We start from the raw sequence: 72,089 nt of genomic DNA, 5'->3' as shown, positions 1-72,089 counted from the left end.
GAAGTTAGCCCGAAAAAAAATTTTTGTTTATAAAAAAGAATTGATGGGTGGACTAACGAAATAAAATGGTGGACAAACGTGGACAATCAATGGACAAACGAATGGCACCAATCGCATTTTTTTCCCGACTTTTTCGGGCTAAGTTCACGGACCTGACTATAAGGAGTGGTAGCGAAAAAGTCTGTCGCAGATTTTAAAAATTGCAAAGTTTCTAAAAATAATCGTAATTATCTGCATAAAACGTTAAAAAGGTACCGTACAAAAATCTTATGATAAACTTAAGACCAGTGCAGTGAAACTTAATGCAGTGAAATGAAAATATTATATAAATTAGCCTAATATAAAAAAAAAGAAAAACAAGGGTAATCAGAACAATTTTAATCAGATTAGATGTATCCGATACAAAAGTAATAAGATACTAGTCAACGACGTTTATAAAAATGCAATAGTACTCCAGAGAAATAAGGCAAAAATATACCATGTTCGGGACACTTGAACAGCCAGGTTGCAAATGGGTTTTTTGGGTACTACATACCTAATACACTATACATACAAAAATGCCCGTCACAGTTCGGACGAGAAATTTAGTTATTAACAAATAAGTGTGTCAAAAATGGCAGTTTTTTCGTTTAAATCGCTACGTAATTAAATATCTTATTTATATTGTTATTCTTCTAGTAGAGGAGCCAAGGTTTAAAATAGCAGTTTTTGATGTTCGATTCGATCATTTGTTGCTTCAGAAATTGCAAAATAAAACTAAAATTTCGAAAATAAAAAAATTGTTATAACTTTTGTGAAAGCTCCCAATGAAGTAACATCTTATCGACCCATCAGCCTACTCCCAATCGTTAGCAAAGTTTTTGAAAGATTGCTGCTACAAAGAATATACGCAGATCATGAATTCCTAACATTACTACCAGAACATCAGTTTGGTTTTCGGGAAAATCACTCTACTACACAACAAGTCCATCGAATAATAAATGAAATATCAAAAACCCTCGAAGAAAAGAAATACTGCAACGCTGTATTCCTAAATATCTCACAAGCGTTTGACAAAGTTTGGCACAGAGGATTGCTTTACAAAGTAAAATTAGCACTATCTAGTAACTATTTCCTCCTAATCAAATCCTACTTATCAAATAGATATTTCTCAGTAAAATTCAAAGACCAACAATCCAGCCTCTGTCCTATTACCTCCGGAGTTCCGCAAGGTAGTGTTCTCGGACCTCTGCTTTTCTCACTCTACACAGCCGATATACCAGAGTCTCCTAATACTACGATCGCTTCCTTTGCTGATGACGTAGCAATACTAGCAGTTAATGAAGATCACATACAAGCCTCACAAGACCTGCAACACCATCTGGACATACTCAGTGAATGGTACACAAAATGGCGAACTAAAGTAAATAAAACAAAATCATCTCAAATAACGTTTACAAACCGCCACAACAAATGCCCACCTGTAAGAATGGAAAATGTACGAATACCAACAGTAATAGAAGCTAAATACCTTGGCCTCCATCTTGACCAACGTCTTACTTGGAAAAAACATATACAGACTAAAGAAGACAACTAGACTTGAAATTTCGGCAAATGTATTGGCTCCTTGGACGCAGATCAAAACTCAACATCCAAAACAAAATTCTTCTGTATAAAGCAATAATCAAACCTATTTGGTACTACGGACTACACCTCTGGGGCTGTGCAAAGTCAACATCACTGAATATCATTCAAAGATTTCAGTCGAAAGTTCTAAGATCAATAGTGGATGCACCCTGGTATGTAACTAATCAAACACTTCACGAAGACTTAAATATACCTTTCATTAGAGAAGAAATCCATCGAGCCTCGGAATCACAAACGAGCGTACCATTCACCATGACAACGAATTAGTAAGGGAATTATTTCATAATGGCCCTGTCACAAGGAGACTAGATAGAACATGGCCTCAGGACCTATTTTAAAACTTTAAACATAAATAGAATAAGATGAGACATCATTTGAAGTCTCTTCTTCATGACCAAAAATATGGAAAAAATTTACTTAATACTCTTTTAATGATGTAGATTGTAAATAAACATAATTATATATAAAAAAAAATTTGTGAAAATGACCTTAAGACTTTCAATTGCACGAAAAGTTGAGACAAACAGTCTATATAATGCACAAAAAATTTTAAGACGATTCGTCAATTAGTTTAAATTTTATTTAATTTGTTTATCCCAATGAGCATTTCTTCGCAATATTATTGTTCAGAAAATAGTAATGTAATAGCAATTCTGTGAAAACCACACGAACGAAGAAAAGTCATGATTTCAAAGTATTTTAAGAAAATCATTAAAAATAGACAAGGCGGAAACGGCGGGTTCGTTGGGAAAAATATTCCCATGAGATATTTTTGCATAATCACATTCGTGAGACATCCCAGAATAAGGTTCAAGAAGTCGCCCATGTGAAAAGTGGGCCAATTTTTTAAAAAAAATTTTTTTAATCAAATTGCAAAAATCAATATTTTTGGCCCGGACTAATTTTTTTTAAGGTTTTTTGGACCATTCTGGACAAAAAAGGTCTCTTATAATTTTTCTCTAAAGTTGATCTTTTTCGAGTTATAAGCAAGTTAAAATTTGAAAAACGCGAAAATGGCCATTTTTAAGACTTAATAACTCGGTCAAAAATTATTATCTTGAAAGTCAGAAAGTGACTAAATCAAAGTTTAAAGTCGCCGCTACATGATCCTGAAGAAATCTGTGTCATTAATTTACTACTAAGCTGTTATTTTTAATTAATAAAAATGAGTGGTTAGATCGTATTGACGCTGCTGTAAATTATGTGAGTGCGAGTAAGATGCTCAATTGGACTGCTGGAATGGCTTCTCTCTCGTACTCAGCATTTACAGCCCCGCACACGTGCATGGCGCTTATTATTATAACTTAAAAATAACAGCTTAGTAATAAAATAATGACAAAAATTTCTTCAGAATCTTGTAGGGGGGGCTTTAAACTTTGATTTAGTCATATATTGACTTTCATAATAATAACTTCTAACCGAGTTATTAAGCCTTGAAAATCGCCATTTTTCATTTTTTTCAATATTAAATTGCTTATAAGTCGAAAACGATCAACTTTAGAGAAAAATTATAAGAGACCTTTTTTGTCCAGAATGGTCCAAAAAATTAAATAAAAAATTGTTCAGGCCTAAAATATTGATTTTTGCAATTTGATTAAAAAAAATTGTTAAAAAAATTGGCCCACTTTTCACATGGGCGACTTCTTGAACCTTATTCTGGGATGTCTCACGAATGTGATTATGCAAAAAAATCTCATGGGAATATTTTCCCCTTCGAACCCGCCGTTTTCGCCTTGTCTAAAAGTCATTTTTATTATTCCGAAAACATTTTACTAAAGTAGGGTCATTTTTAGTTCATAAACAATTTGAATAACTTTGTTAATATTGACTGTAGATTAAAACTACTTTGGGATTTAAAAAGATAGTATTTTTATACGAATTTTAAAAAAACACTTTTTACCTAGTTTAATTACAGTCAAAGTTAGCCACTTTTTTTATTTAATTGACAGCTACTTTGTTTGTAACAATTAAGCAACCCAACTAGCGCCATTTCGAAGCTGAAGGTATATAGTTTATGTGTAAAACTTTGAGTAAACTTTAAACTTCAACAGAGTTGTTAATAAAGCTTTAAAAATAACGTTCTAACGAAATCGATTTGTGGTCGGTGGAAATGAATTATTAAAATCCGTACACTCAAAAAATGAAACTGATTCTTCAAACATATGCTGCGATTAATATCTCCAGAGCTTGTTGATGGATTCTGATCATAATTTTTTTAAATTGTATGTACTCGTAGTTTTGTAGAGTACGTTATGTACGTAAATCCCCACCTAACATTTCAAAATGTTAGGGGGAGTTCCCCTTATCACTCAGGGATATGAAAAATAAATTACGACCGATTCTAAGACCTACCTAATATACATATATAATCTCATAAAAATCGGTAAAGCGGTCTCGGAGGAGTATGACAACTAACACTGTGACAGGAGAATTTTATAATGTTGTTCTGAAGCTATTTTCTTGTGGCATTTTTATAATCAAGTACATTCAAATGGGAAATAAGCCACAATTTTACCTAAAAATGATTTTATTAACGTTTCGACGCCCAAGTCGGGTGTCGTTGTCAAAATTATTGTATTATTATGTTGTCAGTATTATTTTGTATTTTGACAACGACACCCGACTTGGGCGTCGAAACGTTAATAAAATCATTTTTAGGTAAAATTGTGGCTTATTTCCCATTTGAATGTACTTGAGAATTTTATAGATGTAAATATATAGATGGGTATTAACAAATATGGGTTGGTGATGGAAAAGTGTAAATTAAGGGTTGTATGTATTTTTTAATCCTCAATCATATAAAATTAAGATAGACAATTTTGTCCAAAAAAATAAAAAAAATGTCAGGGGGGAACGCGCCTTATGAAAAATAGATTAAAACCTATTCTTAGTCCCATAGGATACACTTGTAAAATTTCATAAAAATCGGCCAAGCCGTTTCGGAGTAGTATGGTAACTAACACTGTTACAGGAGAATTTTATGTATATTGAAGTAACTATGAATTAAATAATAAAAGTGGCTAACTTTGACCGTAATTAACGTAGGCGAAAAGTTTTTTTTTAAATTTGCGTAAAAATACCAGCTTTTGAAATTCCAAGGTAAATTTACTCTACAGTCAATATTAACAAATCTATTCAAATTGTTTTCAAGTCAAAAATGACTCTACTTTAGTAAAATGTTTCCGTAGTGACAAAAATTACTTTTTAATGATTTTCTTCAATAATTTGAAAAAAGATCACTGTTCTTTAATGTGGTTTTCACAGAATTTCTATATAATTATTATTTTCTGAACAATAACGTTACAAAAAAAAGTTTTTTGGGATAAACAAATTGAATAAAGTTTAAACCAATGAACTGTCAATACGGATGGAATGGCCATGTCCCATTCAAATAGTGAAGCAAGATTGACACCAACATACAAGAGAGAGGTCCTACAGAGAGACAGACAAGGTGGTGGAGAATTTGACAGGCCGTGTAATTTGAGTTGCCTATATAAATGGACCCGATTTAATCAGTATTTACAGTTCGTTGAATATTTTAACTTGGCTAAGGCCTAATGCTGATTGGCAGTACATATTTCAAAATTTAACCACTTTTTTGTATTTAGGGGATAAATAGAGTACACAGTACCATACTTGGTGTTTAGATACTTTTCAGAATTGTTATTTGTATTTATCAAAACAAATACCTACTTTCCTAAAGTATTTGGGAGTTAAATAATTTTAAAACTATTTAAATACTAAATTAGTGACTGTTTTATACAAAGTGAAGAAGTCCTTGATTATGTTTTTATGTTACTTTTATATTTAGACTTTTATATTTCCCCGATTTAAGTTGATATAGGCAACTCAAATTACACGGCCTGTCAAAGTTTCCACCACCTTGTCTGTCTCTCTCTAGGACCTCTCTCTTGTATCGTGGCTACATTAGTTGTCTTTGTGCCTATTCCATCCGTATTGACAGTTCATTGGTTTAAACTAATTGACGAATCGTCTTATAATTTTTTGTACAGTATACGGACTCTTTGACTAAACTTTTTGTGAAATATAAAAGTCGTAAGGTCACTTTCGCGAAAGTTATAGCAAATTTTTTATTTTCGAAATTTTAGATTTATTTTGCAATTTTCGAGGCAACAAATAATCGGACCAAAATTAAAAAACTGCAGTTTTAAACATTGGCTCATCTGCTAAAAGAAGAATACTATAAATAAGGTATTTAATTATCCTATTTTTACCTGTAGCGATTTAAACCAAAAAACTGCCATTTTTGACCCTTATTTGTTAATAACTAAAATTCTCGTCCGAACTGTGACGGGCATTTTTGTATGTATAATGTATTAGGTACATAATACACAAAAAACCCATTTGCAACCTGGCTGCTCAAGTGTCCCAACAAAAACCTTATCTCCCTGGAGTAAAGAGGCAATACTTCGATAGATTAGTAACACAAGATTTTTAAATAAAACCTTTAACTTCTTACAGTTTACGTCTCTATCTATTTCTTGACCTTTATCTTCTATTTTTTGCTCCAATCATCAATATTAATTACTATCTAGAGGTTTTACGAAGACTCGCAGAACAAAGCTACAAAAAGAAGCCTCAAATATGAAAATATCTCCTGGGTCATTCAAGAGGAGAATGTACACTGTAAAGGACTATTTGTCCAAAAACGAGGCGACAGTCATAGATTCCATCCCATTCGCCAAATTTAGCACCATGCGACTTCTAGATGTTCCTAAAAATCAAATCCGGCCTGCATATTGGTCTACTCCTTCGACATTTTTTCCGTTTATAAAGAGATTCTAGTTATTTCTTTAAGTTTTCGATATTCTCATAAATTTTGTCTTCTTGGCGTTCAGTGTTAGACCGTATTCTTGTCCAAACTTCGCTTTTCTGGTCACCAGCCTCTAAAGATCCCCAATAGGTTTGGTTAAGATTACAGTGTCATCCGCATATCTAATGTTATTAATGGAAACTACATTTAACTTTATTCAAGCTGTTTAACCCTCTCAAGGCCTTTTTTCAAGATCTCTTCCGAGGTGGCATTAAAAAGAATTGACAACAACACGCATCCCTGTTTCACCCCACGTCTGATTATAATTTCCTGTGACAGCTGTTCGTTAACTCTACTTTTGCTCGTTGTATATAGTATAAATTCTGTAATATAGGTTCTACTTACCCTCTTTAATGTTGACCCTGTGCTGTAAGTTGCTTTCAAATTGTGGAGGGGGGTAGAACCAATTCTCTGAAGTAGAAATTTTTGTATTAAAAATAACATTGGGAGTAGATATATATGTTAACCAATTTTAAGCAACTTTTGTCCTACAATTTTTTTCCGGAAGCCAATAATGCTTTTCGACTAATTCGCAAGTCAAAATGTCAATTTCTTACCAAAAAGAGAACACTTTAAGTTTTTTCAAATGATTTTTTCGCGAATTTACCAAAAATTATGTACTTTAAAAAAAATTATTTTTGTTAAATATGTAGTTTATGGAAAAAACAAAAAATATAGTGAGTTTATGGTATCTGTAGGCCCAATACAAATAAAGAAGTAGCTTATTGAAAGTTGGTTGTCAAACTCAAAAAGTTAGTTAAAAAATTTCAAAGTAAAACATAAAGAAACCAATGCATTTTTCATGGAAATCTCATAAAACCTTTTTTGAAGTGCTTTAAACAATTTCAAATGTTATATTTTTATATAAGTCTCTAGCACCAATCCTATTCGAATTATGAAAAAATAAGGTTGGTCCGTAATTGTTTTAGCAACAAAAGCCGTGAAAATATCCTCCTAATTACCACCCTACTTAAAAATAATTGTTACCCCTTTACAATTTTACTTTATTAATACTTATATTTGTATTTGAGTACTTGTAGTATGCTCTGGAAGTTTGGCTTTTGTCAAATGCTTATAGAACGGAACTTTCAATTTAAAGCACAAGAAGACATTTTGTATTTTTACAAAAAATTCTGGGTTTTTTTCAAATAAATGGAAAACTGTTAGAGATACGCAATTATTTTAACACAAAACCACATTAACCCCGCAGTGTTTTGTTAACACTATCGAGATTTTTTGGCAAGAACAAATGGTCTGTGTAAAAAATTATCGTAGATTACAGAAGTAAAGGTTTTGATTCTCTAAAAATTTTGTTTTTTTATATTTTTTGTAAGATAAAGATTAAATGATATGGCCGATTAAAATTTGCATAATAATGTTTTAGTAAACAGAAATTTGTTTTACCGTTTTTCTTGAACTCTTTCAAAGATAAGGGCAACAAAACTATTTAAATAATTTGATCTCATATCAAGGCACCTTAGCACCTCTAGCACCGTATTGGTGCTAGAGGCTTTTATTAAAAATAAAAATGGACTTTATTAAGCTGCACAAAAAAGGTTGCATGAGTTTTTTACGAAAAATGCATTGGTTCTTCATATTTCTCATTGAAGCTTTCATTTCTTTTTTAATTTTTCTGGCATTTGACGAAGGAGAACCAATTACTATTTATCTGCTTGTATTGGTGCTACAGACACCATAAACCAATAATTATTTTTTTGTTTGGTAAAAAAATGAAATTTTAACTTGCAAATAAGTCGAAAACTATTGACGTTCAGAAAAAACTATATTAAACAAAAGTTGCTTATAATTAGTATATTCATTCCCGGAGTCATTTTTAATAGAAAAAGATTACCCCCGAGAAAATGGTAAAAATGTCTCCATCTCCAGGATAAGAATTTCTTACGGCACAAGATCAACTTTGTAGTCGTAAGTAGATCGTAAGTGGAACCTATAGCCAAATTTTTGTGCAAACCTGCATAGGCTCAGAAAACTATGCTCAGAAAATAGATACAAACAGATTCAGACAAACAGATCAATAGAGGGTAAGTTTACAATAAAATAAATAAAAAAATCGATAGAACTTAAAAGACTGCTTATATAGAATAATAATAATTGTCAGCCATCCTGCCAAAAAATTAATCATCAATTAATACTAACATATCAAAAGATCTTAACAAGAAGAAGAACATAAATAGTACCGAAGCTTGTTCTTATGAGATCAGTTAACAATTTTATTGAAATTTCAATATGTACCTGTTTTGTAAATTAGTTGTGTAATAAATTTTTTTTGTAATATGTGGTTCATTTTGTACTAAAATGAATATATATATCAGATATAAAGTGTGCCTGCGTAAGTTGAAACCGTAGGTTTCCACCCATATATCCAAAAAAGTATTCCTTCATAAAAAGCTCTACATGCTCTGATTTAACGTAAAATTTAAGATGCAACCATCAGTGAAATCTAAGCACCTTTATATCTCACAATATCGAAAATTGTCATTAAGAAAAGTTGTTTGTAATTTTTATTTATTTTTTATTTAGCTAATGCCTCGACAACTAATGGCCATTGGCATGATAGGTACAGTGAATTTTTGCAGTTAGGTACCTAGTGTCATATCGTGTAGTGTATGTGTTGAGTAAGTGTCTTGTTACTTTGCAAAGTCGACGTCATTGTCTTTGCAAAGAGACGCTAATTGTATCCGAACGTCTGCGGTCCCTCCGAGTTTGTAATTTAAAACTGTTTTAATATGCAAATTAACAAAATAACAAAATTGGCAAAATTTTCTCAAATTACCCATGATACCTAACTTTTATTAGTTAAAGGTTATTAACTCTTCAATGTTCATTAGATTTTTAATTAGAGTTGTCATATTTGCAATAATTAAAAATGATGTTGGTATTGGTAATTCAAGGAAAATTTTAAATTTTTTATTTAAGAAGATGTTATGGAATATTTAAGAATAGTTTTTATTTCCAAACAACTTCTCATAATAACAATTTTCGATGTTGTGAAATATAAAGGTACTTTACTCTTGAGCGACGTTCATATTTATTCTTTAACGTCCCTCGTATAAAATTGATAAAATTTGATATGTGATAGTTGCACTTTAGCTATTAGACTATGCCGAATTTTCTATAAACAATAACTTTTTTCGTAAAAAAATAATAATAAAAAGTTTCCCGCATGTTTCCAACTTACGCAGACACACTGTAGGTATATATAGATCAGGTCATTGAAAAAAACGTTTTTTTTTTTCTTTACAATACTTTAAATAAACAACATTTAGTATTTTTATTGAAGAAGATAAAGCTGTTTTTGCTTGAATATTGTTAAAAAACATCCGGGCGAACAGCGTCAGACAAACAGACCCTCTATTGGTTTTGCATTTCGAAGCAATAAAAACAGGAATATGTAAATTTCCCGTCCAATAATATGTCACGTATCGTGAAATATTATTATCTAAAAAATGATAACTGAAAATGGTCTATTAAATGGAATAATATGTTATTTGATAAATTCGTTTGATGACTGAAAAACTGTTGCAAAAACGATCGTAGGTTAAATAAAACCATATTCGTTAAAAAAAAGTAATTTGTGGAATACTAAAATAATTTGTATACAGGGTGATTGATTAGTAGGGTAAAGCTCAATAGCTCCGCTATAGTAATAGATAGCAATAAAAGTTAATAAGAAAAATGTTAGCCACCTTTAAGATTCACATTACTAAATTAGTTAGAATGTTACAGGGTGTTCGATAACACAGTGGCAGACCAAACATATGTTTTTTTAAATGGAACACCCTATATTTTATTTTAAATTCGAAATCCCGTTAACTTCTCCACCACAAAAATATAAAGGTTTGTTATGTTGTATAGGGTATTTAAAAAGTTATAACCAATTTTATATGAAAATCGTAACAAGTTCAACTCCCTGTATAAATAAAAATAAGCAAAACAACAATGGTTTATTAATGCCATATTTTTTAGCGTATTGTCAAAATTTTCAGGAATGGCCGATATTGCTAATTTTCTTTATATCAAATACAGGGTGAGTCAAAACGCATGTACATTATTTTCTCAGTAATTTTAAATGGAACGCCCTGTATTTTATATCACTATTGAAAAGTACCATTACCGTACTTTAATTTTTAGATAACATTCCCTATGCCTAAATTTATTAGTTTTCGAGATATTTTCATTTTTCAATGGACCAGTAGCGTGACCACCCAAATCACCAGAATTTAATAAACTGGACTGATTTTTTTGGGGTTACGTTAATAATGAAGTTTATAAAATACCTCCAACAACAAGGGGTTAGATGAAAAATGGAATGAAAAGTGTATTTCGATGTGTTAATTTACAAATGCTCCGTAGAGTAAGTAGCTCATTCAATGATCGTTTTTAGGCGTACATAAATGTGTTAGGAGATAATTTTGAACACCTTATGTAATTAAATATTAAAAATATTTTATTAAAAGTATGTAGCTTCTAATTTTTTCAAACATGTTTTTTTGCAAAATGTATAACTGATAAATTATATTTTGTTCTTTATTTGTTACATTGTTACATTTACATAAAAAAGTAGTGTTTAATTGTCTTCACAAACTAGTGTATTTTGTGTTTGTGTGTTTTTTTGTAAAATTAATTACTAATTTTCTTTGTTTATTTGTTGCATTTACATAAAAAGATTTTAATTGTTTCAAAAATGGTGCATGTAGTGGTTGGGTTTTTGTTTGTAAAATGTATTACTAATAAATTATTTTTATTTCTTTATTTGCTACAGTGTTACATTGATTACCGGATTGATAATCGGTAATCTTCAATTGTCAATTCAGTCATGGCTTACTTAAAATTTAGATAAATTTAAACACCTAAAATAATTTGCTCTGAAAAATGAAAATATCTCGAAAACTAATAAATTTGGGCATATGGAATGTAATATAAAAATTAAATTACGTTAATGTTACTTTTCAATAATGATGTAAAATACAGGGTGTTCCATTTAACATTACTGAGAAAATAATGTACTTGCGTTTTGACTCCCCCTGTATTTGAAATAAAGAAAATTAGCAATATCAATAATTCTTAAAAATTTTGACAATAAAAAAATATGGCATTAATAAACCATTGCTGTTGTGCTTATTTTTATTTATACAGGGAGGTGAACTTGTTACGATTTTCATACAAAATTGGTTATAACTTTGTAAATATCCTGTATAACATTAAAAACCTGTATATTTTTGTGATGGCAAAGTTAACAGGATTTCGAATATAAAATAAAATATAGGATGGTCTATTTAAAATAACATAAGTTTGGTCTGCCACTGTGTTATCGAGTAACATTCTAACTAATTTTGTAATATGAAGCTCAAAGTTGGCTAAAATTTTTGTTATTAACTTTTATTGCTATCTATTATTATAGCGGAGCTATTGAGCTTTACCCTACTAATCAATCACCCTGTATAGAGTCATAATCCAAATAATATGAAAAACTTATAAAATTCTTTTAGTTCTTTTTGATTTATTATTCGTACGGCGCGTTTATTTTTGCAACAACTTTCGAGAACTCCATTTAGGAGTGGATGGAAAAGGTAAGAAGAATAAATAAATAATAATTTTGTTGTAAAACGAAAACTGGAAACGTCTTATATTTCAATTCATTCAGAGAGTGCCATAAACATACTTACCGGTTTCAAGCTCGTTAGCTTTCATCAGAGAGTGTATATACCGGGTGGACCAAAAGTCAGTTACCTCTATCAAAAAAAGTCACGCGGAAGTTTGCGGCGTCTCCAAGAAAATATATCATGCTCTGTGAAGGGCCTTGCAAATAATCCACAGTTACAAGGTATTCGATATTTTTAACAAGACGGTGCACCGCCTCATTACGGATTGCAAGTTCGTGAGTTTCTAAATGACTAGTTTAGTGATTAGATAGGGAGAAGAATTGAATGGCCCGCGCGTTCGCCAGATTTACGCCCTGTAATTTTGCCTTTTGGGAGTATATAAAGATAAAATTTTTGCCAATTTGAAGTTCTCCGTGCCAACTTGGAAGTCTGTAGAAAGACTTGTTTCACTGTGTCTGTGTATAAGCGTTGCCAAAAATGTATTTATGAAGGTGGTGTACACTTTGAACATAATATGTAAAGCATGCACTTCTCTGTACCTAATTATTTACAATAAACAATAAACAATTAGTCCATGTGGTGAGACCGCTCCCGTCTGAAAAATTTCTGATTCGGTTTCTTTGTGGATTCCTATTAAAAAATGTCCCTTTTAAACAAATCTAAAGGGTGCCGGGCGGAATTTTTGATCAGAAATTGTTTAAACAATTTTATCTACTCTATGTCATATTATGTATAAGTTTTTAGTTTGTGAAAACTGTCATTATAGATAGCAGTGCGTGAAGGATTTAAAGTGTGCGTGAAGTAACAATGCATTTTAAATGGGATTTACTTTTTCGCACTGTTTTTAACTTTCGAGTTGTCATGGTGACAATCCTTAACTTTCGCGTTGTCATGGTGATGACAATATGAGCAATGAAATACAACAAAAGTTTTGACAGTTTTATGGTTTGAAAATAGTGAGAATTTTTAAATGTCAAAATTCTAAAAATTGTAGAATAGTAATGAATTCCAGTAACGAAGAGTTACAGCTTTTTTTATTTGTTTATCGTAGATAAAATATTCTATGATACTGTGCGTGAAGTACTTTTTGCGAACTTACGCGATTTATAGCACTCTCTCCGTTGTCGCTCGTGCTCTAAATATCGCGTGCGTTCGCAAAAAGCATACTTTACGGACTGTTTTATAAATAACTATTTTTAAACAAATACAAAAGATCACCTTTTTTGCTCTGAAATATATATTTTTAGGTTTTTTGGGTCATTCTAAAGAAGAAAAGTGTCTTGTAATTTTTCTCAAAAATTGATAGTTTTAGTGTTATAAGCGATTTAAAATGTGAAAAATGCGAAAATACGCATTTTCGAGGCTTAAAAACTCATATTTAAATTAGTATTTTTGAGGTTGCCAGATACTTGATTTAAAAGTTAAATATTCAGCTTAAAGATTCTGAAGAGTGATCGTGTCTAACTTTAATTTATACCGTTGTTCTTTAATTGTTATATATGCATGTTTATCCGATGTTCTTAACGGTGCGGCGCGCTCTATTTCAAAAAATTTTTCTAGATTCTTTGGGATATTCTAAATAAAATAAGTATCTTGGCATTTTTCTCAAAAGTTAATAGTTTTAAAGTATATTTAATTTCAAATTTAATGAATTATTTATTGAAGAATTATTTAATAAAAATAATATTTCAATAAATAATTCATTAAATTAAAAAAAAACAGACTACCAACTCTCTTCTGAAAATAGAGGGACTGTCGTTATAACTTAGAAGGGAGTTGATAGTACCAAAAATATTTTAACAAATAACGTATATTGTTTAAATTTGTTAAATGTATTTGTTAAATGTAATTAATAGATTATGGCAAATTAATTAGTATATTGTAAAAATAGATTAAGTAGTTTAGTAAAAAATGTAAAAATATAAAAAAATATCTGTAATCCCATCAGGAAAAAACGACCTGGATTAGTCACTAGAGGCTAGGTCATATGTATAAACAATAAGTAAATTAAAAAAAAAGTTTTAAAGTTATAAGCGATTTAAAATCCGAAAAATGACAAAAAAACGTATTTTCGGATTTTAAATCGCTTATAACTTTAAAACTATTAACTTTTGAGAAAAATGTCAAGAAATTTTTTTATTTAGAATGCCCCAAAAAATCTATAAACAATATTTATCGGAAGAAAATAGGAGATTTTTGGAATAGAGCGCGCCGCACCGGCAAAAAAAATCGGATGGATATGCATATTTCACAATTAAAAAATAACGATTTAAATTAATGTTGGACGTGATCACTCGTCAGAATCTTGAAGCTGAATGTTAAACTTCAATTTAAGTATACGGCAACCTCAAAAATACTATTTTAAATATCTCTTAAAGCCTCTAAAATGCGTATTTTCGCATTTTTCAGATTTTAAATCGCTTATAACTCGAAAACTATCAATTTTTGAGAAAATTTACAAGATACCTTTCTTGTTTAGAATCACCCACAAAACTTAAAAATATGGATCAAAAAAACGTGATCTTTTGTATTTGTTTAAAAAAATTATTTAAACAATTTCTGCCCAAAAATTCCGCCAGGCACCCTTCATATTTGTTTAAAGGAGACATTTTCGAATAGGAATCCACAAAGAAACCGGATCAGAAATTTTTCCAGACGGGAGCGGTCTCACCACATGGACTAAATAAACGTTTTTTTTACTTCAGTTATTTTTGCTTTAATTAATATACAAAACTGTTAACTGACTTTTGGTACACCCGGTATATCACTTTCTCTGAATTAACTAAATCAAATCCGACTGCTAGTACCGAATTATAGCAAAATATCGCGATACGGGTGCCGTTGCGGCATCTACTTATAACAAGCGAAAATTGTACTTTAATTAAAAATAATATTAAAATAAAACTTTTATTGAGACCAAGTTTCTGGTAACGCCTTCGCGGTCTCTATAATTTGCAAACCAGACGAATGCTGAGGCAACGAACGATAATCTGTAAAGGTACGTATACAGGGTGTCCAGAAACTCTACCGACAAACGAAGACAGGAGATTCTTCAGGTAATTTTAAGATAATTTAACCCAATTCACTTAGTCCGAAAATGCTTCCTAAGGGAGCTAGAGCTCTTTGAAGATGGCGTCTTGTAATTAGTTTTTCTTAAATACCTCCAGAACGCTTCCATTCAGAAAAACAAAAATTCGTACGCGTATTTATCTTCAAGATATAAATCTAATCCATCCATTGCAAATTTCTAGTACCGATCATAGGCGTCCGTTTTGGTTAGGGCAACGGATATTTTATCGCATAACTTTTTTATCTTTAACTTTTATGCATTTCTGACACTGGATTATTAAATTGTGAAGTATTGTAGTACTAAAAGGTACTCTTGTTTTAAATCGGTAGGACACACCGTTTTCTAGAAATATCGATTTGAAAATTTTTCGCTTTTTGAATTAAAAAAAAATTTCAAAAAAAAACTGTTTAGAAAGACGAAAACTGGTACATGTATTTATATTCCAGAGATAAATCGATTTAATTCATTTCGAATTTCTAGTACTGATCATAGGCGTCCGTTTTGGGTAGGTCAACAGTTATTTTATGGCATAACTTTTTTGTCTTGAATTTTTGAGCATTTTTGACATTAGATTATTATATTATGAGGTATTCGAGTACTAAAAGTTACTCTTACTTTATGTTGGTAAAATATGTACTTCGTTTTTTGTTGAAAAGTTCTTTCAATTTTTTTTCAAATTCCAAAAACGAAAAACTTTCAAATCGATTTTTCTAGAAAACGGTGTGTCCTACCGACTTAAAGCAAGAGTACCTTTTAGTACTAGAATACCTCACAATTTAATAATCTGGTGTCAAAAATGCATAAAAGTTAAGGACAAAAAAGTTATGTGATAAATTACCCATTGCTCTACCCAAAACGGACGCCTATGACCGGTACTAGAAATTTACAATGAATGGAATCGATTCATCTCGGAAAAGTAAATATACATACCAATTTTCGTTTTTCTAAATGGAAGCGTTCTGGATGAGGTATTTAAGAAAAACTAATTTCATGACGCCATCTTCAAAGAGCTCTAGCTCCCTTAGGAAGCATTTTCGGACTAGATGAATTGGGTTAAAATGTCTTAGAATTATATGAGGAATCTCCTGTCTTCGTTTGTCGGTAGAGTTTCTGGACACCCTGTATATGTGGGCCCCGTGCGTTCGTGGCGCCGACAGAGGTTGGATCGTGGCGTGCCGTGTGCGCACAGTTTGTGCGCCACTAGAAAGCACGTGCTAATCTAACGAACGCGCCACGAACGCGCATATCCATACCTACCTTTAGGAGTAAACTAATAGAAATAAATGATAATTTTGTTGTAAAACGAAAACTAGAGACGCCGTGTTTATGGCCTCTCTAAATGAATGGAAATATTAGACCTAGAAGGAAACTGAAACTGACATTTTTCGTCGATGTTGAAGATCCTCATAAAACTACTAGAATAACTGCCACCTAAAATGAAATCTGTCATAAAACTGTTCGTAAATACAAAACAAATAAAAAGGTCATCCTTATAAAACATACTAATTGGTACAGGAACTGAAAGAACACGATCTAGATCGCAGAATGGAGTACTGTGGCAACATGTTAAATACATTAAACACTAATCCAAATTTTTATTTAACCAAATACTTTCAATAAGGCTAGTTTTCATTTAAATGGCACGATCAATAATCAAAACTGCAGGACTGCTCGCTCAGATGAAAATTGGCATTGGATGGTGGAGGCACATACACAGTACCGACAAAAGATCTATGTATGGGCAGGAATTATTATAAATACAATTACTGGACCGTTTTGGAATATAACTATAATAGGTGAAGAATACTGACATTTTTAGAATTGGACTTTATTCTGGAATCAGCTAGACTCTTTACTTATAATTAAAGACCGGATTATATGTTTTTTGCATATCGATAACCATCAAAGATACAATCAAACGCTTCAGGATGTGGACGAATTATGATAATTAAAGCCGTTTGACATTAATTTAATTTTACATATTTAGAATATTTTCATTTTTTTAACATATTTTGATGGTTTGAACATATTTTCGACCGTTTGACATATTTTGGCATATTTTTAACATATTTTGGCATATTTTGACATATTTTTGGCTGTAAACAACTTGACACAGTTAACCATGTAACAATGGTTAGGTTTATAAATGATGCTTTTAGAACTTTTTCCTTCCGGACATTGTTTCAGCTAACAAAATCTTGCTTATGGTTTCCGATGCTGCGTCATACATGGTCAAAGCTGGTCAACAACTAAAAGTTTATATCCCAATTTAATTCATGTGACGTGTTTGGCGCATGGTTTAAACAGAGTGGCGGAAGAACTTCGAAATTCATTCCCTACAGTTAATAGTTTAATTAGCAACGTGAAGTAAATATTTTTAAAATCGCCTTTAAGGATTCAGATATATAAAGAAAAATTACCAAATACTCCTTTGCCACTGGAGCCTATAATCACAAGTTGGGGAACATATTTAAAAGGTGCCTGTTTTTATGCGGAATATTTTCTCCCTATAAAAGAACTAGTTTTATGTTTTGAAGAAACAAATATTGGTCCGATTTCAAAATTCAAATCAATTTTAGAAAACAGATCACTGCACAATGAGCTTTGTTTTATTAAATCGAATTATGATTTTTTTTTTATAAAACCATCCTCAATCTTGAAACTGAATCGTTTCCACTACAAGAGCCTCTTAATTTAATTCAGAAATTTAAGGAAAACGCTAAAGAAGTTTCTGGAAAAACTGGACAATCAATAAATAAAAAATGTATTGAAACTTTATAGAAAAATAGTGATTTAAAATTATTATTACAGGAAGCAAACCAAATTATTTTTGGCGATTGTGATGTTAATACCAATTTTTGCACGATTGATCATTTTTGACTGCCTACCGTGACAGATTTTACGTCAGTAGGTGACATTTACTAGCAACTCGACGGTAAGTAATCCAACTCGACGGTAAGTACTCCAACTCGACGGTAAGTAATTCACTTACCGTCGAGTTAAAAAATCTCTTAATTTTAATTTATTTTTTGAAAGAATAAAGAAAACTAACGAATTATTTATTAATATTAAAACTTATGGTACAATTTGTTAAATTATTTAATGAAATCCCACTTGTTTGGGCTGTGGTTTCCCTTCTAACAGAAACTCCTGCAGAATCGCATACATTAGTAGTATTACTAGTATTGCACAACATTTTTTCTCTTCAAATACGCGATCAAAGTTGAAAACTTGGAAATATCAATGCCATCATAAAGAAAAACGGTGGATTTAATCATTGAATATTCTGCCCAGAGGCTTCCAGGAGCTTTCAACTGCATATGTCTTTGAACGAAATATGCCAATAGAGTATTTTCTTCGATTCTTAAATTCTTGCCTTCGCACCATTTTTTAAAACTTTGGTAGGTAATTTGATAACGGATTTTGGATTTTTCGGGAATAATTGCGGAAAACCCTTCTTCCCAAGCCCGTTCAATTTCTTCAAATTCACTTTCGCTCATATTTTAATTTATAATAATCAAAATTGTACTTAAAATTATTGACAACTAAATAAAAACTCAAATGCACCCTAGTTACAACCTAACAACCAAAGTATCTATCTTGATAAAATGAATGAAACTAGTCAATATGACAAAAATGTTTAATTTTATAATTTATAATGGTATCAATCGTGCAAAAAACGTTATAAGCATGTCGAACGTTAAGGGTAACCGATCTCAGACAATAATTGGAGTCGTCGCTCCGCTCCTCCTCCAAACAATTGTCTTCGATCGGTATAAAACCCTTACCGTTCTCCATACTTAATATTCTATTAAATGCGGAGATTATTAATGTTTTAAAATTTGCACCTATTACATCAGTTGATGTTGAACAAAGCTTTTCAACATACAAATTACTAGTAACGGATAGGCGACATAATTTTACTATTGAAAATATTGAAAAACATTTGATTGTGAATTGTTATAAGAAGGAATAAAATGTAGAAACGTAAGTAATAGTAATAGGTACTAGATAGGTATACATTGGTATATTTAGGTTAATTTTGTCAATATATGTACTTACCGTTATTTAATAAAACTTTTATACATTTGTTAATGCACATTTTCTTGTTACTTTAAAATGTTTTTCACATATTCCACATATTTGGAACATATTTTAAACATTTAGGGAATATTTTCAACATATTTTACTCATATTTCAGACATATATATGCACATATTTCAGTCAAAACAGGAACATATAATCCGGTCTTTACTTATAATATGATATATATCCTTATCTCGTGAATAAATCAATTTCGTTCAGCAAAATTGACCACTTCCTCATTATCTTTGAGGTGTTCGTGAGTTTCTCGACAATACATTTCCAAATCGTTGGATTGGAAGAAGAGCAATCAAATGGCCAGCAAGATCCCCGGATTTGACAGCTCTAGATTATTTTTTATGTTATTTTAAAAGCAAGTGTATGTCAATAGATTACAGAATATCCAAGAACTGAAAGACAGAAGTGCAGAAGATATATTCGAGCTAAAATTTCGAGAAACTTGTAAACCAACATTTATAAAATACAAAATCATGTCATTCTATAGTCTGTACATTTACCACACTCTTCTGTTTGTCAAAGAAAATTTCAATCAATTTGAAACTAATGCTCATCGACATGATTACCATACAAGAAATTCTAATAAGCTCCGAATACCCCAGTTTAAAAGAGCAAGATTAGAAAATAGTTTTAAATTTATGGGAATGAAATTGTACAATAAACTTCCCGATGAAATGCAGGAGATTGCTAGTTTTAACAGTTACAAAAATAAAATCAAAAATTTATTATTAGCCAAATGCTACTATTCAGTCAAAGAATTCTTTGACGATAGCCTATAAACTATTTTAAATTATTTTATTTTTTATGTATAAATTGTTTTGTATATGTCTAAATATGTTATTTTATAATATATGTTATCACGTGTTAGGTGTTAGGTACCTACGAGTATATAAAATTTTGTAGCTGAACAATGTTAGCTTGTAACAGTTATATTACTGTTCTACAGTGTAAAATCATCTACATGACCTGTCCTATACATTTGTAAAAAGTCTTGAAAGGATCAATAAATATTTCTATTTCTATTTCTATTCTATATCACTAATATCTCTGGCAACGATCATAAATGATGGAGATGGATTTCTGTTTCCAAAGTAGGTATATTGACCACTACATTTAATATTTACCAGTAAAAAATTATATGTTGCATCGGCAATAAAAAATTGTAATAGTAGGGGAGCAAAGCATGCTAAATGTGCAGTCACTCGAACGCTTTGGGGACCTATTGGGTTATGAAGAGTAGGTCCTAAAACCAAAAAAAGTTAATAGTCCAGGGACCGCAATTCGTACACCTTTTATGAATACGTACAATTCGTACATGCTTTTCACCTCGCAATTTGTACAGAATGGATCGATTTGCTTGAAAATTTGAGAATAAGTATAGACCAGGGCGCATCTGTAAAAATATTAGTACATTTGGACGTTGAGAGGTGACTCAAATTTTTTTGCAGAAATTGCTTGACAATAACTCAAATAATAATATTTGAGTTATCCTCCCTCTCAAAAAGGTCCGGAACATTGTTTAAATAATCAAAATGTCAAAAAATTAAGGAAAAATTCGATTTTTTTCTTGGTTTTTTGATTATAACTTTAAAAGTATTCATTTCCTAGAAAAGTTGTACTAACACAAAAGTTGCATAATTAAATTTTCTACAATATATAGTTGGTTAAAAATTTAAAAAATAGTCACCCTTGTTGCAAGATAGCAATAATTGTAAAAAAAAACATACAAAAACAAGTACTCGCATTTTACGTTTTTCAACCATTTATGCTACACTTAGGACCTTCATGTTTCACCCTGAAAAACTTTATGATACAGTTAAACAATACTGTAAATTTCATTAACATCGGTTCAATAGATTTTGCAAAATAAATTTTGCAATCCAGCTTTCGTAAAAAAATTCATTTTTTCAAAATGTTACAGGACTGAAAATAAAGCAGATAGCAAGTTGAAAATTTTTTTGTATATGGAAGTGTACTGTACCTTTCATTTGCAATTTTGCAAAATTAAAATCGATTAACAACACGGCGTCAGGAATTTTTTTAAATAAACATTAATTATTGGTGCTACGCGCAGGACAGCGGATAGTTTGCTCTGATTGGGTATTCCAATGACCTTTGATAATGATTGATACATTTTAATTTTTATTACATTTCGATATAAATAAATAAATTTGTTTATTGCAAAATAAAAACATATACTCTATCCTTTGAAATAACACTTTTATTAGCAAAAACTTTTATTTTCATATATTTTAACTTAAATAATAAAGTTTATTATTTTTAAACATATGCAATTGTTTAAACAATATTTCACAAACAATAATAAAATTAGTTTGGTTTTTGTGGAATTAAAATATTAAAATACAACAAAATATAGAGTAAAAAAATAATATATTAGATAAAGATTGGAAGAAATCTTGGTGGAAATCAACTTGTGTGAATCGAACATCGCTGTCCTGCGCGTAGCACCAAAAATTATTGTTTATTTCAAAAATTTTCTGACGCCGTGGTAATTAATCGATTTTAATTTTGAAAATTGCAAATGAAAGGTACAGTACACTTCTATAAGCAAAAAAAAATTCAACTTGCTATCTTCTTTATTTTCAGTTCTGTAACATTTTGAAAAAATGAATTTTTTTTGCAAAAGCTGGATTGCAAAATTTATTTTGCAAAATCTATTGAACCGATCTATTGACATTTACAGTATTGTTTTACTGTATCATAGAGTTTTTCTGGGTGAAATATGAAGGTCCTAAGTGTAGCATAAATGGTTGAAAAACGTAAAATGCGAATACTTGTTTTTGTATGGTTTATTTCGCAATTATTGCTATTTTGCAAGTAGGGTGACTATTTTTGAAATTTTTAACCGATTCTGTATTGTAGGAAATTTAATTACGCAACTTTTATGTCAGTACAACTTTTCTCGGAAATGAATACTTTTAAAGTTATAATAAAAAAACGAAGAAAAAAATCGAATTTTTCCTTCAATTTTTGACATTTTGATTATTTAAACAATGTTCCGGACCTTTATGAGAGGGAGGATAACTTAAATATTATTATTTGATCTATTTTCAAGCAACGTCTGCAAAAAAATTTGAGTCACCTCTCAACGTCCATCTCAAAACAGATGCGCCCTGGACTAGTAGTGGATAGTCCAAGAATCAAAATCTGTATGATGCAGACAGGCGCTTTTACCATGGGAGTGGTTGCCACCCCATCTCGGGGGTGGAAATTTTTTATTATATTTTGATCACAAAAGTTGATAAAAACATTCATTCTAAGCAAAAAACGTTCTATACATTTTTTTGATAAAATTAATAGTTTTCGATTTATTCTCTATCGAAAGTGTTAGTTTTATATCGAAAAAATAATGTTTTTCAATAATACTCATTTACGATTCACTCAATGTCAAGAAAAAAATTTTTTAAATCAAGATGTTGAAAATTAAATAACCTACAATTTCATATTTAAACAGTTTTTCGTATCTCCGATGCTAATCTTTCTATTCTGAAGAAAACGGCATTGTTTACCAAACTACAAAAATTCGTTATTCGTTTTAACTCCAGTTTTTTAAAAACTAATCATTCTAAGCCAGTCAAACTTCTAGAATCTATTAATAATACATAAATAAAGAAGAATGAATAAGGTCAATGACAAAAACAACGCTAACATACATAATTATGCTTCCAATTGGGTTTCTCCTTTTTTTTTTTAATATATCGAGTTTTTTATAACTTTTATATTTTTTATCTTAAAAAGTTTAGCAAAAAATAATTTTGTAGGTTTTTATAAGATCTATAAGCCTATTAATATTAAATCTTTTTAAAATACTTAGTCGCAAAAAGAAGTGAATTTGAAAGGGTTGGTAAAGGTGGTTTTTGCATGTTATTACAAGTTTTAATTTTCAATAGCACACTCAGTTTTTGCCATAGAAAAAACTTTTGCAAACCAGTGCTTGAGAATTAAATAATTCCCATTTTTTGTATCGCTAATGCTAATCTTTCTATTCTGAAGATAAGGCCATTTTTGTCCAAACTACAAAAATTCGTCATTCGTTTTAAACTTAATTTTTTTTTAAAACTAGTCATTCTACGCTGGTCAAACTTCTAAAACCAATTAGTATTTCATAAATAAAGAAGACCAAATAAGGTCAATGACTAATTTTAATTAGGGTATTGATTAGGAGGTTGCTTCCGATCACTTTTTCGCTAAAAAAATAGGGACTGACATTATTTTCATTATAAGTCACTTAATTTTTGAACTAGAGATATTTTTTTATTTCTGGAGATAGATATTTTTAAATACGTTAAATTAGTTTAAACAAATTATCCTCGAAAAATGCATAGTTTTCCCGTCTTTCGACTTTGAAACTACAGTATTTAGCATCTGACGAAGAAGAGCTAACATATAATCAAGTAAAGCTCGATTGCTATTGGTCTTAAAGAAAATTAAAAAATACGGGTTTGTTTATTTTTTCAAAAGGTAAATTTTTGTTAAATAAAGTTGTTTTGTCTTTTTGTCAAAAGTCTAATAAATATATGATGACAAGTTTAAAATTGATCGACTTTGTCGATAACAGTGTCATAAATAGATATTTTTTACCATTAATCATTTTTCAATGATTGTGTAGATTTAGAAATACATACTAAACAATTTTTTGATCTGTATAAAGGAGATTATAATTATGACACATTATGGTACCCCTTATTTTTCAAATAATATGCTCTTGTAAACGCATAACTTTGATTTATTGGCTAAAGCCACACTAGATACTTCACAAGAAATTAAAAATAATTAACATGTAAAAAATTCACTGTTTTAATCAGATATATTATACTCCCTACTATTGCAATAAAATATTAAACTAATAAACCAAAACTTGTAGAGTAGTGCTGATTGATTCAACAGAGCAATAAAATGTTATTCATTCAAGATAGTGTAAAATATATCGCCGCTTATTCATTTCAGATAGTTCCATCTCTCAAACAAAAACACGTAAAAATATACATCTGGCGATGAGTCACCCGTCCCAAGGCCCAGAAAACTGTACGTTGACGACAGGCCTTCCCAAGCTCGACCTGCGAACGCAGGAACTGATAGTAGGATGCGCAGATCGGTCTAAGCAGTCTGCCGACGCAGGTTGTGTCTGGCTTAGGATCAATTTGCGCCGGGGCTAAATTTGCCCAAAAGTGGAAGGCCTAGAGTTTTAACTTTTGCTCGAGAACAGAGATTAATTCAGAGTATGGAGACGTATGTCCCTAAAGTTTTCGGAAAATTTTAGATTTAAAAGTATTATTGATAGGAAGCATTGGATCAAGTTGCCATTGAAAACCAAAGTTAGTAAACAACTTAAACGATATAAACAATGTCAGTTTTGACAAATACAGTTCGTTAAGGTGTCGTACAAGATTCGTCAAAGTATTTATCGTTTAGTTGGCATGTACCAAAAGGCGATATTATAAGAATTTTTATTGCTTAAAATATTTCTGTGTCAATGATTTACCAGAAAATTAAAGAGTGCGAAAACGGTATACCATGTCTTAATTTGCCCAAAAGTTGAAGGCCTAGAGTTTTAACTTCTGCTCGAGAACAGAGATTATTTCAGAGTATGGAGAACCAATTAGGAAAGCCTTTGCGAAATGTTGGCCGAAGATATAATGTTTCACGAATGACTGTAAGTAGAACAATTTCTAAAAATAATATAAAACATTATAAAAGAAAAAAGCTCCTAAGACACACCAGCCCAGTTAGAAAAAATTCCGAGATATTGCCGTGCATTGAGACGTATTGTATTAATTTTCCTGGTAAAATTCTCATTATGGATGATGAAAAGTATTTTACTTTATCCAATTCCGAAATGAAGAGCAACGACGGATTTTATACCCGCAATGTACAAGATGTACCCGACGAAGTTCGGTTTAAGGGAAAAGTGAAATTTGCCGATAAAATTTTGGTATGGTGTGCCATCTCCGAAGCTGGTGTTTCACAGTCGTTTGTTGGGAGTGTTTGCGGTGAAGCTCTCAATGCTGGCATTTACGTTGACAGGTGTCTTACAAAGCTTATTCAATTCATAAATACTCATCACCCCAATGATGGAATCATATTTTGGCCCGACCTAGCCGCTAGTATCATGTCACTACGCCAGGAGAACGACATATTGGTTAACTGCTCAAAATATAAATTTTGTTCCCAAGCGCGACAACCTTCCAAATGTGCATCAGGCGAGGCCTACAGAAGAATTTTGGGCTGTTTCGAGTCGAATGGTGTATAATAATGACTGGGAAGGTCAAAATAAGGATCAGCTAAGGAGAAGAATTTTCCAAAAATTCATGAGATCGATTTAGAAACAGTCCAAAGGCTTATTGCACATGCAAGATCAAATTTACGTGCCATCGAAGATCACCGACCCCTTTCTGTATTATAAAAATACATTATAAACCTTAAATATGTAGACTTAATTTCCTGTATTTAGTTAATACAATTAACTTAATTTACAACTAGAAAATACATATTTATTTTTTCCGAAAATTTTAGGGACATGCGTTAGAGTAGATGGATCAGATATAAGATATGAAAGTGGATCAGATATAAGTAGAGAACACGGACTTGGTCTCAATCCGAAAAAAACAAAGTACCCACATGGTAGTCAGTAAGCGCAAAATATTAAATACACCGCTTTTGGTTAACCAACAACCAATTGACAGGGTAACAGGGAACATATACAGTCAATGGGGCCACTTAATTGAAATAAAACAACTTAGGAAAAGCCAGAAGAACATTTCGTTAAGAAAACACGAGGCATTCGAGATGTGGTGTTACAGAGGCATTTTAAAAATTTTGTGGATAGATTGTGTGAATAATGTTGAGATCCTACGTAGAATAGACAAGGAATGCGAGATTATTAACTCCAAGACTTTTTTTTTGAGTATTGAGTTCCAAGATTTTTTCAATACTACTGAAAAGAAATATATATATATATATATATATATATATATATATATATATATATATATATATATATATATATATATATATATATATATATATTGAGAAATAACAAATAGACTTTTATTTCACATGACCGAATTGCTGAAACTTCAAACCACTATAACACAGTACGGTCGAAAATATTTGTACAATATATATATATATATATATATATATATAACAAAATTGTTTTTCTTGGGCTTAGGTTCAAAGATTAGGTTTTAAATTTGGAACTAGATTTTATTTTCCATTTATACACAATCAACGTTTCGGTGGATATCTCTCACCTTTGTCAAGATTGATTCTAAAATTACAAATGAAAGACAATACATTATTTTAGAAAAATATTAAAAACTTACCAAACACGTAAAACGACACACTAACGACGATGAACAGACACAAATTAAAAATTGAGTGTTGATATCTCATTGCTTACTGTCCAAACATATTTTATAGTTAATTACAGGAGCGTATCTTTTATGTTGTGAAGGGATACAAAGTGGAAATATGTTATTTTAAGAATTTTTTATTGATGGTGTGATTTATTATTAATTAAATTAGATTAAAATAAATTCTATTTAGGTTATCCGTGTCTTTCCTATCGTTGATTGAATTTTTGTTTCTTTTTATTTCTATTGATTCGTAAATCTCCCTCTTCTTTTTGTTCTTCTCAGTTTTTAAAATTTTTGTGTTTTCGAAGTCAAATGTATGCTTCTTCCCATTCTCGTGTTTTGTCAGTGCAGTGGTGTTGTTTTTGTCGTATTTGTGGGAACGAATTCTGGATTGAAGCAGTTGACTTGTTTGCCCAATGTAGACACCATCACAGTTTGTACAAGGTATCTCATAAACAACATGTGATTTTTTGAGTTTGGGAGTTTTGGTTTTAAGTTTGGTGAAATATTTATTTAAAAGGTTGTTTCCTTTATGAGCCACTGTTATGTTATGTTGGGCTAGAAGATGCATCATTTTTGTTATATATACTTAGTATGGTTCAAGAACATCAATAAAACTATATATATATATATATATATATATATATATATATATATGCACCGTTCTTAGGCGTCAACGCCCTTCGGTAGGGATCTATGGAGAAGTATCACCAGACCGCAAGCCCTTATCCCTTGCCGTACCGCTCCTCCATAGGCTGATAAGACGCCAGTTTATTCCAGACCAAGTCGTAGACTCTATTGAGATTTATACTACGGCGTTGGCCTTTTATTAATTTTAAATGACCTAGCTGAGGCTCGAACTGAAAAGAAATATAATGTATAATATTATTGTGTGGTATTTTTTAAAAGACAGTTGAACAATCTTTAAAATGATGTACCACTTAACACTTAACCCTCGTTTCCATAAAAGATTTTGGGTGTAGTGTCCGCTTCCGCTAGATGGTTGGTGTAATTTATGTAGTCTAAAACTGATCTACAAAATGTCCCCCCTATAAATAAATTTGACGTGATTTTACATATTTTTAGATTTTCTATAGGGACTAAATTATAGAGTATAGAGTGTGGCACCTTTTCAAATTGGCACACTGTATAATCTAATATATGCATCTGAACTCTATTCTACATGTTTGATTGTGTACACTGTATACTATAAAAAGGTAAGTAGGTACTTCAAATATTTCTTAATATTACTATCAACTTCAATTGAATTTATTTTGGCAATAACTGTTCAAAACCAAAAATTTTCATTTCGTTCATTAGTAATTTCGTCAAAAACACGATACACCAACTCTATTAACTGTAGCTGTATAAAATAAGAAATAGGATCCTGCACCTAGAGCGCACATTAAATTTATTCCTGAAATAATCGGATTAGAAACCTGAAAATTTGCACTTCCGCACATCTGTAGGTGATTTACATAATATTTGAGCTCACTATCACTTCAGGCGAAACCAATCGTCTGTTATTGTTAATGGATTAGATCTATTTTTAGATTAGATTATCGGAAGTATTATAGGATTCTGTATAAAATTTTTATAAAACAGATTTTGTTTCAATAATTTTTCACGTTATTTTTGTGTTAATAATCGCTTTTAAAAATTTTGACAGACAGACCAGATTTTGAGCTTTAATAAATCGATGTAGTAAGTAACCGATTTTTTTTGAATGTACATCGAAATTAGAGTTTTAATATTACAAGCTGTGGGTGAAAAATAGGTCGATTTAAGGATGTAATTCAGGAATTTTTGAAACCTATCAGGTGTTGTAAAGGACGATTGCAGGAATAACTTCTATTAAAATGTAACCAAAAATTTTAGGAGCTTTTTATATATGACGTTTTTCATTTGTTAAAATTTCAATTTTTTAAGATTTTTATTTTTGCAGCTTAGGATATTCATTTTTGAGAAAACGTTTTAAATAGAAAGTTGTAGTAAATTAAAAAACCTACAACTTGAGATATGGTAAGTTTAATTTCGTTAATTTGCCATTGAAAAACAGCCTGCGAAAGGTCCAAAATGTCCGTTTTTGCAATTGCATGATTTATTGTAAAAATCACTTTTTTATTCTTTAAGACTTTAAGATCTTTCAATTCCAAACATAAACAAAATTTTAAAGCCCGATTGGTGAACTTATTGCTTAAATAATATAAATTGTTTATCTCGAGAGGACAAATAAGAAGGCTATAACTTTTTGAAAAAAAATCTTAGTTAATCCTAGAACCACCCTCCTTCTAAGGGCTTTTATTTTCATATTATGATGTAAATAAATGCGGAAATTATTTTTCAACCTCTTATTTCAGGTTTGAAAATAAGGGTGCAAATTTCGTTATAAACATTTAGAACTGAAGCGGCCCCTACAAATCCTATGGGTTTCTAACTTACAGATTATTGTTGTTGAAGACAAAACAAAGATTTAAAATAAAATAAAAATTTTTTCTACGACCAACTAAAGTCGAAATAATTGTTTTAACTTTTCTGTAATTGTAATAACTTTTCTTTTTTGAAATGTTATCTGTGTGTACGCCAAATATCATGTCAATCCAAGCGGTTCTTTAAAATTTGGAGCAAAAACCGTGAATCAACGTAGGTATTCTAAATTGCTAAGGGCAACCGACAATAAATCACAATCGTAAAGAAAAATAAATCTAGACTCCTTTTTGAAATCATTTTTAATAATTAAATGTAATTTTATTTTAAAATAATTTTTATTTGAAGATAATATAAGTCTTTCTTAATCAATGACTATGAAATAATTTCTGAATTGTTATAAAGTCACTACGATTTAGGATAACAAAAACAATTATTTGGGCTTTAAGTGGCCGTAGAAAATTTTTATTATTTATTTTTACTATTTTAATAAATTTTTATTTTGTTTTAAATCTTTATTTTATCTTCCACAACAATAATCTGCAAGTTAGAAACTGATAGGATATATAGGGGCCGCTTCAGTTCTAAATGTTTATAACGAAATTTGCTCCCTTATTTTCAAACCTGAAATAAGAGGTTGAAAAATGTATTACATACGTATTTATTTACGTCAGAATATGAAAATATATGTCTTTAGAAGGATAGTGGATCTAGGATTAACTATCTTTTTCAAAAAGAGATTTTTTTTTTCAAAAAGTTATAGCCTCCTTATTTGACCTCTCGGGATAAACAATTTATAATATCTAAGCAATAAGTTCACCAATCGGGCTTTACAATTTTGTTTAAGTTTGGAATTGAAAGATCTTCATTTTAAAGCCTTAAAGAATAAAAATAAAGTTATTTTTACAAAAATTCATGCAATTGCAAAAAACGGACATTTTGGACATTTCGCATGCTGTTTTTCAATAACAAATTAACGAAGTTAAACTTGCCATGGCTCAAATCATAGGTTTCTTATTTTATTACAACTTTCTACTTAAAAGTATTTTCTAAAATAAATATCCTAAGCTGCAAAATTAAAACTCTTTAAAAATTGCAAACGTAACAAATGTAAAACGTCATAAATAATAAAACGCACAAGATTTTTGGTTACATTTTAGTAGAAGTTAGTCCTGGCATCGTCCTTTAAAACACCTGATAGGTTTCAAATAATCCTGAACTATAACACGTATTTTCACCCACAGATAAGTTAAGGGCGTTTACAAAGTAAGTCAATTATTTTAAATGAATGTAATGGACTTTTAAGGACTAATAACCTAATAGAATTTTAAGGAATATTTTTTCATTATAAAAATTTAATTTCCGCTTACCATATCCTGTTTTAACTTTAACAGACATTTCTACATACAATAGATACTTTAAGCGTGACTTATAGTCTTCACGTTAACACATTACTTTTCGTAGTTTCAGCGAACAACCGCAATGGAATAATAAAAAAGTCAAAAACTTACCGTTGGAGAAGACTTGTCCACTGACGACTAGCACCATAGCTGTGGCGAAAACACCAGGTGCCAACATTTTTGACAGTAACCTAAAGGAAGAATATTGATATTTTTATATTAATATACAAACAACTAAATCCTAGGGTGAGGGCTGCCATCTTGGTGAATTATATACACAATCGTAGGATCACAGGTTGACGAGTCGATCTGCTGTTGATGTGATGATGTTTGCAAAGTATATTCATGACTACAGGCGTAACTAGTTATTGACAGATTGTTTTTTACACGCTCGTGTTGCTTTTAATGAAGTAGGCGTCATTTTTACTTGAAGAGAAGCACTATGGAATTCACAATTTTAAGTAATTTGTGTGATATGGATTGATTGTCAGCATATAATAGGCCTTTGATAATAGCTATCTCCTAATAAACTAAATGGAAGAACGCCAAGGAACTCAATATTGAGATACGTATTAAAATGTTTATTTTCAGTTATTCGTTTTTTATTTGGGGAAAACTTTTGGACAAACATTTATATTTGGGGAAAACAAGGAGTCAGTATATTATGTCTACTTAATTATCTCTTAAATGGGTGATCCAAATTATACAAATATATACACCTATTTTGGAATATGAAGATTTGAAATTTTATGTTTATAATCATTATGGAAAATTCATTTCACTTTTATTTTGTTTAAGAAAAAAACATTTTTACCAAACGATTAAACACCATGTATTATCTGTTGCAAGATAATTCGGATGGAATTCCGACAAAATATATACAAAAAGTACATATTTTGTCAGAATTCCATCCGAATTATCTTGCAATGAATAGTATTTTGTTTTTGAACAGATTATGTTTAGGCCAAACTCTGTTCCCACTGTGTCAGTGGCGTTTAAAGGCATTGTAATCCATTCATGTCATCAGTTAAAATAACTGTATCGTCTGCATATCTGATTGTATTTATCAGAATTCCGTTAACTGTCACCCCCCAAATTATGCAGTGCTTCTTTAAATATTCTATCTAAATCTAAACTGAACAACAGTGGGGGCAGTACACAACCCTGTCTGTCTCCTCTTTGTATGAAAAACATTTCGTGATACAATAAAAACTAAAGATATTGGAAGGCCTTGTAATGAGTACATAAATGAATACAGTCATGAGCGCCCTAATAACCGGCAAAATATCGCAAAGGATGGAAAACATAATACATTGTAAAATAAAAGAGATGACACTAGTAGAGGTGGAAATTATCAATATAAACGTATACAATAACATTATAAAACATCGTTTCCCACCTTTAGACGTCTGTGACAGAAGTATTTTATAAAATATTCCTGTCACAGTGATAGTTGTTATACTCCTCCGATACGCCTTTAAGTTGGGAACTATGTAATATAATGTTAATTTATACGTTTGTATCGATAATTTCTACCCCTATGAGTTTCATCTGTTTTTACATTCACAATGTATTATGCTTTCAATCTTTTGATTTATTTTGTCGGTTATTAGCGCGCTCATCACTGTATACGCTACAAAAAATACACTTATAAGCTAAATAAATTATGCAATAGCTAGCTCGAAATGTGGTGAATATCAAAGAAATTTATATTACGCTACTTAACCAGGATTCTATATTACTAGTGTCTAATAAATGGTTTATAAAGTCGAAACGTCAAATTAATAATTTATTTCATAACTTCTGTTTAGTTTTAACAATATATTTAATTTAAACTTGAGATATAACGGATCTCAATAATGAGTTTCTAATATTTCTATATTTCACTGGAATATTGCCTTAACCAACATACTAAACAAGTATATTGGTTTTGTAATTATTATCAAGAGCATAATGAGAGAATTACAGTTTACGTGGATACGTTAATATTGCATAGTTGTTGATAAAACTTTAATTTACTCATTAAAATTTTGAATAACTAACTTGTTTTAATATTATCTACCTATAAAATTCTATTTACTCTTGGCTGGAAACAACTTTTCGAATATTATGAAATAATAACTATATACAGGGTGATTGATTAGTGGGGTAAAGCTCCGTAGATCAGCTATAGCAATATATAGCGATAAAAGTTAATAACAAAAATTGTAGCCAACTTTGAGCTTCACATTACAAAATTAGTTCGAATATTACACGGTGTTCAATAACAGTGGCAGACCAAACTTATGCTTTTTTAAATGGAACACCCTCTATTTTAGTTTATATTCGGGATTCTGTTAACTTCTTTATAACAAAAATATAAAGGTTTGGTATGTTATACAGGGTATTTACAAAGTTATAACCAATTTTATGTGAAAATCGTGACAAGTTCAACTCCCTGTATAAATAAAAGTAAGCACAACGGCAATGGTTTATGGTTCCCATATTTTTTTATTTATTGTCAAAATGTTTAAAAATTATTGATATTGCTAATTTTCTTTATAACTAATACAGGGTAAGTTAAAACGCAAGTACAAGTAATTTTAAATGAAACACCCTGTATTTTATATCACTATTGGAAAGTACCATTACCGTAATTTAATTTATATACAACACTCCCTATGTTTAAATTTAGCAGTTTTCGAGACATTTTCACTTTTCAATGGACCAGTAGCGTGGCCACCCAGATTACCAGAATTTAATAAACTGGACCAATTTTTTTGGGGTTACTTTAAGAACGAAGGTTTTGAAATACCTCCAACAACAATAGATGAGATGAAAAATAGAATACAAAGTGTATTTTGAAGTGTTAATTTACAAATGCTTCGTAGTGTAAGTAACTCACTGAATAACCGTTTTTAGGCATGCATAAATGTGTTAGGAGGTCAATTTGAACAACTTATGTAATTAAATATTTAAAATATTTTATTAAAAGTAACTTTTAATTTTTTCAAAAAAGCTGTATTTATTTTGTGTTCATATTTTTTTTGGAAAATTTTTTACTGATAAAATATTTTTCGTTCTTTATTTGTTAGATAAATTGTGACATTTACATAAAGAAGAAGTTTTTAATTGTCTTCACAAAATGTTGTATTTTGTGTTTGTATTTTTTTTGTAAAATTTATAGCTAATAAATGATTCTCCTTTCTTTATTTGTTACACTTACATACAAAAGTAGTTGTTAATTGTTTCAAAAATGTTGTATGTTGTGGTTGTGTTTTTTTTGTAAAATTTATTACTAATAAATTATTTTTTTGATTTATTTGGTACATTGTTTGCATTTATTATCAGATTGATAATCAGTAATCATAAACTATCAATTTTGGACGATTCAGTCCTGGCTTACTTAAAATTTGGAAAGATTTAGACCCGTAATTCATAATTTGCTATGAAAAATGAAAATAGTTTTAAGACTAATAAATTTAGACATAGGGAATATTATACAGGGTGTCTGCGTAACTTGGAACCATATGGGAAACTTTTTTAATATCAATTTTACGAAAAAAAGTTATTCTTTATAAAGTGCTCTGCATAGTCTAAAACCTAAGATGCAATCATCAGATATCAAATTTTGTCAACAGTATACGAGGTATGTCAAAAAATATGAATTTCGCTCAAGAGCAAACTACCTTTATATTTCAAAATATCAAAAAATTTTATGATGAAAAGTTATTTGTAATTAAAAACCATATTCAAATATGCAATAACAGCCTTCTACTTAAAAAAAAAATTCTGAAATTTTCCTAAATTACCGATTCCGATCATTTTTATTTATTAGACATGTAATAACTCTTTTATTAATAATTTTAAGAAAAAAAGTTATTCCTGATAAAAATCTGTGCATGGTCTAAACCTCAAGATGCAACAATCAGTTATCCAATTTTTTTAATTTTATACGAAGTGTGTCAAATAATATAAATTTAGAAAGAATTATTTCGGAATCGGTAATTTAGGAAAATTTCAGAAATTTTTTTTTCAAGCAGAAGGCTGTTATTGCATATTTGAATATGGTTTTTAATTACAAATAACTTTTCATAATAAAATTTTTTGATATTGTTAAATATAAAAGTAGTTTGCTCTAAGGATGTGAAAAACCTACCGGTTTAAACCTAAAACCGGTTTTTTTACTTCGCAATGACCGGTTTCACCGGTTGTTTTTTGTCCCGGTTATAACCGGTTTTTTCTATTTAAAGTAAAAACGGGTTATTAGGTTTTTACGGTGATTAGGATTAGGTTTGGTATTATTTTGGATACCAATCATAATTATTATTCTCAAGTAATTATTCCAAACAAAACCATAATTCAAATTTTATTTTATTTTATAAAATACAGAAGCAAACTGAAAGTGCAATCTCACATCAGCCAGAAACAATTATTAAGTTTTATTATAATATTATCTTGAAAAGGTATTTGTAATCATAATATTTACAGAAGAAGTGATCTGGTTGAATTAGACGCAAACATCATCTATTTTTCACACTTAACTCTTGACATTGAAAGTGGGTGAATGCCTTTTTCTGATTACCAAAAATAATGCTCTGACTACGAATATCGAATTACTGATTACGAATACGAATCTCCAAGAATTTCGCTACGTTTTCAAAACGATACACTCATACAGGAAGTATTAAATGAGTTAAAATGTACCTATTCTACAAATATACAAACGTGTTACATGTAAAAGTAATACATGTTCTTTCGATAGTACTAATTTTGATCATATTGATATCAAGTCGAATGGAGTATCGCAAACTAAAGTGTATTGTAAATGTAACTTTGTAACCTATTGGATTAAAAAAACCGAAAACCGGTTTTTCCAAAAACCGGTTTTTTGGCCGGTTATAACCACCAGGTTAAACCGTAAGCAAAAAAAACCGGTATAACCGAAAACCGGTGTTTTGTCAAAAACCGCCATCCCTAGTTTGCTCTTGAGCGAAATTCATATTTTTTGACATACCTCGTATACTGTTGACAAAATTTGATATCTGATGATTGCATCTTAGGGTTTAGACTATGCAGAGTACTTTAAAAAGAATGACTTTTTTTCGTAAAATTGCTATTAAAAAAGTTTCCCATATGGTTCCCAGTTACGCAGACACCCTGTATATAAATCAAAGTACGGTAATGGTACTTTTCAATAGTGAACTAAAATACAGGTTGTTTCATTTAAAATTGCTGTGAAAATAATGTATTTGCGTTTTGACTCACCCTGTATTCGATATAAAGAAAATTAGCAATATCAATCATTTATGAAAATTTTCACAAAAAATAAAAAAATATGACACCGACAATCCCTTGCTTTTGTGCTTGTTTTTATTTATACAGTGAGTTGAACTTGTTACGATTTTCATACAAGATTGGTCATACCTTTGTAAATATCATGTATAACATAACAAACCTTTATTTTTTTGTATTGGAGAAGTTGAGAAGATTTCGGATATAAAATAAAATAAAGGTTGTTCTATTTAAAAGAAACATAAGTTTGGTCTGCCACTATGTTATCGAACACCCTGTAATATTCTAATCAATTTTGAAATGTGAATTTTGTGTGTGAATTGAAAGCTCATAGTTGGCTACAATTTTTGTTATTAACTTTTATTGCTATATATTACTATCTACGGAGCTTTACCCCACTAATCAATCACCCTGTATGTTTTAATAACTTCTATAGAGGAAAATACTAACTTTTTACGGGTGAATGTGGTCAATAAAAAATGTGTGATCTTATTGGCTGCCCATAAACTGCAACTAGCGTATACAGGGTGTGACAATCGTATGTTAAAATACGATATTTCCGCTAATATAAAATATATTAAGAAAGGATATATGTATATTTACAATAATAGATCAACAACAGATGCAATTAGATGCATAGCAGATCAACAACAGATGCTATTTGCATTATAAGGCAGTTGATGGAAAATACAGGAGTAAAGAAACAGACGCTCATATAGTGATCTTGAGAAAGCATATGATAGAGTTCCTTGACAGATTCTGTGGTGGTCACTCAGTAAAAAAGAAGTCCCTGGTGAATATGTAAAGATTGTGAGGAACAGGTGTGGGAGAGACTGATAAATTTCATGTGAAAATAGGATTACCCTAAGGCAATTAGGTGCTTACTCCGTATTTATGCTCATCAGTTTTGGACCAGATAACAGCGAAACTACAGGGTAACATTCCATGGTGCTTACTGTATGCTGATTATGTCGTGTCAGTAGGAAGTAGTGAAACAGACTTAGAACAAAAACTGGAACAGTGGAGACAAGCTCTGGAGGAAAAAGGTTTAAAACTTAGTAGGACAAATACAGAGTATTTGGAATGCTCATTTAAAGAAGGAGTTACTATAAATAAAATGGTATCTTTCGATGGTGAACTGATTGTAAAAAGCAATAGTTTTAAGTACCTGGGATCGGTATTACAGAGTAATGGAGAAATAGATGGAGATGCATGCAGTAGAATTAGGGCTGGATGGATGAAGTGGAAGAAAGCGAGTGGTGTGCTGTGTGACAGGAAAATTCCAATGAAGTTGAAGGGAAAATTCTATAAAACAGCTATAACGCCAGCTATGATGTACGGAACTGAATGTTGGGCAGTGAAAAAGAAAGAGGAACAACGAATGCATGTGGCGGAAATGAGAATGCTTAGATGGATGAGTGGAGGGACAAAAAAGGATAAAATTAAAAATGAGTACATTAGGGAGAGCCAAGGTGTGGCACCAATTGATGCCAAAATGAGAGAGCAAACCATTGAGATGGTTTGGTCATGTTCAACGTCGAGACGTTAATCACCCAATACGAAGAATTGCTGAAGTGCAGATTCCTGGAGGAGTAGGAGGGGAAGATCAAAAAAACGTGGGGGAGACGATTTGGCAGGACATGTTAATACAGGGGATTGACATTGATATGACCCAAGATAGAATTGTGTGGAGAAATGCAATTAGAGAAGCCGACCCCGCATAGGGATAAGGCAAAGAGAATGATAATGATTAGAGCTCGGGAAATATGCACTTAAAAAACCCTAAAATATGCATGCAAATATGCACAAAAAACAGTTGAAATATACACTAAAATATACTTTTATGCATTTAATGCATATAAATAAAAAACGCAGCAATCTTTTTATTGAAAATATTTAATTTATTTATATATAGAAAATACATAATTTCTACATCATTATATTCATGTATTTTTTATATTCCTCATCTTCATCATCATTCTTTATTATATTCTTATTTAAAGTTAAAACTATATTATATATACCAAATGTTTTTCTAAATTTTATAGAGAAAAACTGTGCCGTCTATCCGATAATAATTGTTTATACGCGGAAAAACTTCTTTATATTTCACCCCTGTTGAGCAGGCCCCCCCTTTATAGAGATTAAAATATAAATAGTGCTAAATTACAAGTGATAAATTAAATTATAAGTTATTTATGAGATTTCATATACCGTAGATTAAAAATTTCGGGCTCGTTACATTGAGCAGAAATTTAATATTTTTGTGGGAGCTGACGCACCCCCCTCCCACTACTTAAAAATAGAGATATTGAATTGATCTTTACGGCGGAATTGCGAGCTATTTATGAGCTTTCGATGTGATATAGTTTAGATTTTTGAGCTTATCCCCTTAACCCTAGAACAACACACTAATTGATTCGACTCAAGAGAAAAATGTCGAGAAAAATTAAAATATATCGTCTCGAACTTTCAAAATACTCTCATTTCGATTATTGAGCTTCAATCCCTTCGCAAGGAAACCTCCCCATTTTCCCGGATCAAGAGAGAATTGAACTGAACTTTAAAAAAATTAATTATTTTGCGGCCAAATTCAAATCCACCAGCCTTACACCTAAAGGTAGAACGGCTTAGGACTAAGTAAGTAAGTAATTATTTTGCGACTACATAATATTTTAACTAATTTATGAGCTTGCAAAATATGCGCATTTCGATTATTGAATTGCAAGGTTTTTTTCTATAGTGCCGTCAGTGAAGGTAAAAATCAACTATTACAGTGGAACCTCGCTAAGTCGGATTAATCGGGACCGTGGCTGATCCGGGTTATCGAAAATCCGGGTTAGCCGTAGAATGTGGTAAAAATTAATAAAATACATATAAGTAATAAACAAATACTCATTATAATAATTGCAAAAACACTTACATATGCACAGTACATCTAAATTGCGTACAGTTGTATACAATATTGTTTATTTCTTGGTAAAAAAGTCAGTCAAAGGGAAATATTGTTTGTTTTGTCTGATGAAAATTGGTCCGAGTTATCCGGACTTCCGGGTTACCGGAGGCCGACTTATCGGGGTTCCACTGTACCTTCGATTTCAGTCAAACTCCATCGATTGTCACGAAAATTGTTTAATAGTTAGACTATTGACCAATATCCTCAATAAACAAGAGTGAAATTAATAGTGCCAACTTGCGCTTTTACCCTGGGGGTGGATGCCACCACCTTTTCCGGAGTGAAAAATACTTTATTAAAAATAGAGGGACAAATTCTAAGGAAAACTTGTTATATAAAGTTATTAAAATAAATTAACACTTTTTAAGTTATCAAAGATCACAGATTTTGAGTTTTCGTGAAAAAATGCATGTTTTAAAGCGGTTTTTCATAAATAACTCAAAATATGCATTTTTAATAAATGCATATGCACTTATAGAATTAATCCAAAATATGCAAATATGCACTTAATACGCATTTTGCATATTTCCCGAGCTCTAATGATGATATATTTACAATAATGTTCGACAATATTTAGTCGTTTGAATATGAATAGATTTTGTATGTCAAAGCTGTACAATTCTGAAGGTGTTAATATTTCTACGAAATTAATAAAAAAAATATAGTTGTCTTTTAAACTAATTCGTATAACATTAAAAAACCTTTTGATACAATAATGGATAAGATCCAGGACAGTGCAAAAATGCAAAAATATATATAATGTTAAAATTAATTATTTATATGGGAAATAAGCCACAATTAAAATGAAAAAAATAATTTTATTAACGTTTCGACGCCCAAATCGGGTGCCGTTGTCAAAATACAAAATATTACTAAAATAAACTAAAGTGTTGTTGCTAAGCAAAAAAAATTCTTCTAATAATTTATTTAATCTCACTCATTTATACTGGCAATTCAGACATATATTATACATTTTAAAGTAGAAGACTTTAAAATGATATTGCCAATATTTTATGAGTTGCGTTCCTGGGACGACTTACTGAAAGATAGTTCATTCGATTACATGAAATTAACCCCAACTCAAGAATATCCGTCATAAAAAATTATAGCATGTGATATGTCTTTAAAAAGACAACCAAATGCAACGACAGTAAAATTCTCGCGTTAGAGACTTCATAGTAAATCACAAGGGAAAACCAGGAAAAACCCTGTGATACTATCCCGACATCGTAAGTATTTGGTCTTACATTAATTTACTCTCAAAAAATAATACCAAATTCTGACTTGTAACATGTTTAAATTATAAATATTATTAATAATACTAGATATATAAGTAATACTAAAATATAAAATATGTACTAGCTCGATATTATTGACTTACTAATCTTGGTATTTTCTTTCTATTGACTTCCTCTTTCAGTATGGGTAACCACATCCTACTGCATTCTACCGAGGAATTTGCGACACAATTGGTTTCATTTAGCATAATTAGAGCCGCTTCTTTGATTTTTCTCTTTTTACTATCTGATTAAATTTATTTATTATATAAATATTTACAAATTCCTCGGTAGAATGCAGTAGGATGTGGTTACCCATACTGAAAGAGGAAGTCAATAGAAAGAAAATACCAAGATTAGTAAGTCAATAATATCGAGCTAGTACATATTTTATATTTTAGTATTACTTATATATCTAGTATTATTAATAATATTTATAATTTAAACATGTTACAAGTCAGAATTTGGTATTATTTTTTGAGAGTAAATTAATGTAAGACCAAATACTTACGATGTCGGGATAGTATCACAGGGTTTTTCCTGGTTTTCCCTTGTGATTTACTATGAAGTCTCTAACGCGAGAATTTTACTGTCGTTGCATTTGGTTGTCTTTTTAAAGACATATCACATGCTATAATTTTTTATGACGGATATTCTTGAGTTGGGGTTAATTTCATGTAATCGAATGAACTATCTTTCAGTAAGTCGTCCCAGGAACGCAACTCATAAAATATTGGCAATATCATTTTAAAGTCTTCTACTTTAAAATGTATAATATATGTCTGAATTGCCAGTATAAATGAGTGAGATTAAATAAATTATTAGAAGAATTTTTTTTTTGCTTAGCAACAACACTTTAGTTTATTTTAGTAATATTTTGTATTTTGACAACGGCACCCGATTTGGGCGTCGAAACGTTAATAAAATTATTTTTTTCATTTTAATTGTGGCTTATTTCCCATATAAATAATTAATCATAAAAATGCCACAAGGAAATAGCTTCAGAACAACATATATAATGTTGCATTAAAAAAAAGATGTTTCTTTCACCCTGTCAATATGGGTGGTCCTGTATATTTAAAAATATTTTTAAAGTGCGGTCCTATCTATGCCCCAACTTTCATCTTTATAGTTAAAGGCATAGGCTATTGCCAGGCAACAAGTTTTCAAAAAATTGTCGCATTATTTTCAATTTATTCTCACTCTATTGTCAGGGCCCCGCAAGGCTGATTGGCGCCCGCGTGCGGGACATATTTTAGCGCCCTTTAAATCTACTATAATATGTATAAAACTAATAAATATTTTTGAAAAAGTTAAACCCAGAATGAAAGACTACATTATTACTGAGACCAAAAGTCCCTGAAAACTTCAATAATGTTTGTTTTAATAAGTTACAGGGGTGAAAAAAAGAGAAAATTTAGTGTGATTTTTAATAATTGCAAACATTTAATTCAAAAGAAACTTTTTATTTATTTTGAGGGACTTTCGGCCCTCGGCAAAAACGTTATCGGTCATTCTGTTTTTAAATTTTTTTTCGAAAATCGAAAAAAATGAATACATTTAAAACACATTGAAAATTTTGACAGGCGACATTTTGCGCTTTTCCCCTTAAATTTTTTGCAACATTAATGAAGCACCCTGCATATTAAATTAAAAATATACATTTAAGTAAATAAACAATTATATTTTGTCAGTTCAAATTTTCCAAACAAATTTTATACAGGGTGTCTACATAGCTAGGATCCATATGGGAAACTGTTTTATTATTAATTTTACGAGAAAAGTTATTCTTCATAAAAAGTTCTGCATTGTCTAGAACTCAAAATGCAACCATCAAATATCAAAGTTTATGAATCTTATACGAGGTATGTCAAAAAATATAAATTTCGGTCAAGAGCAAAGTACGTTTAGTTTTCACAATATTGAAAAGTTATTATGAAAATTTGTTCAGCGTTTAAAACTATGTTTATACATATATGCAATTACATCATTTTAATTGAAATATATTGTGATCTGGAAAGGCTCTTTAGTTTTGATCGAAACTCATATTTTTTACATATACCTCATATAAAATTGAAAAAAATTTATAGGATTTGATGGTTGCATCTTAGATTTTAGACCATGCAAAGCTTTTTAGAAAGAACTTTTTACCTTACATTAATTGTACTTTTCAACAATGCCCTTTTCGTTTATTAGAAATAATGTGATAAGTCTTTTATTATTAATAATTAGCCCTTTTCAGTTATTACAAATAATGTAAAAACTCTTTTATTATTATTAATTAATTAATCAATAACAATAAAAGAGTTATCGCATTATTCGTAATAAATGAAAAGAGCATTGGGTATCTGTAATTTGAGAAAAAAAATTTCAATTAAAAGGATGTAACTGCATATTAAAACATAGTTTTTAATTAATTCCGAACAACTTTTCATAATAATTTTCGATATTGTGAAATATAAGGTACTCTTGATCGAAATTCATATGTTTGATACTCATAAGATTGACACAATTTTATATTTGGTATTTGGTTGCATTTTAGTTTTTAGACTATGCAAAACATTTTATGAAGAATAAACTTTTACCGTAAAATTAATAATAAAAAAGTCCCCCATATGGTTCCAAGTTACGCAGGCACGATGTCTTAATTATTTTCTTTTTTTTTTTTTTCAAAATAAATTGTAAATTGTGGATTTTATTAGAGGAAACCCGATTATAACTATTTAAAATGAATTATTATTATTCTATGCAATGATTATGATACTGACCATTTTCACAATTAATTTAATTTCCACACCACTTTTAAACCTTTCACTGCAGGAAACCACCCGTTCACCAGTAACAGTAAATAATGTTTGTGCCTAATAAACGCATAGACAAGAAGGGAAAAGATACTTAAGTCAAATACATAATCATAATTCATAGAGTATTTGTTTACTTAAAGGTAATTATCATAAATTCGAGTAAAAGATTCACTTTATACCAGTAAAACTGCTTGATCCAGCAAGTTATGTTTTTGTTGGAGTAAAACTGCTAAGTTGCGTTTTATGGGTGTTAATTTATGTTTCTACTCGTCAAGGATTGTGATTTGATGTTTATTTCGCTATTTTGAGTGTCGTTTTAATTTACAACATAAAATCGATTGGATGGTATGCTAAGCGTAATTCAATCTACTTCAAAGAAAAAAATTAGGAAGAAACAACAAAATGTAATATATTTTTGACCGAGTAAGTTCAACATTTCATGACGGGAATAATTATTTTTTCAGTAATAACATTATTTGATTTTTGAGATTTCTCTAGCTGTTCATGGAATAATTAAAATTGTATATAAAAATGATTATCTCATTTAAAATAAATATTTCTTATTTACCAAACCTTCGGTTTGGCGCCCCTTTGGGGATAGGCCCGCGTGCGCCGCACGCGTTGCACGCCGGGTTACGGGGGCCATATCTATTGTGATATTAATGTTGATTATTTTTTAATGATTTTAATTTCCAATCATGAAGTAAGATTTTTCATCACGTGTTTAATTGTGTCCAATCAGATTATTATTATTATACAGGGAATTTTCTACCTACATTATTATACTGGGAATAATTATTAGGTATTTTGTATTTGTTTAATTACGAGTTTCCTTGTTTTGACAACTGTCACATTTAAGAAAATGGATCATAATAAACTTTTAGTTCTGCATCTAACGTCAAATTGTCACAGGGACAATACAAATCGGCAATTTCAAGTGCTCGAGTGTACTTCGGTAAGATTGTTTCATGAATAAAACTGTATTTAGAAATAATTTTAACTAATATTTTATTGATATCTTCGTCTAAATATATGCTAAACGTGCTGCTCACTTTGACATGTTGAAAAATCTGTGTAACATAATTGAGATAAATGTCACTGAATGTTTATTTACAAAAAATTGAATTTTGTATGTAAGTATTAAAAATAATCTGTTGAATATCACACGATATTAAGAATAAATAATGCTCAAATGTGGTTCTCAAACTTGTTTCCATTCGGCAATAGTCACTTAAGCCTTCCGGGCTCTCGTTTCAATTGCCAGGCAATAGGTTTTCGAAAAATTGTCGCATTATTGTCAATTTTTCTTACACTCTTGTGATATTAATGTTGATAATGGAACATATGAAATACGGCCCTCCCAAGTACTGTAAACACTGTAAGCGCCACATCGAAAAATGTTCACACCAGAGTAGAAAACGTAAAGGCCTCAACTTTTCAAATTTCTATTTTGTTTGAAATAAAAGTGAACACATATTAAAGGGGGGGGTATGGTTTGAAATATTTAAATTTTTTTTATTATTTCAAATAAAACTGCATACTTTCAAGAATACTCTCTGAAAATTTCAAAATAACCGGAGTAAAATTACCAGAGATACAGCGTGTTTGAATATTCCTACCTTCGACTCGCTTTGCCGTGACTTTGCGCTAGCACGCGTGAGCGTAGTGAGAAATGTTAAACAACTGTTCGCCTTCTCTTGTGTAGATTACTCCTCGATTCAAAAAATATATTTCAATGTGCATCACTTTACGATTTGGCAGAAAAATAAGAAGATGAAGATGCAGTTGTCAAAACTTTAAACGCATTTTTCTCAAAACTACTTCTTCAAATGCGGTGGACATTGTAACTGAAAAACTATTCGGCCGATCTACCTGATATTTTGCACATATTTTTTGAGACATTTCATGAGGTAACAACGCCGAGGTATTTTTCTTTTTTTGCTTATTTTTTGTTCAACAATAATAAATCTGTTGATTTTCACAAAATTTTTACCAAAAATTTCAATCTTTTGATTTCTGAGTGATGCCAAAAATTCAAAAATCATTAAAAATAAAAAACTCGACGTTGTGACCTCGTAAAACTCATAAGCTAATTAAATCTTTTGAATTTTTTGTTTCGTATGATCTAGTGACGAGTTCTGATGTCAACCGCAAAATCCATTTTTTTGTGAGCTGTTTGTCAAAATTTGTCACCAATGGCTTACTTTTCAATATGTTGGATTGAATTTGTTTCTAAATATTCTTTGAATTGTACTTAATATGATTATTTTATTTAAGAATAAAATAACTGTACCATAACTTCGAAAAAAATTCACAAAAATGTGCTTGATATGTTGATTTTCAAACCATACCCCCCCCCCCCCCAAAGAAATACTCCTGTTTTTCAGTAAATATTTTTATGTCTGAATTTTATTTCCTGGCTAGATTTTGAACACATACAGTGTTTTTATTTGGGAAACCTGAAAATATAGTATAAAATTTCCCACTTTTTAAAGACATCAAGTACCACAAAAGATACTTTATTCAAGTTCCTTTAACAAATATATAACAAATTGCAACAATTTAGTGGTCAGTGTCTGGGTCATGTAATTGCTGTCATCTAGGGTTATGGAAAAGCTTGTCCACTAGTGTCTCTGAGACTGACCAATTATGCCAAAACGATCATCCGTTTTCAGGTATTAAAGAAATAAGTTTCTCTATTATTTCTGTATAGGTACATATTTATACAAATTATAGTAAATTCTCTTTATAAACAAATTATATTATGCAGTTTTTAATAAAAAAATTTCGTTTATTGTTATAACTTTGTATATATAATATTTATATTAAGGTTTAGTTTTACAGCTTGTAGTTTTTTTATTAAGTTGGGCTATTATAAAGTTATCTTACTCAAAATTCAGCCGACTTACAAGTGAAAAATCGACCAATTTCTGTAATTTTGCAATGTTTTTGCAGCATCTGTGTTTCTAATTATTGGTCAAGGGTTACCAAACATTATTTTGTAGATTTTTTTAAGAACAAAATTCATTTTGTAAAGACTATACGAATTATAATAACTTAAACAATTAAATTCTTTATAATAAATTCTCGTCACTTCCGGCGCAAAAGAAAGTTATAAATTCGAATTCATCAGGTCAAAATATTATTCCATCTTTATTCATATTTGATAAAGGTAACACCCAGTTTAATTTTAAAAATATATTTTGAATAATTAATACAATAAACTTAAATATTTTATACACGACAAATTTCTACTGCACTTATCACAATAAATAACCATCAATAACTAACAACAACTAAAAATTGCCTTGGAAATATCAATGGTCTTCGCGAATGTAAAATATAAATCATGCGATTCCCACGGTAAATCAGTGTAAATCCCAAAAACCAAATAAAACACTGTATATCCCGTATTTACAGTGTGTTTATACTTGGGGATATGGATATAATGTGTTTTAAATTAGTGAAGTGAAGATGGAATGTGATATAATGTGTTTCATAGCAATGTTAAATTGTGGTTCTACTAATTTTTTATTTTTTTCTTCCTTGGTAATTGGTAGATAACAACACCCTAAATCCAAAAATGCAATAAAAGTGATTTTGAAAAAAAAATGGATATACAGTGTTTCTACTTGGGGCAGCCGAATGGTCTGAGCACGTATCTGATTTAAACTTGTAAACTTTACGGTATTGATCTTAGTTTTGACGTTGCTACACCGGTAATGCTAGCTTGCAAATATTAATAAGCTATGACCTGCGTACTGTAAAAAGATTTTCTTTAAATTAGAATATTGTGAATGTGTATCCAATAATAGCCTTTAAATAATTAATTGCAACGTCTCAAGCTAACCAGTCATCTCTCTAAACCGAATCCACCCAATTAACACGTAACAACCCAATTGCATCCTTACATTAATAATTTTGAAATAGTTATCGTATTCACAAACACAAATCCAATCGCAGTCGTGTGACAACCAAAACACTATCTCCATAATGATACACTGTTTTCAATGATCAGTGATGTATATCCATATAACATGACGCTGAGGTCAATTCGAGTCTAAGCCTCGGCGCAAATTGAACCTAAGCGAGTCACAACCTGCGCCGGCGGGACGGGTGACCTGTGTAGTTATTTTTCTAGCGTGCCGCATATTAAACACAAGCTAACCCGACCGTCGGCTGTCGCCGTAACGATTAGAGACGGGCAAAATAAGTGCAAACGTGTAACGGTTACTATTGATACCGGTTCTCAGTGGTACTGAGTACAAATACTGATTATAAAATACTGATATATCTGATCCTTGTACTGAATTGAATAGGCAACTAAAAAAAAGTAGTTCCGTACATGTAACTAGTAACGTTTTAAAAATATCTTACACGTCCCTAGTAGTCGTAGCGGTATGACTTTCGAAAACATCGAATTTGATCATAATCGGGTGCATAAAAAGATATCTTACACTCAGTATTTTATTTCTACATACCTTTATAATAACAAGCATAAGTTAAACACTGCATTGATTGTGATTGCAAAAACGGTTCGCATGTTCGCAAAATCAGTGCGGACATGTAACGGTTACTTTTGATACCGCTTCTAAGTGGTACTGATTACAAAATGATGTTTACAGATACTGATGTATCTGATCCTTGTATTTACTGAATTGAGTAGGCAACTTAAAATCGGTAGTTCCGTACTTGTAACTAGTAACGTTTTAAAAATATCTTACACGTCCCTAGTAGTCGTAGCGGTATGACTTTCGAAAACATCGAATTTGATCATAAGCAGGTGCATAAAAAGATATCTTACACTGAGTATTTTATTTCTACATACCTTTATAATAACAAGTATAAGTTAAACAATGCATTGATTGTGATTGCAAAAACGGTTCGCATGTTTTAAATAAGATTTTTGCTGATTGCAAGGGCCTCCTTGAATATCACTTACGTTGCACCATAATTTTAGATTCTTGCCTTATTACCAATTATATTCATTATTATATTATGGTATCCTTATTGTAATATATTATAATTATATTATATTAATTCTTGTGATATTCTCGACTTAAGCTTAAGATCTGTTGGTGCAACCGAACATAAATAACACAACAAATACAATTCACAACCATCATTAATGCCTGGTTGCACCAACAGATCTTAAGTTCCAGATTAGCTAAGCTTTACTTATAAATAGGGCCTCTTTGAGTATCACTTACGTTGCACCATAATTTTAGATTCTTACCTGATTATCAATTATATCTATTATTATATTATGGTATTCTTATTGTAATATATTATAATTATATTATACTAATTTTTATGATATTCTCGACTTAAGCTTAAGATCTGTTGTTGCAACCGGGCATTAATTTTTAACGATAAACAAAAGTCTAATAAATATTTGATGAAAAGTTTAAAATTGATCGACTTTGTCGATTACAGTGTCATTAATAGATATTTTTTACCATGAATCATTTTCCAATGATTGTGTGGATTTAGAAATACATACTAAACAATTTTTGATATGTATAAAGGAGATTATAATTATGACACATTATGGTACTCCTTATTTTTCAAATAATATGTTCTTGTAAACAGTGTCGTTTTATCCATTGGGCGCTTGGGGCGGGCGTCCAGGGCCCGGGCCCCGGAGGGGCCCGTAAGGACGCTTCCTTTTATTAATAACAAATTAAATTCCGCTAAATAATCGAGGACCACATTTTTTTAAATAGAGAAAAAGACTACGAAATACCTGGCACTTCGATAGGGTCTGATTTTAAGACTGATAAATAAGAATTGTCACAACTTTTAAACCAAAGAGCGATTCCTTAGAAAATTGTAAAAAAAATGTATGAAGCTGGAGACAAAGCTTATTATAGAAGATTAAATGAAAACAACTCTTATAGAGTAAAACGCAATGGAGGCGAAGAGAAGTGTTAAAACTGTTTATTGTTACCCGTGCAAATTATTTTCAATTGAAAAAAAAATAGTTTAACTAATTTTGGATATATTTTACCCACTAGAAATATTTGAATAGTTTACTCAAATCTCACGAAGAAAGTAAATTCCATCTGAACTCTATGGCTACATTAATAATAAGATCATCAGTTGGAGTTAGGTGGATCATCAGTTAAATTGGAGTTATAGACGCTGGCTTGAAAACACAAGTAGATCGCGAAGCTGACTATTGAGTAAAGGTCCTAAGAAGAGTTGTTGTCACCATTAAATTACTTGCTTCTCAAGGACTAGCTTTTTGTTGATCCCATGAGAATTTAACGAGTCGTCATAAGCGAAATTACTTAAGTTGTCTTGTATACTTTGCTTTTGATAACTTAGCTCAGTATTTACAGCAGAATGCGAATACAGAAACAGGTCAGTTAGTTCAGCAAAAAAGTTATCTGTCTGACCAAACTTGCAATGAATTCCTGGAGGCGATGAAAACAAAACATGTAGAAACTTTCGAAGCTGTAAATGCTTTACTTAAAAACTACGGATCCATCAAACATATTTTTCCCGTTAATGAATAATAGAGACAAAAAATCAGCAGTTAGAAGTGAAACCAAGGCACTGCATAATAAAATGGATACCTTTGAGACAGGTTAACTTGGATACTCTATTGACACTGATTTGGACAAGGATTTTAAAACGAGTGAATGCAACAAGCAAAACGTTAGAAACTGTGGAATTGGACGTGTCAATTGGAGTAGAATTAATGACATTTGAGTTTTGTTGGAGACGTAAGAAATAAATTAAGCGAAATTTAACTAGAAGCCAAAAATATTTTTTTGTGAAGGCAATAGTCTCAAACATATTCTATAGAATTGGCCTTCAAAAAACAAAAAAAAAAACATTTTTCGATAAAGCAGGTGAAAGTGAAACACTTTTAAAGGGACAAGAGATATTCAGAATTGAAGTACCTATTTAATGTTATATGTCACAATATTTCTCAAGATCTTTTAAAGAGAATATAATGCTACATAGATGTAACATCAGCTGTTAGATGTTTTTTTACGCTAAATAAAGAAGAAGTCAAAAAGTGAATTAATATTTTATGTGAGGAATATAAAAAATATGTTGATGAAACCAAAGAGAACTTGCATAATGAAATGATTCATTATAATATAACGTTATGCCAAAATTTCAATAAACATTTGTAAATTTGGTGTCATCCAGGATGTAAAGGCAACTTTTGCCAATTTTTAGGCAGGCGAGCGGTGTTTTTAGGCTTTAAAAAGAATAAAATATACATATTTATATTGAAGGTCAAAGGATCAAGAAAACCTAGACGCATTATCACTATCGTATTGTAAAAAATGAAGAAGTGGAGCAACTGAATTTTGATAGTATTAATACGGCAGTTTGCTAATGCCTAGTCAAGAAAAAAAGTGAGCTAATTTTTGTCTTATATATTTTTTAGAATATGTTTTTTTGTTTATCATGTGTTGTTTTGTGGAGCTTTCTGTTTTTTTATATTTTTAAATGTATTTTTTGGAATATTTTTACGTTTGCTATTTCTCTCGTTTGTTGTAAAAATCTTTTTTTAAATGTTTTAAAATGTATGGGTTAACAATAAACGATTATAGATAATGCAAGTTAATGCCTGTGTTTTTTTTTTAAGAAAATTGACAACGAATAGCAATGAGGGGGCCCCTAAATCTCTAGTGCCCAGGGCCCGAAGTTGGGTTAAACCGGCACTGCTTGTAAACGCATAACTTTGATTTATTGGCTAAAGCCACACTAGATACTTCACAAGAAATTAAAAATAATTAACATGTAAAAAATTCACTGTTTTAATCAGACATATTATATTCCCTACTATTGCAATAAAATATTAAAACGAATAAACGAAAACTTGTAGAGTAGTGCTGATTGATACAACAGAGCAATAAAATGTTATTCATAAAGATAGTGTAAAATATATCGCCGCTTATTCATTTCAGATACTTCCATCTCGCAAACAAAAACACGTAAAAATATACATCTGGCGGTGAGTCACCCGTCCCAAGGCCCAGAAAACTGTACGTTGACGACAGGTCTTCCCAAGCTCGACCTGCGAACGCATGAACTGATAGTAGGATGCGCAGAACGCTCTACGCAGTCCACCGACGCAGGTTGTGTCTGGATTAGGATCAATTTGCGCCGGGGCTAATACAGCAAAAGACCCGTCGAAGCAAATTGAAGTAATTTAATTTCCTCGGTTAATTACAAAAACACATGGAGATGATGAAACTGAACTGGAAGTAGTAAAATACATGAGAGAAGAAGGAATAAACTAGCTATGAAAAATATATATAGAGACATGGAGAAAACAAATTAATAATCCCTAAAGACTGGCAGAGCTACAAAAGAATTTAATTGGAAGAGAGGTATTAAACAATGAGATAGTCTCAGCCCTTTGCTATTGATAATAATAATGAAAGAATTTATAAGAAATCATCATCATCATCCAGCCTTCTGCATCCAAAGTTGAACATAGGCCTCCCCTAATTTCTTCCAGTTCTGTCGATCTTGGGCTTTCTGCAACCAATTCCCAGCAATCGTTTTGTCGTCGTCTGTCCATCGTGTAGGTGGTCTACCTCTACTTCTGTCTTCTCTTGGTCTCCACACTGTAATGTTTTTGGTTCACCTCCGGTCCTTCATTCTGGCTACATGGCCCGCCCAATTCCACTTCAGCCATGCTACTTGCTCTATGACATCTGTGACGCCTGTCCTCTTCTGATTTCTTCGTTTCTGACCCTATCTCTGAGAGTCAGTCCAAGTAATGACCGTTCCATTCTTCTTTGGGCCACTCTAAGTTTCGCTGCTGTGGCCTGGGTTAACGATAATGTTTCGGCGCCGTAAGTCATGACTGGAAGCACACATTGGTTATAAGAAATACTACAGTAAAAACCAACCAAAATGGCATAGATTAAGCAACGAGATTATTAGGAGAATGACCAACCAAGTACAAGTAATGAATAAAATAACAAAGAGGCAAATGAACTGGTATGGGCATCGAATGAGGATGTAACCCAACAGAATTACAAGAAAAGTCCAAGAAGCAAAGAAAATTGTAAAAAGAAAAACAGGCAGACCAAGAAAAAAATGGATACAGCAAGTAGTCGAGACGGGAAAAGTAAAAAAAATCACTCGAAAAATTGAAAATAATGGCAGGAAATAGAAACGAATGAAAGAGATGGGTGAATGGAAATTAAATTAATGATTTGCGTTCCTGGAACGACTTCATTAAAAGATAGTTCATTCGATTACATTATGAAATCAATCCCAACTCAAGAATATCCGTCACAAAAAAAAATCATAGCATGTGATGTCTTGAAAAAGACAACCAAATGCAACGATGGCAGTAAAATTCTCGCGTTAGAGATTTCATAATATATTCCAATAGCTTCAGAACAACATTTATATTAAGAATCAATAACATCGCAGACATTTCAAGATGTAAAAATATAAAGGGCGTTTCATAAAAAAAGATACACAACACTCTTTTATAAATAATATTAAAAATTAGGCAAACGGCATTTACATAAAAGGTATGTTGGTTATAGGACACTCTAAGATATTCTATAATAGTATTTCAGCGATAATAGTCCTGTCGCCAGGGGGGGTACAACGGCCTCTTTAATTCAGATGGACTTACCCAAGTTTTTTTATGTATTTTTACACGTAGAACACTAATTTTTTGGGTAACAGTCGATCCGGATGTCGATAAGTTTGTTATAAACAAAGAACTTGAGGAATCACATAACAGCGATTTTTCGCAAAACAAAACATTTTTTTTGCATTTTTTGGGCGATTCTCAGCAAAAAATGGTCTTACAAATTTTTTCGTAGGATGCACAGTTTTAGAGATAAACGCGGTTGAACTTTCAAAAAATCGAAAAAGTGCAATTTTTGAACCCGAATAACTGTTGATTAAAAAATAAAATAGTAATTCTGCTTACTGCATTTGAAAGTTAAAGTCAAATTATATCGGTTTTGATTATTTGCATTGCTAAAATTTAAGTTTTCATTTGTTAAACAAAGCCATAAACACATAGTGTTTCCCGTGCCCAATGCATGCGTTTTAATGTAAAAAATCTACGTAAAAATGGTCTGTACATCGCCTACTCGTTCGATTTCAAATGGGAAATGCATTGAAAACATCATTCAATCACTGTGTGTTTATAGCTTTGTTTAACAATAAAAAAATTAATTTTTAGCAATGAAAGTAATCAAAACCGATAGAATTTGACTTGAACTTTCAAATGCGGCAAGCAGAATTGCTATTTTATTTTTCAATCAAAAGTTATTCGGGTTAAAAAATTGCAATTTTTGGATTTTTTGAAAGTTCAACCGCGTTTACGTCGAAAACTATGCATCCTACGAAAAAACTGGCAAAAACATTTTTTGCTTGGAATGACCCAAAAAATACAAAACAATGTTTTGTTTTGCGAAAAATCTCTGTTATGTGATTCCTCAAGTTCTTTGTTTATAACAATCTTATCGACATCCGGATCGACCGTTACCCAAAAAATTCGTGTTCTACGGGTCAAAATACATAAAAAAAACTTGGGTAAGTCCATCTGAATTAAGGAGGCTGTTGTACCCCCACTGGCGACAGGACTATAATGGAACATATGAAGTTTTCTGAGCACGTACCTATCTCAATTAAACTTTTAAACTTTACGGTATTGATCTCAGTTTTGACGTTTCTACACTGGTAATGTATCTTGTATGTCTTAATAAGTTATGACCTCTCTCTCTCTCTCTCTTGTCGTTTCCTTATTACTGAGGATCGTGATTTCTTCCAATATTCCTAACAATATTCCTCCATTGGTCTCTATCCTCAGCTGCTCTAAGAGCTTCGCAGAATGAGTTTCTAGCTGAATTCTTTATTTGGTCGGACCATCTAGTTGGTGATCGTCCTCTTGGTCTTCTCCCAGGAACGTTTCCAGAAACAATTATTCTCTTCAAACTGTAGTCACCTCTGCGAACCACTTGACTAAAGAATTGCAGTATTCGTTGCAGACATATTGTGGACAGCCTTTTTTTAATCTTGAGTTGGTTTAGAATGGAAACGTTTGTCCTATGAGCTGTCCAAGGTATGCGCAGCATTCTTCTCCAGCACCACATCTTAAAGGCATCAATTTTTTGGCGCTCGCATGCTCGAAGAGTTTAAGTCTCTGCTCCGTATAGAAATATTGAGAATACAAGGGCATTCACCAGTCTCATCTTGATATTTTGAGAGATAGATCTCTCTTTCCAAACTTTAGGCGACTCATCGCATTTTTTGCCATACCAATACGTTTCCGAACTTCTGCTTCACAGTTACCATCCTTAGTTATATTAGACCCGAGATAGACAAAGGTGTTTACTATCTGGTATTCTTGTAACATGTTAGTCAGTTGAATAGTGTTGAATCTGTCGACCACCATTATTTTGGTCCTAGCTTTATTGATTTTTAGACCAACTTTATTGCTTTCGTACTCAACTCTTTGCAGGAGATCAAACATTTCTTGCTCATTTGCTGCTATAAGTGTAGTGTCATCAGCAAATTTTAAATTGAAGATTTTCCTACCAGCTACTGTTACTCCGCCCATCCTTCTAAAACCATCCTCATGACATGTTCACCATAAAATGTTATGACCTATATACAGTAAAAAGATTTTCTTTAAATTAAGTCACTGTGAATATGTATCCAATCTCTTCTTGTTCCGTCTTCTAACGAAGGTTGGCGATCAGTTTTTTAAACGCTTCTCTATCTTTTGCAACGTGAAATATCTGTTCAACACTGAGGTTAATCCAATCTCTGATATTTATCAGCCAAGATTTTTTCTTTCTTCCCAAGCCTTTCCCCCTCTACTCTACCTTGCATGATAACGTGTAGCAGAGAGTATTTATCGTTTCGTAGTATGTGGCCAGGATACGATGTTTTTCTTATTTTAATTATGGTCTTAAGCTTTTTGCGATGTCCAGTTCGTCGTAACAGTTCTTCGTTTGAGACTATTGCAGTCCAAGGAATTTTCAGAATACGCCTACATAGCCTCATTTCGAATGCCTCCAATTTTTTTACGGATTGGGCTTTTAGAGTCCAAGCTTCTACCCCATATGGTAGTTGCGACCAAAAATATTATTCGACGAACCTCAATCTGATGGCCATGCTCAATTTCTTATTTCTGAACATTGACTTGTATTTTATAAATTCTTTTTGAGCTATTTCTATTCTGACCTTTGTCTCCTTATCCTGATCTAACTGTCAGTTTATAATTGCTCCGAGATATTATACTTTCCTGTCGACCCTCTCTAGCAGTTTACCCTCCAATGTTAGACGTATGTTGTCGACAGACTTTTTGAGATCACCATGAATTTGATTTTATTTATATTCATTTTTAGTTACATGTTTTTGCTTTCTCTGGTAGTGATATCTAAGAGAATTTCTAATAATGTTTCCAATAATTGCCTTTAAATAATTAATGTCAACGTCTCAAGTTAACAACTCATCTCTCTAAACCGAATCCACCCAATTAACACGTAACAACCCAATTGCATCCTTACATTAATAATTTTGAAATAGTTATCACATTCACAAACACTAATCCAATCGTAGTCGTGTGACAACCGAAACACTATCTCCATATTATATGATACACTGTTTGCAATGATCAGTGATGTGTATCCATATAACATTACGCCGAGGTCAATTCGAGTCTAATACAGCAAAAGACCCGTCGAAGCAATTTAACATCCTCAGTTAATTACGAAAACACGAAATAATTAGAGGAATGAAGACAATATTGGTTTATGCGACTACACTGCGCTGTTGGAATTAATACAGTTTTCAAGGGAGGTTTATTGGCCTTTGCGTTGTTTTGGTTTTGTAGGAATAATAACGGAGAAGGTTATGAATAATGAATATATCGATCCTTAAACGGATATGATATAACGGGCCATTAAGAATTTCTTGGAGTGGGGTGTGACATTTAAAGATTTGGGTTAATAATTTAGCTACTTCTACATAACAACATTTTCACCTCGAAATTAAACATAAACGTTTATATTATTTCTTTTAAAACTCATGATTAAATATGATCAAATATGAACAAAACAATTAAGGAAATATTATGCTCATATACATGTAAGTTTTTTACCAAAATATCCAAAAAATACAGGTACAGACAACCAAATTTATATGGAATCATCTGCTACTTCTTATTATTTCAAGCGAATTAAAAAAACAATATAGGAAGTCACACAGTATTTTATTTAATGCAATTTAATCACCAATATATAAAAATTATAGAGGAACGGTCCTGACTATAGTACAATATACCACGTTTCAAACCGTCCTAATAATAAAATTATTTTGAATGGTAAATTACCTTTTAAAAATTGTTGTTTCACATGTGCATAAAAGTTCTAGTGCAACACAAGTGCCAACCAATATAGACAGCTGTGAGTACTTGAAATTACATTATTATAAACAATATTATCAGAAATATAACCTGCAGAATACTGATAAAACAAGATTGTGTCCAGAACGAAGACCAGTTTTCGAACTGGCGACAGGGCCGGACTTACGGCATCTTAAATGACTAACGATATTATTTTAAATAACACTACTTCAATCAACATGAATCAAACATAAAACTTATCACCAATCTCATGTTCCAGTGTAATAAATTCTTTTAAACATCCAATAAAAGAACAGGCTATTATCCTGTCTAGTATAAGGGATAATACCAAAATTCACGACTACATCATAGCAGTAGGATCACTAGTACGACCACGTAATGTCATTTTTGCATCAATAATCTCTATCAATCGAATTTGTATTTAGCTTTTCTCAAAAAACTGTACAAATTTGTAAACATAAAAGAGTCAGAGATAGAAATAAGAAGATTGATTACTCCAGCCTATAGACTCGTAGTATCTAATGCATGCCCTACAATTCCTAGCAACATTATAGAAGCAGATCTACAAAAGATGGGTATCATTGCCGTGTCTAAGATGACTATAGTAGGTATGCCGGAAACAGAGTACAGCCATGTCCTCAGTTTCAGACGGCAAATATTTTTCAGTCCTCTAGAAAATATGGATATGTGTATCCCTGATTATTTGAATATAACACATGCAACACCCTATATGGTTGGTACCTTTCCATAGATGGATAAAACTGCTCTAATTTTAAAACTATATGTCACAAAGAAACAGAATGTTCTCATAGAACTGATCTGACCCCATTAAACCCTTCACTAGAAACTATCCAACATAAAACATTAGTCCAGGAATCTAATGAGCAAACAAATTTAACAATGAAATCTGACTCTATACTAGTAACACTTATAAACAACACAAACCAAAACCGTCCTCCCAGTACATCATCAGTTTCAGATAATTCTAACCAAATTCTAGAAGTAGAAACATCTCCATCCTCTATAAATATTCCAGTAAAACCAATCAAGTTAAAAGACAAATATCTTTCTCTCCACATATCATTGACAATAATGCACAAACTAACACACTATAGTATTTTTACTACAAAAACGTTATTACGTAGGTCAAAATTTTTGACGTAAGAGAACTGTCAAAACATTAGAATGTGACTTTTCATTATTGCTATGTTTATTATAAACACGGCAATAATGAAAAGTCACATTCTAATGTTTTGACAGTTCTCTTACGTCAAAAATTTTGACCTACGTAATAACGTTTTTGTAGTAAAAATACTATACCTTTTATGCCTCCTACTTTAAACAAACCAAAAACAAAATACAAAAAATCAGATAAAACCTCCCGTGAAGAACTTACTCTTTCTCTGGAGTCAATAAAAGGTAAAATAAATAATAGATCACCCGCATTTATTCTAAATTATAATGAAATATGCGATTTTCTAGAAAATACATTATATTCCCAACAGCCTGAACTAATCTTCAAAAATTATTCCAATGAACCTTCTGAACTAATCGTTATTCTTAACTTCATTCATAGTCCGTTGAAATGTTACATTTTTTAGGCCATACCTTGAATTTGTTAGAGGAGTCAATTTTATTTTTTTAATGTGTAGGAGGATCAGTAGAAGCTTAAGTTCAAGTTTTTGGGGTCGTCACCCTTGTCCCCCGACCGCCGCGCCGTCTTGGAAAAGGGGTGCAAAGGGGTTTTGCGCTATATCACGTAAACTATTTACTCTACGGAAAATCTAGTACAACATAAAATGTAGCAAATTAAATTTACTACAATTCTGTTTCTATTGCTTTTTATCGCCAAGTGACTAACCTAAAAGGTATAAACAAAAATAAGTAAAAATGTTTTAACAAGTTTCCTTTTGGGGATTATAACTTTTTATCAGTTCATTTTACAATAAAATAACATTATAGCAATTTTGTAGAAGGTTATTCAGCGAACAATTTCCACTATAAAGGTGTTTAATTCTACTTATTTATCTAGGTTTTACAGCGCTCCAAACTTGACCAAATTCTCGAATGCCCATAGGGATACGATAAAAATATAAGGTTAGGCTTACTTTTTTATCTTAATATTTTTTATTCATACAATTTATTATGATTTTAACATTCCTACGCTATTATTAATCTATTTTTGACCGTTCTCCCCACTATAAAACTTAGAACCCTAAGCATATATTATATATAGAAAAGACCCAAGAAGTTGTTTCAGGACAAATTCGCCGATCCAGAAGAAGAAAGACGCAACCGCAAAATGCAAAATTCTTCAGAAGAGCAAAAAAACGATTTTTAAATATTTAAAATAGGGATTAAATAAAGAGTAATCGTCCAGGAGCATCGGTATGGCGTTTGTTTTTTGACATCGATGGCTTTTATTTTCATCGGTATTGGTTCGAATTTCATTATCTTAATTTATTTGCCCCATTTTCAACCCTATCCACAGTTGCGTCATTATGCATCTGAAACAAGGTCTAACATAACGCGTATTTCAGCAACGACGCAATACCTGATATATATTCTTCTTTCAAAGTGGAAATCTCGAAAGCAAACTAGAATAAGGCGTTGGATGCCTAGATTTGGCCAAAAAAGCCTGTGTACGAAATTTTTTTCAATTGAGGAAAAAGAAAGAGCAAATCGAGTAGAAGTATCTATCGACAATGAAACAAAACATACAGCAATTTTTAAAATTATACAGTTAAATACAGCGTCCATTAGAAACAAACTTGAAAGGTTGGAAATTCTGCTTGACCAAGAAAATCCCATTGTCGTCAGTATTGCGGAGCACTGGTGTAAGCAGGATGAAATATCTCTAATGGTAACTCCGGGTTACGATCTTGTAACCAGTTATTGTCGACCTATCCATGAGCATGGCGGATCGGTTTTGTATGTGAAATGTGGGTATGAATATCAGATTATCAATGTGTGCCAGTTCGCTGTGGAAATGCATTATGAGTGCAGTGCGGTAAAAATAATGTTTTGTGAAAGAAAAGTTGCAGTCATCAGTATCTACAGGCCTCCCAGTGGAGACTTTTATTTGTTTTTGAAGCAGTTTTCCTATACAATTGAACTCTGTAATAGGTATGTTGACGATATTTTTATTTGTGGTGACTTAAACATTGATTATTTAGAAAATAGTTTATTTAAAATTCTTTTTAACGATGTTCTAATGAGCTACAATCTTAGCATAACCTCTATGGTTCCCACAAGGGTAGCGACAAATTGTTTGTACCAAACTTCTATCAGTAAGATTGATTATATTATAACCAATACAACTAACATACTTCAATACAATTCTAATGTTTTTGAAGCGCATTTAAGTGACCATAGAACAATTAGTTTGGAATTTGTAGTAGACATTAATAGTAGCTGTACTAAATCCAATGACCAGCCTAATTATAAATATTTTAGAGACTTGTCTGACAACAACCTTAAACAAATTTCTTCTGTGCTATCTGTAACTGACTTTGACGATATTTATTTAACCGATAATGTTGATAAATCCTTTGAAAATTTGATAAGTAGTTTAATATATGTATTAGATTATTGCTGTCCAGTAAAACGGTATAATATCAGTAAGCAGACTTGCAATAAAAAATGGATTACTCCGGAAGTTAAGCAGTCTAGTGTTCATTTAAAAAATGCTTACTGGCTTAATAAGGAACTAAAAGATGCCAATTATCTTGCAAATTATACCAAAATTAAGAAAGACCACGCGGAACTATTACAAAAATCTAAATTAAAATTCCATGATCAATTGATAAATAATTCAAGTAATAAAAATAAAACTGTATGGAATCTTTTTAACCAGAAAATTGGCAGGAAGTCTATCCAAAAAAAAAATAGCATTAAATATAGATGGTGAAAGTTGTACTGATTCTAAGCACTTGTCTGAAGATTTTTGTGATTATTTTGCTACAGTAACCGAAGAGAAACTGTCAAATCATTTTGGGAATTCTCGATCTAATAGTTGTACATCTTCTACTATTCTTAAAAACAGTTTTTTCTTTAGATCTGTTGTTGGTAATGAGGTAATGAATGTGATCAATAATTTAAAAAATAAAAAAAGCACTGGACTTGATTCTATCTCGATAAGAGTATTAAAGGCTATGTCATCTTATATAATAAACCACATTGCATATTTGATAAATTTATCAATAGGTAAAGGAGTCTTTCCAAGTATTCTAAAAAAAAGCAATCGTTATTCCTATTTACAAAAAAGACGATCCGGAAGACATTTCAAATTATAGACCTATTTCCTTATTGTGTGTACTTTCCAAAGTATTTGAGAGAATTGTGTATAACCGTATGTCTGAGTTTTTGGGTAGATTTAAAATTGTAAGTGATTGTCAACATGGTTTCCGTACCGGTAGATCCACTCAGTCTGCTGCCTGCAGATTTTGTGAAAGGGTCTACAGATCTTTGGATGCAGGTGAATATGTGGCAGGTCTCTTTTTTGATCTAACCCGTGCCTTTGATTGTCTTGATAGCCGTTTTGTTAGCAATAAACTGTATAATATTGGTTTTAGAGGCATATTTTTAGATTGGCTAGTCAGTTATCTATCAGATAGGATAATTTGTGTTAAAATCAATGAAGCTATTTCAGAGGAACGTGTTATTAATTTGGGAGTTCCACAGGGCTCTGTATTAGGACCCCTGATTTTTTTGTTGTTTATTAACGATGCATCTAACCAGTTTGATGTTTTGGACCTGACGTTATTTACAGATGATACTTCACTTGTGGTCTCAGCACAGACATATGAGAAATTGGCATCTACTTGCAATAGTTTTTTAGCTCGATTTAATGACTGGTGTCGACATAATAACCTAATTTTAAATGTAGACAAAACAAAAGTAATATATTTTAATAACTTAAATTCTGTAAATCCTGTAATACACCTAAGTTTTAACAATGTACTACTGGATTCCTCAAATCATACAAAATTTTTAGGTATCCATCTTGACTCAAAATTAAAATGGTCAGTTCACATAGACATGCTCAGTAAGTCCCTTAATAAGTCGTACTATGCATTATCCCGTATTAAAAATATTATGCCCATCTCTGCGCTGTTAAATGTATACTATAGCCTTGTTTATAGTAGACTTTGTTACAACATAGTTTTATGGGGGAATACAGTCAATAGTGACAGAATATTTATAACACAAAAACGTATAATACGAAAAATGTTTGGAATTAGATCTCTTGAGAGCTGTAAGCCCATATTTATTAAGAATAATATTTTAAGTTTTCCATGTATTTATATCTTCAGAATGTTACTAGGTGCTGTTGATAATATTCATATGTATGACAGAAATTCTAGTTTCCACAATTATTCGACGCGAGGTGGCGACTTGCTGAGTGTACCTGGTCATAGATCGAGTAAATTTGAAATGTCAGTAAAGTATATGAGCATTAGATTGTTTAACGTTTTACCAAAAAAATATAGAACAATGAATAAATATTTCTTTAAGAAATCCATTAAAAGCTTATTGCTTACCAAATGTTATTATACTGTGGAAGAGTTTGTTTCGGACAGAAATATTACCTAAATGTTTATAAAATTTATAAATGTATTAATTGTATTGTTTGTTTGTTTGTAAAACTAATGACATGTCCTATACATTGTATGTCTTAAAGGATGAATAAATATTATTATTATTATTATTATTATTATACCCTACCCCAGCGTTTCCCAAATGGTGGGTCGCGACCCGGTACCGGGCCATGAAAGCAAAACGCCGGGTCGCCTCGCCTCTCCGTTTCACATGAACATCTTCTTTTACACTGCGAAGTGCGTTGGCTATCCAAATGAAATGCTTTAAAAAAACTTTAATTGAATCGAAGGAAGAAATTTCAATATTCTTACAACAACATCCACCAACGGCTAGGGATACAATATTTAAATTTAAAGACAGTTTTCATTATGTCAATTGGTTAATCAAGGTAGCCTCTGTTTGGTATATTTTTGACTTCTTGAACAATTTAAATATGCCATTACAAGGTAGCAATGCAGTACCAGAGAAGGTGGACACGTCGGTGGAAGGTGGACTTAATTTGTGGACACGTTGCGCGGAAGCAGGAAATTACAAAGCTAAAAGAACTACAAAAAGAGTATAATGTGAATCATTGCCGGATGAGATTTCAAGGAACACCTGCTAGGACTGGGGCAAATCTGAAGGAACATTTTCCCCCTATCCACAGCAACAAAGCATGGATAGGGAATCCATTTACAATGGACGTAGAATCCGAGACAAGACTTCCGGATATAAATATTGAGTCAGTATAACTGAACTATCGTGTGACAGGGCACTCAAAGACATACTTGACAAAATACCATTGATAGATTTTTGGCTGTCTTGCCACCAGGAGTACCAAGTTTTAGCAGAAAAAGCGATAGTTTCTAATTTTTTTTGTTACGACCTATAAGTGTTAGGCAGGGTTTTCAACGAAGATGACATTGAAACGGTTGGAAAGTTTACATACCTGGGAGTAGAAATATATGCCGACAGATCAGAAGATGGAGAAATACGGAAGAGAATAAGGCTGGCACACAGAGCTTATTTTGCTCTCTCCCATATATTACGGTCTAAAAGTGTTCACCGAAATACAAAGATGAGAATATATAAAACTATAATTCGACCAATAACATGCTATGGCAGGGAAGCCTGGGTCCTGAAAGAAACATCCAAAAACAAACTCGACACATTCGAAAGGAAAGTACTGAGGAGAATACTAGGACCTGTGAGGGAAAACGGAATCTTCAGAAGTCGATACAACAACGAACTTTATCATCTTTATAAGGAAGCACCCCTGTCAGACTTCATTAGAATGCAAAGATTGCAATGGGCCGGACATGTGATAAGAATGGGAGAGGATAGGCTACCAAAAAGAGCACTAAATGCTAGAATGCAGGGAAAGAGCCCGGTTAGAAAGCCAAAAATGAAGTTTTTAACGAAAAACGATATTTCTCATTAATAAAGTATTTGATTTTTATTATTTTTTTTTATTATATTTTTGTTTGAGCTAAACTGGCCAGTTGGTTGTGAAAAACCAGTGCCAATAAAATACAAAACACACATTGTTTGAGCTAATGATTCTTTATTAAAATATAACTGTAATAAATATTTAAATATGTTTTCTTGTACACACACACCAGGGTATGCAAAAAAATTAGTGGGTCACGTAGGATAAACACAAAAATAACCGGGCCACGGAAAAATAAGTTTGGGAAACGCTGCCCTACCCTATAGTGACTCAGCACATGTTTACAGTTCGGTCTTTTTGTATCATCTTTACATAGTATTTTAGAAGTTAATTGCGCAATAAACAGGAATTTGCAGTTACGTCATTTTTCTTCCATACCGGACTGAATATCGGATTATTATTTAAAGAATTATTAGAATATATTAAAATAACTCAACCTTGCGCTTCACCAAACGCTACGCAAAGGTTAGGGAGATGGGTGAATTTAGCGTTATAAATAAAACATTATAGAAGCTATAGATTTAATTTTAGAAAAATATTTTTATAAAGTTTTTTGTGTAAGGTTTTCTAAATTTTTCAATGGCCAAGTCAATTTTTTCTAAAATTTATATTTTCGTAGGTATTTAAAAAAAAACTAATTTCGCAGTTCCTTTGTTTAATAAAAAATAAAGCACCCACTTCTGAAGTAGAACTTTTTAATATGTTGTTTATTAAACATTTCTTAATGAAATTACAAAAAGTTCTATCCTGTTTGATTTTTTCCATAAGTAAAAACTCTATCGACTCCCCTAATAATCCAACCTTAAATTGTTTGTTTTTAAAAAAATACTAAAATAGTATTATTAACTTCAGTTGTTTATCTACTTGCAGTGTAATTAAATTATTTTACAAACTTCCAACAATATTAAGTAAGAACTAAGAGTCCTTCCCTCAAAACAAGTAATTTATTATTAACGAAAATTATAAGGTATTATTTTTTTTATTTCTTCATTGTAAGAAAACAAGATTTAGATAATCGAATATCACCAGGGTAGATAATTTTTCGTTTATTATAAATTAATAAATGAAAGTAATTTACTATCCTTGTAAGATCGGTATTCACCGGAGGGACCGCAGACGTTCGGATACAATTAGCGTCTCTTTGCAAAGACAGTGACGTCGACTTTGCAAAGTAACAAGACACTTACTCAACACACAATACACACTACACTAGGTACCTAATTGGAAAAAACCATACAGTAGGTACCATCACCATGCCAATGGCAATTAGTTGTCGACGCATTTGCTAAATAAAAAAACAAAATTGGGGCACTCGTGGGAGTGCCGACAGAAATGAAAACAGAATGCTTACCAAAATAATTACTAACAGGCTATCAAATAAATTCGATAGTTACCAGCCTGTTGACATAGTACCATAGAACACCTACAGACAATAACGACACTTATGGAAATGTGCAAAGAATACAATGAACCTCTTTATTTGGTATTTGTGGATTACAAAAAGGCACTCGATTCCATAGAACTCTGGTCCGTATTAGAAGGAATGAATAACGCAAGGATTGATTCTAGCTACAGAATACTCCTCAAATACATATACGACAATGCAATTATGCAAATAAATGTATCAAAAGGTCTAACAATAAGCAAAATAAGAACGGAGAGAGAAGTTGGACAGAGGACAAAAACAAACAAAACAAAAGTGATGGCAAATCAATATATCACAATCGACTTAGATGGAAGTGATATCGAAAGTGTCTAAAAGTATATATGGGTGGTTCGCCAAAATAAGCGGCATATTGTGTAACTCGCTTTTTTCTTAAGTCCTTTACATACTGTGTTTCAAATTGTGTTACCAAAGTTAAGTTATACAATAGATGAATGTACGCCACTTAACATTAATTTTAAAAAAAAGTATTTTTACAAGCATTTTATGCAATTTTAATGTCAAAATATCAACTCCGAGGCTGTAACCCACCTTGTTTTTTGATTGGTTTTATAGTATTACACACTGAAAAGTTACAAAAGTGCAGATTATTTTATCAATAATTAATTAAAAAGCCAATGTAATTTAAAACTGTCAAATTAATAACTTTCATTTTTAAAATTAAACCATAAAAATCTACTACTAATAACTTTAACCAACTTTGTGCATCAACACCGAGGCCTCATGAAAATATATGAAAATTTAGGCCAAACTGCACTATACTGTATGGCAGGCAGCTTGACAAGAGAGGAACGCTTCAGTCTAACCCAAATTATGGAAGAAAGTGGACGAACATAATATCGTTAAGCGATAGAAAATTTTTCAAAGTGTCTTAAGCTTAGCGTATGTTTTTATACAGTCAACACCGAAGCCTTCGTAAAAACTTAATTTTGCTAATTTTTTAATATTATATGTTTTTCTTCTTAGTATGCGGTATAAAGTTTTTTTGACACACGATGAATAAAGTAGAATTATTTTTAATATTTGTAGAAAGTAGAATTAAACATGTATGAAATCATCAACACCGAAGCAATCAACTCCGAAGCCCAGTCGTACCTCGGAGTTGTTGAAAGTGTGTGGGTGGTCATTCTTAAACTAAAAAAATACAATTTAAATTTAGTCTGATATAGGAAAAGGGTTACAGGGTAAGCCCTCAAGATGTTTCGGTCGGTTTGGTAATTATCTTCTTTTTATAGCTGGCTCGTATACACTCGAGTACCACGGAAAAATGAACGCGGAAGCCCCCAAAATCGTTAAAAAAAGATTTTATGAAAGAAAGCAATATTTTTGCAGCTATGCTTATTTCTGTAAGAATATACCATTTTGGGTAGTCTTCTCTAATGTTGATAAAAGAGACATCTGTCTATGTAGGCACATTATGTGAAAACATGGAGCTCATGTGTGGAAATGGATAACAAATCATTATGTTGACATGGAGAAAATGGAGAGGACATAAGAATGTATAGAAAGGAAATGCCAAGATTGTGTTCAAAGCAGATTAGATTTTTGAGGTTTAAGGGAGAAGACACGGCTACATATTGGAAAGTTTTGTCAACACGAAGGCCGGTCTAAATCAACTCCGACGCAATTGATATTTTACCAATTTTTCATGTTTTCTGTAGTAGTTTATATCAAAATGGAAGTATTTTGTGTAGTTTTTTTACATACTAATTTTTATTTAGTTGTTACGATCATAAATTTCAATTAACAGAGAATTACGTCAACACCGTGGACACTTAGTCAACTCCGAAGTCACATTTCCGTTTGTCGGAAAATATTTAAAAAGGATCTCTGCTGGTATCACCGGTAAGTTGAAGAGCTCATTTTATAAAAAATATTTAAAAATGAACTAATTCTAAACCATGTTTTAAATTAAATTTCTCTACCTCGAAATTGCCGTCTATTTTGGCGAATCACCCATATACCTAGGTCACACACTTCAATACACACACATACTATACACACATACTTCACATACTATACACACTTCAAAAAAAAAGATTAGAAAATATTTTTGTATAATAAAAAATCGTGGCCCAAATGAGTATTGAATAATATCTTATATAACAATAAAACACCAAAACAAATATCACATCACAAGAACAATTATGAAAAAATTAAGAATATTTGGACAAAAATCTTTTATTGTAGTCATTTGAGAAAATTTTCGACCTTAGTCGTTAGTGTTTAAAATCTAAAAAAAAAACTTTCATTATAAGGACAGATTTTTTCTTGAATAAAATAAATACAGGAAAATAGTTGTTATAAAAGCTGTTGATGTTCACGAAAAAACTATATTGATGAAACGACTGCATCGGAACCATGCTATATTTCGCGAAATGAACATTTGAAAAAAAGATCATATAGAAAAAATCTGTCGAATGACACCAAACACGACCTCTCACGGATGTGGGGTTAGGGACTACTTTAAAATCTTAAATTAGAAGCCTCATTTCTTAGTACAGATTTGGATGCCTTACGTAAAAATAAGTAACTTTTATTCGAGACATTTTTTCGTATTATGGATAAATAACGCTATAATCGAAAAAAACGATTTTTGGCAATGGAAAATTAAATAAAAATGGAAAAATAACTTAACTTTTTTTGGTTTTAGGACCTACTCTTCACAACCCAATAGGTCCTCATGAAGCTTTATGTCATGTTGGTTTCTGGCTTTAATTTATCGATACGCAGTGCTTTATCTAAAGGCATGGCAGAAGCTTCAAAAGATATTGTCTTCTTTTTTAAGTGCCGTTTCCTAATCGGAGGTTGGATATCATCATCACTATTTTTACTCTATCTACTGCTGCTCTGAAGAGTTTTATACAACTGCATTTAAACCAGTCCCTTAAATTCTTCAACCATGACACTCTCCTTCTTCCTATACTCCTTCCGGCTCTTATCTTTCCCTGTATTATCAGTCTTAGTATTTCATATCGCTGTCCCCTCATTACGTGTCCCAGATATTATAACTTTTATATTTTTGTTGTGTTTGTTATTTCGCATTCTTTGTCTATTTCTCGCAATACTTCCGTTTTCTTCCGTGTCCATGTTATTCTAAGCATACTTCTGTAACACCACATTTCAAATGACTGTAGTTTATTTATGTGTTCTTGCTTTAATGTCCAGTAGGGTGGGCCGAAAAAAGCTTTTTTTTAGTTCGTGTTGCTATGCCGCGGAAAAGTGGCTACTAGGATAGAGTTTTAAATTACAACAACAAAATTTCAAATTGGTTGATATCTTCCGCTCGCGCATTGGTCGTAAAGTTTAAAAAATAGGTTGTTTTTGAAATTTTTTTAAAAACACAAAAATATTTTATCCCTTTTTGCTATACCGCATATATCTTTCCTTCAGGAGCTAGGATTAAAATAAAACAAAGAAAAAAAGATCTATTGACATGTTCCGGCCGCGCATAATCCATGAAATATCGTTTTTTGGCTATTTTCTACTTTGTAAATACAACGTATTTCATAATATAAAATGAATGCTGTAGTTCTACTTCTAATGGGATTTTAGGCTTCTTAATAAATACAATTAAAAATAGCTCAAACAATGAAACACACTATATTATTATTTGTAAATTCCATGTAGAATTGCATACATTTCCAGTACAATTACAGAGTAATATGCAAAACAAATGTGTTTATGAATAAACCTATTAATTGTTAAATTTAACTTTTACTTTTAGTCTTTATTTTAAACAAACTGGTAGGTCTACTAGTCGATGTTCACTTAAACTGTGACTTGTGTGTGTAGTCTGGCATGGAAGAACGGGAATGAAGTGTTGTCCTGATGAATCCATCCCTGTAGTTAGCACCGACGACCTTTTTCGACGCCTCAGTCAAGCTTCACACAACGTTCCACAGCTTGCGTATGGCATGGAAACTTATCAAATTTCCATTTACCAACATTTCCAGATGTTATCATTGAAGAAATTTCTTTATCAGTTGATCTTCGCAGTAGGGGTGGGGACGATAACTGACATGTGCCCCAGTCTATCATCTCTGTGTAGTCAGTTATACTGAAAATAAGTTTTGGAGTAACAAAGTTCCTAGGTAACGGTCTTGTTGTTGTTGTGTTTCTCGCTTTTATTACCCTTCTTAGAGCTAGTTCTCGGATATGCTTCCTATCATCTACAAGCATGCTTAGAAGCAAATTTTCAGGATGAGCAAAAAACGAATTTCTCTCTATGATGGGATCAACAACTTGCAGGAGATTTTCAGGTAAAAATCTTGAAGATTGTATTGCCTGGAACACGTGCTTCGGGCCATCTGTGAAATATTTACTTTTCTTTACACTGAACCAAACAGGCATGTAAGACTTCATAATGAACGAAACTAAAATTTTATGTCCATGAGTAGGATCTGCTTTACTCACGTAAAGTCGCATAATACGGTTTGCTGTGGTTAGCTATCTTGAGTGGGAAAGAAGTCCAGGATCGCGACGACATACACTGGCTGGACAAGTACCCAACTTCACTGCAGTACAAATGTCAAGCAAATATTGTTGATCCTTACTCAACAGCTTCCGGTCTATATCTGGAATTTCACATTCAATACTCTCAACAGTGGTTGACAAGTGGAATATTTTCACACGCACTTAGCTGGACTCCTAGTGGACCACTAAAAGACTTGGGACTGGATGTTTCACCATCAAGAACTTGAAATAAGTGACGAAATGGCAGTTCATTAAAATGCAAAAGACCCACTCCCCATTGCAATGGTCTATTCAAATGCTCTTCAATTAGGCGAATAATACCCGTTTTCCAGCCTGTGTTTGTTACTGTGCCATCACAGCCAATAACATCCAATTCATCCAAGGAAATGTTAAGTGTAGACAAATGAGAAATAATACAGTTAGCGATTTCACGAGCTGAACCTGAATAGGGTGAAAAATGTCCAACATATATCGAACCCGGTTATTGAATTAGTGAGTAGTGCTCTTCTTTCTTGATTCTTCGATATTGTTTAAACTGTACCTGATCAACGACAAGTGTTTTATCTTTCCTGCCATCAAAATAGAGTCCTTGCAGTGGCAGGTGTGCACTTAAACGTTTACCTTCATCTTGTAGTTGCCTGCGTTTACGTTCTTTTTCCCGTCTAAGTTTGTTTTTATCCACCACATATAAACTATCACTGCTATCAATTTCTGAAATCACACCAACGTCTTTCAAAACACTCGATGCAATCGCTGCGGCCGCACGGTCTGATACTCCATAACGGTCACTAACTAAGGCTGTGGACTTTAATTTAACTCGCATCTGTCAAGGAGATTTTGCAGGAGGCTCATATTTATCATCTTCATCACTTACATCTCCATCAAGTTCTTCGGATGAGTCACTGTTTTTGTTTGATGTCACATTTGATTTTGAGCATGAAGGTTGCGATACATCAAGAGAAAGTATCGGTTGAGTGTGTTTCAGCCTAGTTATTCTTCTTTTCTTTCGTTAGACCAGTTTCTGTGTCTGTTTAATGTCCACACTTCCAATCTTACTCAACCCATATTTCCTTTGTAAGTATACAAATCTAAGTTCCAACGGGGGGATTTTTTTGGACTTCTCGCAAGTGCATTCATATATCAAAGTACACGCACATAAGTCAGGAGTCTTGTGGCAACTGCATTGCACGACAATATTGCATTTGCAACACAAAACATCAAAGATTTCAGCCGATTTTTCTTTAAATTCTGAAAGTTTTCTTTTGAATAATGGCCTTGTCTTTGTCACGGTTAAAATATTTTCGTAGTTTGTAGTAATTATCATGAATAGTATTTATTAGTTGAAAAATTCTGTACTCTGACACAGTAGGTAAGGAAGCTTTTTCAAATACTGCTTTGACTTTATTAGCTACGCTAGCAGAAACTTTAAAAAAAACTTACAAATTTGTTGTTAGATTCCAGCGCTAAGTTAAAAACAGCAATTTAAAACATCTACGTGAGTCGGAAGCTTATTTGGTGGCAAGTCTTTTGGATGGCCAAATATAGGACACTCAAATGTCTGACGTGTTATCTTTCTGGAAGAATCCATTACACAAATCCTTTACATAAAACTTAGACAAATGCACTTTAGAGTTTACACGACAAGCTTGCTCAAAACGGCGTGGCAGACTGGACGGATGGTGTGATGTGTTTGAGAGAGTAGCAAGGTAAGGCGGAGTGGGAGGGGGGCGCAGGTCATCCACCAATTTGTAATATTGAAATTCAGTAGTTTTTTTATTTAAGTCTTGTGTCTGGAACATGAAAAGTAGGGCCGTTAAATAAGTTTTATGTTATCAAATGCGTTGTATTTTCAAAGAAGAAAATAGCAAAAAAACGATATTTTTTAATATTTCATGGACGATGCGAGACCGTAATATGTCAATATATTTTTTTTCTTTGCTTTATTTTAATCCTGACCCCTCAAGGAAAGATATACGCGGTATAGCAAAACGGGATAAAATATTTTTGTGTTTTTTAAAAAAATTTCAAAAACAACCTATTTTTTAAACTTTACGACCAATGCGCGAGCGGAAGATATCAACCAATTTGAAAATTTTTTTTTGTAATTTAAAACTCTATCCTAGTAGCCACTTTTCCGCGGTATAGCAACACGAAATAAAAAAAAAGCTTTTTTCGGCCCACCCTAATGTCCAGCTTTTCGATATTGCAGTATCGAGAACACGTAGCATCTCAAGCTCTTACTCTCAGTTCTAATCTAAGGTCTTTGTTGCAGAGAATTGTTTTCATTTTTACAAATGCATACATATCTTGCTATTTTTATCCTGGTCATTATTTTTGTTGTTTGATTATTTTTTCTCTGAAATCCAGGTGCCCAGGTATTTATACTACTTATCAACCCTTTCTATTGGTACATTTTCCAAAAGTATGCTTGTTTGTATGTTTGTTTCCTTAGTTATTATCATGTATTTGGTCTTTTTTGTGTTCATTTTTAGTCCATATTCTTCACAGAAACTGTTAGTCTTGTTTAGTAGTAATTGAAGTTGTTCAGTCAAGCTTGCCATAATCGCGGTGTCATCTGCATATCTTATGTGGTTAATAGATCTTCCGTTAATTATTGTTCCTTCACTTTGAGATAGTATTGCTTCTTCAAAAATTGCTTCACTATATACAATAAAGAGTAATAAAGAAGTAATACATCCCTGCCTAACTCCTGTCCTGATTTCAGTTTCTGGAGTGGGTTCGTTATTTAATAAAATTTGTGCTCTTAGATTCCAGTAAAGGTTAGTTATTATTATCAGTAAGTCTCTTTTGTCTATGTTTTTGTCTTTAGAATTTGGACTAATTTTTCATGTCTTACTTTGTCAAATGCTTTCTCAAAATCAACGTAACAAACAGGCATATCCACATTCATATCCATGCATCTTTGAGCTAACAAAGTAAAAGCAAATAAGCCTCTCTGGTTCCTTCAAACTGACTATCATCT

Source organism: Diabrotica virgifera, chromosome 5, assembly GCF_917563875.1.
Source record: "Diabrotica virgifera virgifera chromosome 5, PGI_DIABVI_V3a".
In the NCBI taxonomy this organism is placed as follows: Eukaryota; Metazoa; Arthropoda; class Insecta; order Coleoptera; family Chrysomelidae; genus Diabrotica; species Diabrotica virgifera.
This window is presented reverse-complemented; position numbering follows the sequence as displayed.